The sequence below is a fragment of the Rhamphochromis longiceps genome, linkage group LG11 (assembly GCF_057381845.1).
Source record: "Rhamphochromis longiceps isolate RC_006_pf linkage group LG11, R_longiceps_female_GT1.1, whole genome shotgun sequence".
Taxonomy (NCBI): Eukaryota; Metazoa; Chordata; class Actinopteri; order Cichliformes; family Cichlidae; genus Rhamphochromis; species Rhamphochromis longiceps.
The window spans coordinates 34,502,828-34,572,426 of NC_140567.1; the positions used below are offsets into that span (position 1 = coordinate 34,502,828).

General features: G+C 38.8%; 3 protein-coding genes across 4 annotated transcripts; 1 reads left to right on the top strand and 2 right to left on the bottom strand.

The window, feature by feature from the left end:
• Positions 1–915: 915 nt before the first annotated feature.
• Positions 916–21,937, bottom strand: septin7b (septin 7b). 2 transcript variants are annotated; one of them, XM_085423795.1, is made up of 13 exons: positions 21,828–21,937; positions 20,074–20,180; positions 18,987–19,087; positions 18,094–18,228; positions 14,207–14,324; positions 13,703–13,795; positions 13,508–13,604; positions 13,249–13,300; positions 12,202–12,330; positions 11,185–11,205; positions 8,357–8,492; positions 6,529–6,671; positions 916–2,325 (listed from the first exon to the last, which is right to left on the bottom strand). In XM_085423795.1, the coding sequence occupies exons 1-13, from the start codon at positions 21,835–21,837 to the stop codon at positions 2,286–2,288; spliced, it is 1,182 nt and encodes a 393-aa protein (XP_085279921.1). In that variant the 5' UTR covers positions 21,838–21,937; the 3' UTR covers positions 916–2,285. The 2 variants fall into 2 exon arrangements, with proteins under 2 accessions (XP_085279921.1, XP_085279922.1); XM_085423796.1 differs by lacking the exon at positions 11,185–11,205.
• A 5,362-nt stretch (positions 21,938–27,299) lies between these two features.
• On the top strand, positions 27,300–47,693 carry nek10 (NIMA-related kinase 10). The gene is made up of 31 exons (XM_085424211.1): positions 27,300–27,423; positions 27,563–27,659; positions 27,769–27,829; positions 27,966–28,115; positions 33,639–33,718; positions 33,792–33,878; positions 34,084–34,308; positions 34,694–34,833; positions 35,756–35,817; positions 35,985–36,056; positions 36,142–36,206; positions 36,374–36,476; positions 36,619–36,747; positions 36,860–36,997; positions 37,087–37,132; positions 37,451–37,572; positions 38,297–38,399; positions 38,478–38,553; positions 39,009–39,138; positions 39,235–39,305; positions 39,689–39,896; positions 40,046–40,136; positions 40,216–40,284; positions 40,587–40,632; positions 40,803–40,840; positions 40,961–41,061; positions 41,241–41,351; positions 44,817–44,922; positions 45,062–45,105; positions 45,511–45,566; positions 46,920–47,693. The coding sequence occupies exons 2-31, from the start codon at positions 27,595–27,597 to the stop codon at positions 46,954–46,956; spliced, it is 2,832 nt and encodes a 943-aa protein (XP_085280337.1). The 5' UTR covers positions 27,300–27,423; positions 27,563–27,594; the 3' UTR covers positions 46,957–47,693.
• A 1,936-nt stretch (positions 47,694–49,629) lies between these two features.
• Positions 49,630–67,390, bottom strand: LOC146659666 (retinoic acid receptor beta-like). The gene is made up of 8 exons (XM_085423787.1): positions 66,788–67,390; positions 62,682–62,842; positions 61,980–62,121; positions 57,884–58,050; positions 54,221–54,397; positions 53,102–53,306; positions 52,834–52,992; positions 49,630–51,625 (listed from the first exon to the last, which is right to left on the bottom strand). The coding sequence occupies exons 1-8, from the start codon at positions 66,996–66,998 to the stop codon at positions 51,453–51,455; spliced, it is 1,395 nt and encodes a 464-aa protein (XP_085279913.1). The 5' UTR covers positions 66,999–67,390; the 3' UTR covers positions 49,630–51,452.
• Positions 67,391–69,599: the final 2,209 nt, after the last annotated feature.

The window sequence follows — 69,599 nt, forward strand, 5'->3', positions numbered from 1 at the left end:
GGTAAGAACTGAAAATATGAAATAAACACACGTAAGATAAGACTCTATTAAAAAAAAAAAAAAAAAAGCATTTGTTCGGCTTTTCATTTCGCCATTTGTTGATTCACTTGAAGAGCAAGTAACGTAATATTGGTCAAGTGATCAGTTTGATATCAATCTTTCGTGATTCACCGTCATTTGTACGGTATGAATGGTTTGCTTTGGTACCTGGTCAAACTTAAGCTCTCCTTAGTATGGCTGGCTCCGTTACTCCAACAGCGCACTCACAGGCACAAGAGCACACACGCCCCCTCGCTCAGTTGCTTAGTGCCTGAGCTCGGATCATACCAATATCAGGGGGGATTCACGCACAGTCGTAAATTCCCACTGTGTGCATTATGTGCTTCGAATATTGTGTGTACTTTTTGTTTTATACAGTTGTCAGCCAGGCATCTAACTATGAAAAAATTACACTCCAAAAGACCCCGGGCTTCTGACAAAACAACCCGGGCTTAAGCCCAGTAAGCCACCCCCACGCTCCGCCCCTGGTTTCATCCCCGCAGGAGCTCTGTGACCCGGCCTCGATTCAAGGCTGAAGATCGGAGAGAAAAACTAAATTTCCATCCGTGTGATTTGTCTCCATTCAACTTTTATAGTCTGTACATATTATTTAATGTATAAAATATAACATTTAGTGCCATTGAAAATCGCCCTAACACTTAAAGTGCACAGAGCGACACCTAGTGGTAAAACAGTGTCCTATATTGCCACCATAGAAATCATTTAATAATTCAAAATTACCAGAGCACGTGTTTAAATTGAGGGGCTTTATAAAAAAAATTAAATAAAAAGCATTATTTTATGTTTATGTTTCAGTCACAAAACTGGTGTTCTCCCCACTTCATAATGAGCACGTTTTCTCATAATAAATCCATCTTACTCTTCAATATCACAGGTTTATTAAGTGACTTTGTACATTACAAATGAAAAATAAAATTAAAAATACAGAGATGGAGTACATAGCCAAAGCAAAATGTGATGTTGACTCTTCATTTCCCACTGATGGTTTCCGCAGAGTAACTGAAATAACATGTGGGCTGTTTTTATTTTATTTTTTTCTATGTGTCCAGAATCACTGTTAATATTTGGAAGTGTTTTTCTTTAACAGTGGACACGCAGCTGTCAAGTCTCTGAGGATTTTTCTAAACATACAAAAGTTATTACTTCAGCTGGCTCGGTATATATAAAAATAAACTAAAGTGAAATGTAACACTTATGACAATATAAATGGTGGTCCGAGACTAGTGAACATAGCTAAACACACAAGAAAAAGAAAGCGTTATATTTCAGGAAAAAAAAAAAAGAAGCTTTAGCCATTTTTTGTTATCTATAAAAAGGCCCAAGGTGCATTTTCTCGTGTTTTCTACCGACAGTGTTTCGTTCTAGCCTGCTGCGCTGATGGGACGAGGGTTACAGGTTTAACAGGTACACTCAAAACCAAAACAAAACAAAGGATTCGTTAATGCCTTGTCCTTTTCTTACTTTGATACACATTTGAAGGTCAGGTTAAATGTTCATATACGTTAACTTTTCCTGTAAACAAGCATTTCAACAGAAACTGATTGTACTTGTGGGTATTTGTAGGGATGAACCGATTGTGAAACTGCGGGCTAACACAGATGTTTAAAGGTTGGGGAAATTTGGCCGCCATTTATAAAGATTATTGGTATATATTCCATATTCAGCATTTCATTATCATTCTCTAACGATTTATTCAGCACAAAATTAAAGCAAAAGATAAACATTGGCGCGGCCCCCGGTAAATGATAAATCTACACACACCAGTCATTTAAAAGCAACCTTGGGAAGAAAGAAAGCAGCCGATTTGGGGGTGGAGAACAGTATTTAGTATAACAATAATAACATCAACAATAATAATAATAATAATTAAAATAATATGGAAAGTAAACATTCCTTGAGGATGATGAAGAAGATAATGGCTGTTCTTAGGCAGCCAGGGGGCTCTGCAGAGGCTGTTCTGGCCTTACATGCAGACCCCCCCCCAGGCCCCCTCACACACCCACAAATGCCCCCAGTGCGCCCTCTAGCAGCTGGGAGCAGGAGCACAGCTGTGCTGGCAGACAGAGCAGGGACAGAAGAAGAGGGGGAGGAGAGCGGGGAGAAGAGGGGAGGATAGAGGAAGATTGGGAGGAGGTGGGGTAACATCAGAGCCACACACTGGTGTCCTGACTGGCAACATTGGCAAACATAAATTTCTCGAGTGGCGGTGGTCCTGCCGACTGTCCTTAAAAGATCTTGCCTTTCTTTTTGTTTTTCTCCAGGGTCCTGAAGAAGAGGGGAAAAGTCAGTGACACTTGTTCTACAAACACTTCATGTTTATTTATATATGTAGGTTATAACTGTGTAAAACAACAAACACCACTTCATTTGATGATTGCTGAATCTTTAACAACACTGTTCAAAGTTCTTGACGCTCTGACGGAGGCTCTGTCTGCTGTGATGTGAGCCGATAAAGAAGAAACAATAAACCCATTCATATCACAACTGAGTTACCTCCCTTGCCCAATTTATCCAAATCACATTTCAAGTAAAATTATCAAATAATATACAAGCTCGAAGCTCAAAGCCTGGTTTAGAGCAGGAGTGGGCAGTTAATTTTCCCAAAGAGCTACATGAGAAACTGGGAATGTTGAGCGCCTGAACTCAGTTCTACTCAATATTAATTTTATCCCTTTATAAACTTGCACTGGTGGCCCCTTGGGAAAATTAACCCCTGGTTTAGAAGAATGAGAACCTTTGGCTGGTTCAGCTGGCTAAAGTCCATTTTCATTTTTGGCAGAATAAACAGTCTTTAGTGGGGGTGGGCGATATAAACAATATAAATTTGGCCAACGATAGAGATTTTGACTATATCGCTCTATCGCATGTTGATGACGTCATCAAGCTGCGCCTGTTTTGGTCGAAAGCATGGCAGCGGCTAAAACCATTATCATCTGCAAATTATGCCGGGCGACAGTCATAGCAAAGAGATGAAGCACTTTTGAAATATGGGGAAGGCCAAAAACTGCGCTTCCTCCACTTCCGTAACATTGATTCATTAATGTTGAATTCTCTCGCGGCTGCTCTATTCCCATGTTGTTGCAGTATATTAATAACTAACCTCGTATTGTGGATGAATAATCTCAGTTGTTCTCCTGACTGAAGTTTGGCCCGTGTATAGCACCCTGCTATGCGATTGCATTTGTCCCTGACCACCAGAATCCCTCACGTTAAATTTTATCGAGTGGAAAAAAAAACTTGGCGTTCATCCTCCAGCTTCACTGTGATAATGTTATGCTAACATAGCTGTGTCGCTAGCAATCACGTAGCACATCATTATATACCAGGTAGTCCAACTTCAGTAACCCTGCAAACGCCACTGCTGTTTAGTTTTCTGTCTTCATTTATGTTGGAAGTGGTAGCAGAGCTGTACGTTTTAATTAGTTTCAAAAATCTCTCAGTCAGAACATGGTATAAAATGTTTGGGTGTAAACCAGCGAGCTAACTTCCTGTTAACTTTTAACTCCGTTAAATTTAATAAATTCTGTTTTCATGGACGCATGGATGTTAAACTTAATTGTTACACCCGTTAAAGCAGCAACGCTGATGATTTAATTAAAGATGAAAGAATTTAGACCGTTTTTAACTCTTGGTGTTCGTTTGACTTTGGGATCTGAAGTAAACGGAGTAATGGACCCAGTGTTGCCAACTCCTCAGTAAGGAAAATCGCTATCCGGTTGTTCAGTCTGACGTCACTAGCTGTGTCTGGGTCTAAACTCCGCTGCAGCTCCATATATCAAACGATCACTATGGCATTACTGAGAGTTGAAAAACTGTCTAAAGTCTTTCATCTTTAATAAAATGATCAGCGTTCTGCTCTACCAGGTGTAACAATTGAGTTTAACATCCAGGCATCCATGAAAACGGAATTTATGACATTTAACGGAGTTAGAAGTTAGCAGGAAGTTAGCTCGCTAGCTTCTATCTAAATACAATATAGCGTGTCCTGACTGCGGGGTTTTGGAAACAAATTAAAACGTACAGCTCTGTTATCACTTCCAGCATAAATGAAGACAGAAAACTAAACAGCAGTGACGTTTGTAGGGTTACTGAAGTTGGGCTAGCTGGTATATAATGATGTGCTACGTGACCGCTAGCGACACAGCTATGTTAGCATAATATAAACAAGCTAACTTTTTTTCCACTCGATAAAAGTTATCGTGAGTGTTCTCGGTGGTCAGGAACAAATGTAATCGCATGGCAGGATGCTGTAAAAGGACCAAACTTCAGCCAGGAGAACAACTGAGATAATCCATCCACAATACGAGGTTAGTCATTCATATACTGCTGGATGGGCTGTGCTGTAGTTACTTCCTAAGGTTTTAAAAACTGAGCTTCAATAAATGATTAGCGGTAATAAAAGCCGAGGGAGGTCAACAGGGATCACTGACTGTTTTAGGAGCTTTTTGAGATCAAATAGAAGAAAATACATGACATTAAACATGTTAACAACACAAAAGCCATATTAAACGCAGACTACTTTAGACCCGGAAGTAGGATTCGTCGCGTCATCACTGAACAACCGGATTGGTTGTCCTAAAAGTCGCTAGAAGTCGCTAAATGACGTCATCGCCTAATTTGCTTAATTGTAACCTATGTTGTTGAGAGAGAAATAACATCGTGGAAGAGACATCGAGTAAAAAAACGTCCTAAATGCATTTAGAGTTTATTTAGAACTACAAATTAAATTTCTTTTAGCAATTATTGTTTTTTTTAATGTCACAATTCCAACCCTGCTCCTTTACCTGGGCTTGGACCGGCAAAAGTGACCCAAAATAGGCACTCTGGTGGAGTTACTTTGTGTGTGTGTGTTTATAAGTAGTTTTAAACCTTGTGATCCACAAAACAGCATAAGAGTAAAAGAGTAAAAGAAGAACTGACTGCGTTACAGCACCCGCTGCTTGTTGAGAGTAAAAGCTATACGCTTGTCTTTTTTTTTAGCGACTTTGTTTTTTTTTTTTTTTTTTAGAAAAAAAGTCGCTAAGGTGTCTGAAAACTCGCTAAATATAGCGACAAAGTCGCTAAGGTGGCAACACTGAATGGACCCAGATTACTCCACGAAGCTCCTCACTACGGCAGCCGTAATGCTCTGACAATCCATCAAGCAGTGCAGCTTACCAAAGTTGTACTAAAAAAAATTTATACAGATTTTTGCACGCCAAAATTGATTCGAGGTCAGTAGGCACAACCAGAATTCATACATAAGGCACACTCTCGATTTTTGAGAAAATTAAAGGATTTTAAGTGTGCCTTATAGTGTGGAAAATACGTTATACAGAAGAAAAGAATATATCGTGATATATATCGTTACTGCACATGCTTCAAATTATATTGCGATATGAATTTTAGGCCATATCGCCCAGCCCTAGTCTTAGGCTGCTTTTTTTTTTTTAAGCTACCACTTACCAAAATTATTGACCATACATGATACTGTTGGTACCTTCTCAAAAATCCTAAGTGTTATGCTATTTTTTTCAATGTTGTGAAACATTGTCAACAATCGTTTTTGTACTTATTGCCTTTTTACTGATGTGTCATTTTAAGGGTGTGGTCCTGCATGGGTCCATAGTCTTCTGTTTAGAGGATTATAATGGAAATTTGGCCACTGTGGAGACTACAGTGATCCATTCACATGCAGTCCATGTCCAGGGACTGAAACAACCACAGTCGAGCTCACCGTGAAGAGGAAGAAGAACGAAAACAACTAGGATCAAATAAACATTGACGAGTTTCATTCATCTACACAGAAGTTCTTTCAACATTATATCTTCTGTTTTTTTCTTTTTTGCTGTTGCAAAGTAAAAGGACTAACAGCACAAACACAGCAGCAGACAGCCACATGTGCACATGAATTTATTACAGAGCGAGAAAACCTTTATACTGTGCACATTAGGTAAAGTAGTTAAACTTCATTAGAAAGGAAGTTAAGACATAGGAAGCTGCCTCCAAGTCCACTGTGTTTACAACACAGTGAACTGCATCTACCCTCAGCCAAAAATACCATAGAGTGCAACCCTGCTAAATACCCTAAATGGCACAAAAAAAAAATTTACATTCATACAACAATCTCACTCACTACACCACATTTCACTGAAGCAAAAAAACACTGCTGCAGCTTTTTTATGCTCCTGTTAGATGGTTTGCTTCCGTTTTGTTGTTTGGCCCTGAAGCTGACACACTTCCTGATAAACACACACAGCATAAAGGCTGAATCCAATCAAGTATTTAGAGGGCTGGGAGTCTGAAAAATAAACAGCATGCAGTGTAATGCAGAATCTAAGAAAATGAAAAGACATAACCCACTAATCTATTTATTCCCCAACCCTGCAATGTGTGATGCATGCACAAACTTTGCATAAAGCTGAACCACAGGGTGTGACTATGATGATGCATATATACACGATCTGAGCCCCGGTGTGTGTGCTGTACCTGGTGGCCTCCATCTGCTGCTGTTGCAGGCGCTGGTGGGTCTCCCAGTTTGCCCTTTCTTCCTCGAACACGCGTCTCTTGTCTTCCAACTCCTTGTGCTGAGCATCCAGGTTTTTTTTCATTTGTTCATGACGCCGTTGAAGCTAATAACAGAACAGAGGACGCTGTAAGCACTTTGGACTGAAGGCAGTGGCACACATGCAGGAAATAAGCCGAGTGCTGCACACACAGAAATGTGAACTGCCACTTTATCTGTGTTCCTGATACAGGCTCAGTTACACAGAAGGAGAATGAATAATCCTATAAAGAGACAATCATAGTGTCAAAGTGAGACCACGTTTTTATATTTTAATTCTTAATGTTTTCGAGCTTATGGCTAAATTTCAGTTTAGTGGCAGCTTAACACTCACAGGAGAGAAAAACACAGCTGATTAAAGAGAGAAAGAAATGAGCTGAAACTTTAACCTCGAGGGAAATTGGACAGCGAATGATCCTGAAAATCATCAGAAGCTCAATTAAAATTTTATTAGTCTGAAGGTTTATTTATAACTTTGACTCCAACTTCTATTTAAATTACAGTGACAGATTAATTATGTAGAATATTTAATCTAACACAAAAAAGTGATGTAATTTAAATACTTTTAAGATATCAACTAGGGATGTAGCCTCAGACTACACTCTGCTATTTAATTAAAGTTTTTATATTTATATATTTATAAAGCACCAATTCCCAACACCAATCACCACATGGTGATTTAAATTTTAAAGGTAAAGAGCAGCACTTAACAACAGTGGTGGAAGATCTCCCAAAGCTATTTGGGGTGGAAGGGTGAAAGAGAAGAGTAAAAAGGACGAGACACAAAGCCACAGTAGTAAAGAGAAGGAAGAGGAGGTTCTCAGTGTATCACAGGAAGTTCCAAACTAGGAGCTGGTTCCACCTGATACCTGAAGGTGCTGGCTTTTAGTAAACCTTTTAGAAACTTTAGGAACCACAAGTAAGTCTGCATTTTAAGAGCGAAGTGCTCTGATGGGACAAATGTTGAGGTCTGTAAGGTATCACAGGAACTGATCACTGAGGACTTCAGTGAGACAGAGGCTGGATGAAGGATTGACTGACATCCTCTCAACTGAGCAAATTCTCAAATAACCACTGGTGTTGTATTAATGAGACAACAAGTGCTACATCAACACCAGTCGGTGTTTGCATTTCACATATAAACCGCAAACGGGACACATCTTTTAAAACATGACTTATAGCCCGTGCTATAGAGGGCGTTGCATTTACATTTTGGTGCTGGTGAAACTGAGCTGTTCATGGAGGACTTTGAGCTAATAAAGACTTTAGAGAAATGCAGAAGAGAGAGGAGACTTAAGAACTGAATCCAAGTCTCAATACGTACTGTCAGAGATATGAAATGAAGGAAAATAAACATTTGTCTACACTGGTAGAATATTATCTACTTTATTAACATTATGAGCTCACTAAGTTTTGAGGATGACTCAAAGACAGAATTGGTATATTTTAATAACATTTGGTCTAATAACAGTTTTATAACTATCTGGAGCCAGTCTCCTGTCAGTAGCAGTTTGTATTAAACTGGATGTGAAGGCTATTATCTCTTCAAACATTCAAACATCTGCTTTCTAAACATTGTTTTGGGAGACGTAGGAATAAAACCTGCGTGCAAAAGAGCAACGTTCATGTGCACATGAGTTCCCCTCACACGTCTAACCGCTGAAACACGTCAGCATAAGAGGAAGGAAGGAGCCCAGACAGGCAACTTCACTGCTGCATGAATTGCAGAATTCATTAGCCTGTGTGTTTTACCTCTGCTTCAGAGTCTTTGAGCTTCTGCACTTTTTCCTTGACTTTCATCTCGAAAACCTGCTCCATCTCCATCTCCATCTTCTTCATCTTAGCCACATGCTCTCGTCTCTCTTCCTCCATCTGGGCCAGAGGACTCCTGTACAGGAAGCACGCGAAAACATGCACAAACAGAAATTTAGACGTGAACTACAGAATGTGACTAGCATCATCCTACTTATCAGTATATTCAGTATTACTAATGTTTCTAATCAGTAGAATGACTTAATTATGTGAGCTTTTTTAGTCAGTTTTGTCTGCAAATTAAAGTCTCATTTCAGCATTTCCTTTCCTCCAGATACTACTGCATGCAGGCTGGAACATCACAGAGAGAGAAGCAGGACAATGCTTGAAATGTAACCATGAGATGCATCAGTTTGGATCAAACCTTAAAAGTAATTTTATTAGAACTAAATTTGTCGTCTGCTGAGCTCACAGAAACAATAAATCTATACAGCACATTTTCATAACTACAAGGAAATCTCGTTACAGTATTATTCCCTTTTTTCCAAACAAAAACAACAGGAGGGAGAAAAATAGAGGCACAGGTGAAGATTTAGGAATGGAGGATCCCAGGCTGCGACAAGAACATGAAAGCAACCACAAACCAATTTTGGGAACCAGAGGAGGGATCCAAAAGTTAATGCAAGGAACCTGTGACCACTGACAGCGAGTGGAGGTGGATTAACATTAGTAAAGCTCACCAGGCTGGTTTGTTGCAGTGTAAGTGAACAGAGACCTGTCATGAAGAATGTGGAGCGGTTACCTGAGCTTACGAGGAATGTAGCTTGTGGGAATGACAACTGGAGAGACGCCCGATTTTTTTTTTTTTGTCATTTTTGTAAACATTTTCTATGTTTAAGTGTTGTTTTTCCCAGGGAGGCTAAACAAATCTGAAGGGGGAAAACAAACACCACCCCCCCCCCTCCACACACACACAAAACGTGTGCTAGTGGATGCTAGGTTCTTGCTTCTTCACGTTTTTAATATTCTTCATTTAAAAAGTAGTTTCACACGGCAGCAGGAGAAGCTTTGGTGTTTGATTTGAAATCATCAGCTCTCAGCTGGCACAAGTTATTTTCACATTTTTCTTAATTTGAATTTACTTATTTAAAAAAGGGGCAGCAGGTATATTGTTGCATCAACGTCCACCTTCGTTGTAGCATTTGTGTCACATACCGGTACTAATTATGTAACAGGATGCAGGGCCTTGTTTCTATGATGACAACCACACACATTAGGTGCTACTCAAGAAAACCAGTCGATCAGAGCCGAGCCGAGCCGATCAGAGTAGGTACTAATGGAAAAGGGGCTTTAATGAACATATTCATGTAAATATGTTTTTTTTCCCCCAGTCCTGCTGAAGCAGATTAGCAGATTAGTTTGGAGAGTTAAAAGTCTTTAAAACTTTAAATCTTAATAGAAATGGTTTTCTCAACTCTTTAAGCCTGATACTTTCTATATTTAGTCATCATGCATGCCGCCTAACACAAATCAACATAACTTAGACATAAGTCCGGTTTTGACAAACTTTAAAATGCTAGGCTGATTGAGTGAGTCAGGTTTTATAATTCTGGTCAGGTGATAGATTGATTTTCAAAGTATCGCCAAAAAGTTGATTCTGTTCATCTGGACGTAGCGTTTTGTGGGAGAAACGTTTCGTCACTCATCCAAGTGACTTCTTCAGTCTCAGATTTTCAAAGTAGACTACTCGTAAAGAAAGGCAACAGGCTGCCAGAGATATTTTTGTTTCGCATACCTGTCTGCCTCATTTCAAGAGCACGCTATAATTAGAACATTTTCAAAGCTTCACCTGCTGTCAGACTGTCCTTTCCGACAAGGAAGTGAAACTGTTACACTCCACCAGCTTATGTGGACTAAAAGCTAAACACCCAACACGAACATCTGTGGGCTGAGGTAGACTGTCTACAGTTACAAAGCATCTGCCGGCTGGTACTGTGAGAATAAATGCAGATGTCTGTTACTGTCTGCATACTATTCTGCTAATATATTTAAATAAATAGGCACACAATAAAACATTTCTGCGACAGAACAAGAAGTGTTCCAGATTTATGTTTGCAGAGTGGCACACATGCACCAGTCAGACTACTTTCATATCTGGTGTAGCCAGTTTTATGTGTTACAGAGGAAGTGTAATGCCCGTTTATCTAGTACACCAGATGTTTTCAAACTGTAGGGTCACTTAAGGTGGAGTACGGATGATAAAACTAAGGTGAATATGTGCAATTTTTATCGGGAGAATAAACAACAGTTTGCTGGTGTTATCGTACTAACCTTCATTTTTTTACTAAAATTAAAATTTGTAGTTAAATTGCTAATATTTACAACAATTGTGCAGTGTAAACCTTTATTTCTGTCTTCTAAAAGTATTAAATAAGTGAAAATAATTGCTTAAGTTGCTAATGTCAGCTAAAGTGATATATTGCCCAGTACTGGTAACCGCTTAAAACATCTCATGCGCAGGTCTCTGCTGCTAATCCAAGCAGCAGCAGCAGGTGGAGGCAGCAGTGACTATATAGAAGTGGAAAAATTGTCGATTGGAAAAATTGAAAGCATCACAGTCCTGGCTGGTAAACTATGTTGACCAGGAGGTGAGACCGTTCACAGTTTTCCTCCTCAAAACCTTTACTGAGGAAAAAGTAGGCGGGGGCAGACCAAAGTCAACAAGGGGGATAGAAACCACCCAAATACAGCCGGAGAGGAGAGGAGAGGAAGGATGTGAAGATGAAGATGTTATAGGTCTCAAAAATACTGAAAAAAAATTGACTTACATTCCATCAACTGTGTCAAGTCTAAAAAACAAAAAACAAAACAAAAACACAACCAAACACACAGACACACAGACACACACACACACACACACACACACACACACACACACAAAGCATGCAATGATGAGATCATGCACTAAAATAAAACAACACTTATTAGTTTGTGACTGAAGCTATTTTTCACTGCAAAATGGAAAAAAAAAAGTGTGGAAAAAATAAGTGTCAGCTTTGTGAGCTGCGTGTCAGACACACTCAGCCGTCGGTCAAATGTTTAGCTGTGTGTTAGCATCAGCAACATGGAGCTAGAGTTTTAGCAGTGTGTGTTAGCCATTTGCTTATGAATGTATTAATGACAATTAATCATTGTGTTTTGAATCCAAGCTTGAAATCAGTGGAAAATTAGTAGAGTGATAAACTACAATTAAAAAAAACAACAACACATCAGTATTTTTCACAAATTGCGATCACAAGGTTCAGTGAAAGAAGTCATCCTCCAGCTTTGTCTTTCCCTGTTGCCTGGAACCAATATACTTAAATAAAATAAGGATATGATTACATAATGTGATAACACAGCCATCTGCAGTCTCCTATGTGGCAAATGTTCATCCCACTGCTTTCAGAAATCTATTCCACTTAAGTTAACACATGCAAATTTGAAAAATTAAGCTTATGGTAAAGTCCAAAACACATGAAATATCAAAAAGTATGCATGAAATGGGTTCAACACAAAACTGCAACACATTCTGCAACATCAGAATCAGCAGAAATCAACTTGATTCTATTAACTTAATTAAAATACACTATCTACACTGTGTGTGCTCTAAACATACAATGCTTTCTGGTATACCCTTCCTTCAGTGCTACGCATTAGCTTCATTATATGTGATACTAAATCCAGAAGGCTTTAAAATTTAGGTTGAAAAACGCAGCTGTTACTCGGGCAGTTAAAACAGCAGAGGTAACCTCAACCCCTTTAGCTACAATTGATGTGTCTAGTGCCTTTTGTCTAGGACTTACTTGGTGGACAGCTGTCCTTTAGCCTTGTTGTTGTCCACTCCATTGTAGGTGACAGCGGCCAGCTTCCTGCTGCGATAGTTTTCATAATGGACATTGTTTGTCACGTCTTTCAGGTCCTGCATGTGAGTTCTGGGGTGGAAAAAGAAGAATATATATACTTTAACTGCGCTTCGAGTTATACTATTTTTTTTAAATGTTCTTAATGATAATCGTAGTTACTTTGAAAAACGTGCAACATTATCAGTTGAGGATGAACTGGCTTAAACTGCAGCTGGTGATGCAGAAGATCACCAGAGCAGAAAGGGGGCATACATTGTATGTACATACATTAGCTGCAGTCTAAACTGGTAGGCTGGACCCAATTTTTTTATATCCAACTAAACCTTAAATGTTAAATGGAAAAAAAAAAAAAAAAAAAAAAAAAAAAAAAAAAGGTTTTTGAGGAACACAAAAACCAACTTAAATGATATAGGGCCTCAGGAAATGTCTTTAGTTACAGTCTTAGTCACTGTGGTGAAATACCCTGGAGAGACTTTTGTGCAGGTGTTTAACGAGACTGGGAACTTTTAACATTTTAAACCACTACTTAAAAAAAAACAACAACAAAAAAACCCCACTACAAACAATTAAAAATAGATCTTTAAAAACTGAGGTAAACACGAAAACCATCTAGTCAATCAAAAATTCAAAACAAAATTACAAAAACAGGTAATGGTGGAAAAATGATACATTAACTATCTGAACCCCGGGTTAACCCCATACCCGTGTGAGACAAGATTCTCTCTGCGAAAGCAACTAAGTGAAACTGATATTACACCAGTGTGCCTGGCAAGGGAAACATGAGATGGGACAGGCCAGAACGGAACTTTCAAAATAAGACCGGGCTGGTTGTCCAGTCACTGATTGTGTTCTTTGAAAAAGAATATTTGTTTTTTTTTTTAGATTATGAAAATTTAAAAACACCAAAGCAATGCACTAATGAGTGATGTAATAAGGTCTATGGGTAGGAAACAAGGGTTATATCATGAGGTCTTTTTTATTCAGTACCTGATGAGCATATCCCTGAGGATGGTGAAGTCGCAGTGGTCACTGTTTTCAACTGTAATGAAAAGTAAGACATCAGTCAGTTATCAGGATAAATTTTTTTTACATAATCTTGTTTGTAGCTTAGACTCAAGTAACAGTTGCAGTCTAATCCAATAAACCATGCAGAGAAACATGCATGCACATGTTTCTAGGAACTCTGTCCCATCATAAGACTCTTTTCATTTGCTTAGATGCATTTATTACACATTCTGTCTCTTACCTTCTGCAACCCCCCAGGGGTACTGTCTCCCTCTAACTCTCTTGCTGTTCACTTCGATGATGGTGTTGCTGCCTACCACAGCTAGTGGCAACTTGTCCTAGCAAAAAACAAAGCATTTACCCTCAATGATTTTTTTTTTGTTTAAGTATTTCAAGTATATGAACCTGTGGTTACAACACACTAGAAGACACTTACTTTTATTTTTTTGACCAATCTGTTCTCCTCCTCGTCATCCGTCTCAGGAAACTCATAAATCTTTATTTTATGTTCCTGGATTTCCCTCATGATCTATCAGGAGGAAAGAAGGCCGTTAAGTCATTCTGACAGACAAGAAAATGGTTAAACAAGAGGTCAGGGTGTCATTTGTAATGTGTCTGTTCAGAGGACGGTTTATATTGGTAACTGTAACATTTTGTGGGGGGGGGGAGGGATTCCAAGCAGGTGAGTGTTACGGTAAGTTGTCTTTGACACCAGCTACATTTGGACACTACATAGAAACGCAGTGCTAAATTTAGCTCTCTGCAATACCACCTTGTTTTTGTATTCACTGACAAATGCAACACCAAACATGGTGTTTTCTACTCTATTATCATTCGGCATCAGTCATGCCAATGACCACAAGGGAATTTAAAATAAATAAATAAAGGAGCCTCTGACATAGTTGTTCTGCAGGACTTTGCAGCTGTGGAAACCACTGACCTGCTTCTTAAACTGCTGGCATTCCTCAGGGGTGAGAGTGTCTGCTTTAGCGATGAGGGGGATCACATTCACTTTCTCATGCAACCGTTTCATAAACTCGATGTCGAGGGGCTTCAGTCTGCAGAGATCAAAATACAGCTTTACATTTCATTGAAATAATGCCAGACGTTTACAGACACATTGACTCAGTGCAGCACATTAAAGCATAAAATAAACTGCCAAACTACTGTTGTGTGTACTCCTCGCTATATATAGAAGCTACTAGGATAGTTGAGGGCAGACTGGTTTTTGACTACGGCTTCTTGATCGGCTCTTTTGTAGACTAGATAAGTTGAGCTAAACTAAATATAGAACTCCTTTACACCTTATGTTTGTAATATCTGGGAATATGACCTCTCAGTCATGGGGAGGCATTGCTATTTTTGGTTGTTTATGAGCTGGAGAAATACCACAGTACCTTTGGATTTCACTTTGTATTTTATTATCAAACACAATCATGTCTTCTATTGATTCTTTGAGGTTAAAGTCTAAATGTGCCTTGAAATAGAATATGATGCTTTAAGATAAGACTGATATCATGTGGTTATGCAGGCTTGTATACAACACAGTGCTGCTCTTAAACTCTTTGAGACAATCTGCAATGATGCAATGCAGCAATGAAAAGCTACCTAATTGAGTCCATTTCATAAAGGAAGTTCGTATGGGTGAAAACACACAGGTAATCTCTGACTTTGATAATACATTAAACAATGCAGACAGTTTATTGGCACATGCTGAGTGATAATTTAGCGACTTCACACACACACAAAGATCACAGAAATCACGCATTAAATTCCTGAAAACAGGGTCCGAAGGTGTGGAGTTTTCCCAACTTTGACTCCACACAAAATAACCACAGGAATTTCAGTCCATCAATGCCCTCTGTGATTTAACACCAGTCTGGCTAAGCTAAACGTGTCCCAGATTTATCTCTTTACTGAGAAGAAAATAATATGGAACCCAGACAGACATATTTCCCACACTGTCTTGTACAAATATTGTTACATATTTTATCAAAGAAAGGGAGGGAGAAAGGAAATCATAAGTGGTACAGCATTAGCAAAACTGGTATTGAAATAAGTTCATTTTAATGAATACATTTCAAAAGCTAAATAATTCTGCTAAACATCAGGGTTAAATCGTGTTAAATAATCAAGAGCTCAAAGAAGACCAGAATAACTGATCTTGTGCTGTGCTGATAAAAGTATTTTTTAACCCAATATTTGTCATTCATGTCTCTGAAGAAAAATTAAGGCATGACTATAATTCAGGATGCGTTCTTTGTGCGATTCTGGGACTTTACAGATGTATAAATCCTAATGCTAATATCCTTTTAAGTTTTTGCAATTTTTTGGGTAATTTATTCTGAATCATTTCCAGGGAGACCTTATCTTAAAAAAAATAAGCATTTAGCTTGCACAAAATCAGTCTGACAAAACAAACAGCCAATCAGATAAAAGAAAACATGTCAACTTATGCAAATGTCAGCCAATACAAATATGTAGCCAGTCAGCGTTTCCCTAAAACTAACCAACAGAAAAATAGATGGATGGAAAAAAAATTCAGTTTTATGTTAATAATGTAATGTACTCGCATTTATAAAGTGCTTTTCTAGTCTTACTGACCACTCAAGGTTCTTCAGACTACAAGACGCATTTTTAACTACATATTGAAAAGCACATTATTCTGTCACTCTATCCAGCTCACATCCAGGGACAATTTAGAATCGCCAGTTAACCTAAAATGTATGTCTTTGGATTTATGGAGGAAACCACTCTGCCCGCACACGCGCCACAGGGAAAAAACAGGCAAGCTCCACACAGAAAGGCCCCAGCACTAACTGCTACGCCACACACGTCACCAATGATGCAGGAAAGGATTTAAATATACTGACACAATTATGTAAAGGTATCATGTAAATTAATATTGATAATATGACCTAGATTTAATATTATACATAATTCATGCATTAGTGCAATTTGGATCCAAAAAAAATTGTGGTAAAAATTGAAGGATGGAAATGTTACCATTATATTAACTGCTATTCATCATTGACCGACCACCCTTGGTACAAATTACACTTTGCACTTTGTTAAAGAGAGCGATTCTGCTTTACTACCACAATGGCAGGAAACTGTTCGCACCTACAGTACACACCACAGAAGAGACTCTGCTGTTAACTTAAACCCTGCACTGTCCACATCACTTTATACACTATTACAGTGAGTCACTTTTATGTCATCTGACATCTGCTGTGCTTGTTTTCTTCCTATATTTAGTTACTTTGTACCCACTCTGTAACACTGCTTGCTAAAAATCTAATAGCTGCAAAAAAAAAAAAAAAAAAAAAAAAAAAAAAAAAAAAAAAAAAATCAATAGCATCCTACAGCAAAATCCACAACCACTCAAGTTTCCCTTGTATTTTAAATAAAGTCTTCCTGGATGCTAATCTTGCAATACTTTGAAGTCTTGAACTGAATTCAGTGATTTATGAGACTTTTCTAGACCTGCAGATAACCTTGACGTCACATCAGCCAGGGTTTAGCTGCGGGGGTTGTGAATGCCAGAGCATATCACAATGTTGGAGGTCATTGTGCGGCTGTGTGAGAGCAGTCAGCTCTGTTATGAAGGGGTGCTCTGTGAGTGTGCAGTTGTATTTATGCCAGAGCATACGCTGCCCATCCTCAAGGATAAAAGTAAAGCTTGTGTGAGTACAGATCGCGGGCTTGTACAAACACAATGTCTCACAGAAAGCAGATGAGGACACAAAGGAGGACAGAGCCTGGTTCACGGCTTACAGTAGGTCATGATCAGCAGATTGAAAGGCATGTGAGTAAGCAGCGATATTTGCATATTAATGAAATCTGCAAAGCCACACAGCAGACACAATAAGGTCAACAGATGTGACAGAGAGCAACCATTCACTTTAAAAGGAATAAAACCAACTCGTGCATTTAAATACATTTTTAAGAGGTTTTTATCTTGTTCCCCCCCGAGGGCAGGAAATAACCACTAGAGTTTCTCACGTTCACTACTCTCACACTTTCTCATCTTTAACCAACATGCATCATCCATGACACGTAGACACACATAGAAAAAAGGCCATATGAGCACACCAGCCTGTTATAGAAGACATGGTAGCTTATGAATGATAAACATTATAATTAAAATTCCACAGTCATCTTTTTGTCATCAGTATCATCTGCCGGGCATTGAGCCAGCGTCTCAGTATTGCTTAGAACCCCCACACACTTATTTCTCCTTTTAACAGGCCCACTTTTAACCCTTATTTTGCAAGTCAGGCTGACTCAGTCTCACATTATCACTCACAACAACAGCTGGGGGTGGGGGAGTCTAGTTGTAGGAGAAAAATAATGTCAAGATATGAATTTACTGCAGAAATTTAAGCAGTCCAACATGACTACCGCTCAATGCTGTTAGTTTCAGAAGCAGTACGCACATCTAGCACCTCCGTGAAAGCCATATTAAGTGAAAATGCTCAGGGAGGAAATGCTACACTACCGACCGTTCTCTGAATTTTCCAGGCTGCACAATGATCTCAACCAGCAACCTTTTCTTCCACTCACAACCCTGCTTCACTGACCTTTGAGGCACTACTGACCCTTCATTTCCCTCCTTACACTATTTCCTCTCACTGTTCACCCTTCCCCTTACTACCTTTTCCCTTTTCCAGTCCAATGCTTTTCATCCGCTAACTTCAAACCCAACAATCATGTGGCAGTTTAAGAGGTTAATTCTCTCTGGATATGCTTGTAGTAGCATTGTATAGTGTTAAAAGAGGTTCTTGATAACAGTTGTCTTTAACGGAATCTGTGTCCTAGACTCACCCATGTCCTGAAGGGGCAATGAAGTAAAGGCAGCAGTGGATTCGGCTGTCGGGCATCTGCCTTCTATTCACTCGAGATTCTGAGTTGAGGTAATCCTCGAATTTGCTGTCAATGTGGTCGATGACTGGCTGCCAGCTGTGTAATACAAATTACAGCTTCAGTTAAGTTATTGCTGGGTCTTTGTTTCTTAACAGGGAAACATTTCACTAGTGGACTCGAGTGACAAAGGTGCACATAAACCATTTTATGATTATTCCTTGGATAAAAGCTGTTTCAGCAGGAATGTATCACTTTTTAAGATAGGTCAATTAGATTGCTCTTTATAAATAATCACACAGGTATAATCAGGTATAAGTGGACTTTAGGAGTCTGAAATTGCCAAGAACTGTTTTCTTTCCCCCTTCTATCTCATTTGTTATTTTCAAAATGACAGGGTCATCAGACCAGCTTTTATCATGTCCTGTCCAAGTTGTATGTGGCAAAATGTAATGAAGTTAAAGGATCATATTTAACAAGTGTGTCTATAAAACAACTCTGGAGTCTTTGGTCTGTCATGATAAATGTGTCACTACAATTATCTGATGTTCTACATTATATATAAGTCAAAGAAGTGTGAAGAAGTTTTTGAGGTGTATATTTCACCTCCCCATAGTGAGAAATAGATATTAAGAATAAAAAGTTGATCAAGTGGTTTAAATAGGTGACATTTATTAATGTGATTCTGGCAGATAATGGGATTTTTCACAATAATGAGCCAAAAAGACAAACATACAAAGCACTTTAATCCACTTTTGAATTCTGCGGAACTGCTTCACCCTTCTTCTGAATCAGGAATGTCAGAGAGTAGCTTTGATATTTTAAGGATTACAAATGAAGGTGGTGGTGACCCTTACCAATTACTATTATCGACAGCATCTCCAAACCCTGGGGTGTCAACTATTGTAAGCAGCAGCTGGACACCGCCTTCCTTTATTAAAACTTTCGACTGCTCCACCTGTCAACGAAGAAAGAATGACAGGAATGCTAAGTTTTACTTCTCCCATAAACTGCGCCTTTGAAACCAAACCTGTTTAGTAGGTAATGAAAACACAGTATGGAAGGAGTGGTGTAAAATGATCGTCACGTTAAGGTAAGTGTATCTAAGATTTCAAAACTCATACAGAAAATATTTGGCAATGGGCAGCATGTAGCAACATGCCTTCACATATTGTGCTATTGATAACTATTCTGAAAAACCAGAAAGGCTTTGAAGCAAGAGTCACACAGCACTTTAGGCTTTTAGGATCTAGGACGGTGTTTTGTAATCAAGGAAGATTAACATGAAGTCATGTGGTCAGCTGACGGAAAGTCTGACTTGTTCAAACAATTGTGAGAATAATTTCACAAACTGGGAGAAAAATTTAAAAATAACAAAACCTTTTCAACACCCCATGACTCTCCCCAGCTTCCAATATTCAGATACATTTCATGATGACAAACACCATAGTAAAAATCTTTTTTTTTCTTTCTTAATTGCTCAATCTGCATGGCATACATTCAGGCTTTTAAGACTTTTTAGTGTAGTATTTTAATATCCCATTTTGTTTAGAAAAAAAACGTTACATGCATCACCCCCAAAAAGCTGCCTGGTACTAAATAATAGCAGAGTCTGACAGTGATCCTTCAGCTTTACCACGTCTATCACATATAGGACAATGAATGAAAATATCTAAATTTAATCTCGTGTTTATTATCAGTACCTCTCTGGATAAAGCGGTCCCAATGATAACTGCAATATTTAAACAATAAAAACTCAAATTATCTGGAGTGGAACATTTTCTTTAACATCTGATTCAGGTCTGCTGCCACAAGGACAGATAAAGAAAAACTTTTATACCACAACACCTGTACTGCTTAAAGATAAAGTGATATTATTTCAGCCCAGCACATGCTGTTGCAGGTTTAACTGATTTTAAAAGAGATATTTTTGTCAGTGTGTACCTGCACAGTCTTTTTGATTCTGTGTGATGGTCCAGGATACTCTGCTGAATACAGGTCTGTTAGGAACAGAGAGTTGATCAATGTGGACTTGCCCAGTCCAGACTCACCTGTAAAAAACAAAACAAAAAAAACCCCCAAAACAAAACACAGTGAGATTGTGAGACACAGTATCACTCAGAATAAGAGCTTTAAAATCACTTGTAACACAGCTATACAAAGTCTACTGCTGGCATCTTCCACACAAGAAAAGACCATGTGTCTAACTGGGGATGCAAGTAACATTTGCCCAAGACATTGATCCATTTGGGTTACCAGTTAAAAGGCTAAGAAAACAACATGAACAATGGCTCTTGTTATGTGCAGCTGGCTGGCTGTGGAGTCCGGGAGACTTCTCATGCTTGGTTTTCCATTGTGCATCCAGTGTCCAAGCTCCCAGAGAAAAGGATCATTAGTGGAAACGACCACTGGCACTGCCCGACTTTGCTGATGGCCATAAGTCAATATTTAACGAGCCACCATTTATGCCAGAGCTACAAGCAAAGGGTAATGTGTGGAGCTCGTACTGTGTCATCGGTTTGTTGTACATTTTATCACCGTACGCAACAATGAGCGAGAAACTGCGATCTGAATGCCTGACAAGCCTGTGAAATGAGCTGCTGAACAGGTTGTTGGGTCATGTGATTTTATGAGGCATGCAGAGATCTGCCAGCCAGCCAGCCACCGGTGGTGATGCCATCTCAATTTCTCCTTGTGCTTCCCTTTATCTTTTATCCTTGACTCCTATCACACCGCGCTGGTGACGCATTGCGTTGTATGTGAACAGCACTGCAGGGACATGTGGGCTCGCAGCTAGTTGGAGCCAAGAAAAGCTGAGTGTGAGTGTGTCCGTGAAAGCGGGTGATACCATAAAAACAATAGCCACCATTTAAGCAACAGAAAGCCCAGAGGACCTCCTCTTCTTTCCTTGTTGCAAAGCCATTTGTTTAATCTTTTCAGCAATTATCCCCAAAATGAAGATATTTGTTACAAACAGAGCGAAGCATTCACAGCCCCCAGAGGCCCACTTGGTCACTATCCAACAGCAATAGAAGTGATGGGGGAGCAAAAGTGATCTTCTACTTCAACTATCTAATAACAACATTTAAGAGACAGCTCACTAACAGGTTTGAACATTTATTAGCAGCAATAATTAAAGAAAACTGTGCATTGTTAATGCAACGAGAGACGTCACTCTCGTAGCATTAACAACGCAGAGTTTTCTTTACTGGCTTTACTTAGATGCATGCTGGGTATGAATTCTCTTGGTCCCACCACAGGAAATGGCTTTGACCCTAGGATACACTGTCCCTCCAAATACGGCCTCATCAGCCAAGGAGGATCTTGGCACAGCGTCAACCACCACATCCGAGCGCTGTAAAAGAATGTCTGCATTTCTGATTCGCTGAGTGCACTTTTAGATAACTCCAACCCAAATGCTTCTTTGCTGAGAGACAGTGTCAAAGATCTGACATCGAGATGAATTCGAACAGGAATGCAATCTGCGCCCCTCCTCTTTGACTCAGCAATTAACACTACAAAGCTGGGGGTCTGTCCCTTGTGTATAAATATGGCTGTGTATACACACACAAACCCGTCTCTCTCTCTAAAATAAACCACACAGTGAAGGATGTTAAAATGCCAACCGCAAAGAATACAATGAAATGATTCAAACAAAACAAGGGAAAACTTGAGTGGCGAGCAGCGTGTGTTCTTACCCACGACCATCAGGGTAAACTCAAAGCCCCTCTTCACCGACTTCCTATAGACTTGATTCGGGAGGCTTGCAAAGCCAACATATCCTTCTAGGTTCTTCTGTTGCTGTAAGAAAGTTAAAAAAAATTAAACCACAAAGAAATCTAATTTTCTAAAGTGTAAAACAAAAAGTCATGAACAAACTATGTTGCCTGAATTGAAACGGACTCTCCACTGTGTTGGATTAAGAAGAAAAAGTATATTCTCACGTCTTTATTATGCAACTGATTAAGTTTACACTGAAAGTATTCAGAAGCCACAATATTCAAGATGTGTTATAAATTTAAACCATAAAGCCCAGAATGGAGCTGTACACATACACATCACCCTTATCGCTCATGGCTTGAACCATACTCATATACCTTAATACAAAACAACAATACATACTCTAAAATTAACTCTAGTCAACAGGGCATGACACAGACTCTAAAACAAAAAACTCTCTCTAAAGCTATAAAAATTGTCATGAATGGCATGCTGGGTAATGTTAGCAAGCCAGGTAGCATTTGGGAGGGGCTCCATTGCTGAGTTTAAGAACAATACAGACAGATGGAGGATAAAGAAAGGGGAGCAGAGCTGCCCGGAGACAGGGGCCGTGTCAGCTGTTGGGAAGGTTTAAAGTTTTAAACGAAAGAAGGAGAACTGTTTTGCTTCCTTTCTGGTCATGCTGATTCTGTGCTGAAATTTCACACAGTGACAGAAGACCAGGCAACGCAAAGACAATGTGCTATTCAAGGCTAACTGGTGTTTCTACCTGGAGGCAAAATCATTTGGGCAACAAAGTTTGGAAGACTATGTTCAAAAAAGAGTTTAATTCAAAGTAGCTTTTGAGGCAGAATTTGTTTAACGGCAACAAAAAGGTGCCATTACATACATGTTAAAAGTATAACAGGCAGAATGACTCTAGAGCCTTGTGCGAAATATTTCCTTTAAAATCAAAACTTAAGAGTAGGCTTTTTAAAATGTTTTTAATTGGATCTACGTCTGACAAAAAATGTCATTTTAAATCTATATAAAGATCCAGTTACACTAAAATATTTAAAATAATACCACGACACACCCTGAAAAATACCACAAAAATTTTCTTTATAATGTCCAGCGTAAGTTAATACCACCATAGTTTATTTTTTGTCAATGTTCTGTCTTGTTCAGTCACTTGTCTTTGGTTTTCCACAGTAAAAAGGAAAAACAATATCAAGCATCACACATTCTGGTTTGTATTCTGAGAAGCTTATCGACAAAAGACTGCTGAAAAAAATACTGCAGTCCAGTTACATTTCAGGCATGAAACATATTTTTTATACTTACAGCTGTTTGGCATTGATGGATGTAATGAAATCCCAGCATGTGCAGGAAGAGCCAACATTTCCAGGGACAAAGAATCACAGGGGAGTGCACAGGAAGACAAACAAAAAAATAATTTAGAAATCTCAGACAACCTGACAAACCAACTATCCTGTCTCCAGAATCAGCTTCTTTAGTTGTGAGGCCTGCAGGCAAAATAATTCACGATCTAAGCAATAAAGGCCGTTTTTGCTCCTGTAATGTCAGTAGCACCATAAAGCAAGCTTCACCAACTGCTGCAGATTTTTCTTTTTGCCTGTGGCTATAAGAGTATTTCTGCTTCTTACACCAAAGCATCTCCTGCCCACCAACAGCAGCCCACGTGTCTTTTGTGTGATACCAAGACATAATGTGCTGATTTGCCTACCAGAAATGCAATTTAATTTCAGCCGTATCATACTGCCTTAGTTTTGGAAATACTGTAAATTAGGTTTTGCAGACAGGCATTACCAAACAGGTAATTTTTTTAAGTATGAAAATATGAGAACCGACATTTTAAAACTACAACCGTGTGTTTCCTTTCCGGTATTTCGTGATAGGGCTGCTAAAGGAAGTGGTGGCAGGTGAAAGCTAAAGTTTGCTTGTGCAGATTTTAGAAAGCTCTGCTCCGTAGAACACCAAATCTGGTGTTTCAGTTTGACACAGCGACACGGGGGTGGGGGAGCAGGTACAGCATTCTGACTTAGAGGCCACGGTCTGAAGCTAATGAACTTAAAAGTCAAAACATGAACTCTGAGGTACTAGATCCACTTTAATCCAGATTAGATGGCAGCATTGCCTTCCTCCCCCTCCTAACTTGCCACATCCCCCAGAGTTGGCTTTGACTGCCTAACCCAGATACTCCAATCATGGGAGTTTGATCAAATTATTGATCACGCACTAATGCAGCACCCATTCCTGGCTAAAAAAGAGCTTTAAAAATTATGGCTTTGCGACTGCGACACACACTCTTTTCTACATAGTGCTACTTAATTCTTTCACACGTTTAGAAAAAATGCTAAACCGAAAACCACAACAGCTCAACGCTTCTTGAGGTTGAAAGCATGCAACTTAGCATTAACGTGAGCTGTTTAAATCCGAAATACGACACCAACTTAGCTCATTAGACAAAGTACTAACATTTGTAGACAGGCTTTGTAAAAACAGTGACCGGTGGTTAAGGTGTTAGCACATAAAACACATAGAAACGTTTAATGGGAGACTTTGTCGAAGAGCTTAAGACAGGAAATGACACTCCCGTTAGGTTATGCAGCCTGCTCGCGAACCGAGGCTAACAACTAGCTAGCTACAATCCTACTGGAGGCGGGCGACTGGGCGTTGGTTGCTCAGACAACTACACAAGCTAAACCAAGCGAAAGCCAAAATGTTAAATAGTGAATTCCGTTAACTGAAATCATCACGGTTACAGTTTAAAACAATGTTTTCTGAAAAATTTGTGACATTAGCTGCCTGTAGCGTTCTCACCCATAACGTTGACGCTCCCTGCCGTCTCAAACACCGATCATTCACAAGCCGACATTCCCCTCACTGCTTTTGCTTGAGTTACGCACAAAGAGGCACGCAGCGCCTCCCACACTCCACGAAACTATGCCAAAAATGAGACGTAAACGTGTACGTGAATCACAAAGGGGAGGACCACTGCAGTCTCGCGATGACAATTCGTTTTTTTTGAGTGCTGGTGTGATCTCGCGAGAATAAACCACAGCCGAAACAAAACCAATTCTTTCTTTGTTTCTTTAGTCACAATCTTCTTTTCGAGCACGTAAAATCAGTTTCCCATCCTTCTCAGTTTAGTTACACGTGGTCATAGGTTTTACTCGAGAAATGGAAAAGATACATTGCAATTAGTGGCTATGGAGATCCTCCCCCATGAATTTTTTGCGCACTTCATTTCCTGCATTTTCGTGTGTTTTTTATGCGGCAGTTAAATATTTTCTGCCCCGTTTTATGGCAGAAAGGTTCTTGATTCTGTCAAGGAAACATATACTGGGGAAACTCATTTTGTGTTGGTCTCCATATATTATTCTCACCTTTAAAAAACTAGCATCACTGCTAGACATATAAAAAAATACTTTTACTTTTTTGTCTTTCTGAGATCAGCAGTAACTTGCTGTGCTTAACTGTGCATGTGTTGATATTTCTAGCCTATTTTAATTTATCAACCACTCAATTTTTTTTTTTAATTTGATAGGGACACAGTAGCCTATAGTCACAATACAAAGTATGGGGCTGATGTGCTGCACAGAGAGTTAACAGGATGATTGAAAACAAGGATAAACAAACATCTTTAGATTACCTTGCAAACTTTGCAACAACACATCTAAAATCAAAAGGCAGTGGTTCAGCTTAATTTGTTTATACTACTGGCATCTTCCACCATCCCCCCTTTTGCAGCCAGAGGCTAGACTGTGCATCTGCTGAGTAAGATCACAATGAACAACGTTTACCACAAAAATATTCAGCAACTGTATTTACTCATAATTCCTATTTGTTGAGTGAACTAGTGAGTGAAGGAGGACTTGCCACTGTCACAGACATAATACACCAATATGGTGCAAATGCATTTGAATGCTGGTCTTTGGGGCTTGTGGAAATTATAAGAGAAACACAGCACTGAAAGAATCTTGAACTGGAATGTATTCTCTCTTCTGCAGCAGCAAAGATGGTGATATAAGTACAAATTTTACGTTTTTTAAGGCCTTATTTAGTTCAAAGTCTTCAAACTTTTCAAGAGCTCTTTATCAGATTTAACTGGTGATTCTATTTAAGTAATTAGCATGTACCAGTGAACACTGAAATTATAGTTCATTTAGATAATGCTTCACAACTGCCCAAATAAGTCATTTGAGGCATTCAAAGTGACTCCAGAGTTACTAGACTTGCTGTAGACAGACTTAGGTGTGCTCACTCCAGTGTTGAGATGTGTTGTTCGACGGAGTTTTACTGAAGCTCAAAGATGACTTTCAGACAGAACCACAGCCTAAATAACAGCTAACAGTTTTATCATGTATTGAAATAATGGAGGAACACAAAAAGTCCATAAAAAGCTCCCATTTATACTTACAGAAGTGGGGAAAACCACATTCAAATAAAATTGCATATTTGATTTTTATACCACAGTAATGACAGTGTCTCACAATGTCACCCTTGTAAATTGTGAAATCTTAAAAGGTCTTAGCAGTGCAACAATTAAGTCAGTATGGTTTTACTGTGTGGAATTGTAGGACCAGCAATGAAAAATTCCCAGATTTGTGTCTCCACAAGAGGAGCCTGGTGGGTAAAAGCTCTACCTCCATTTGTACTTCTGGAAACTAGAGGAACCATAAATAGGCCTGCAATCTGAGAACGTTGCCACAAGGACAAATACAGGAAATCATTCATACCTTATGCAATAACTCTTAGCAATGCAACACATCTGTCTAGCAGTTAATCATCTCTTCTCTCATGTTAATATTTTACTTCAAACCTGTACTGTCACAACTTTGACCACTGTGTGTGTCGAGGTTTGCTGTTGAGTTTGAGATATTTCATTTTGTTATGGCTGTCACAGGGTACACTCTGGACAGGTTTCCAGGGTGTCACAGGGTTTACACAGAAAAACAGAGAACCATTCATGCTTACATTCACGCCTAAGACCAGTTTAGAGTCACCAGTATTTTAAACTGCATGTTTTTATATTATTGGAGGAGTACCTGGAGAGAAACATGCAAAGTCCACTTTTTATTTAAAAGTAACTCTTTCAAACAGTAATGTTTGAAAGATTTACATTAAATTTTTGTCATACTGCATTTTTATATTGACCTGTATAATTATTACCATTATTCGTTTTTTTAATTATAGGCTGTTTAACTTAATGTTTAGCTTATATGACAGAATTCCTATTGCTAGGAAACATAAGGAAATTCTGGGTCTTATAATATGTATTAATTTATTCGTTTGTTCTGGACTGTGTTGAGAAGTAATGAGAAATATTTTAAGTTATTTAAATTTCCTTTAAAATATAAATTATTTATATATATATACGCGTGCCAAGTATTCCGACAGCGTAGCACAAAATACGGCGAGTGAACTGGATGCGCGTCGGTTGTAACCATAGCAACATAGACTAATACTATTTGCTCGTATAGTTGCTGTTGCTCGAATAAAACTAACTCAGGATATTTAATGAGGCCAAATTTCTATAGGCCAAATCAGCTTTCTGCTGCTGGGGGAAAGGTAAGCGACTATAAACGCGACTTTTTTTGTTAGCCTTCTATCAGCGGACCTGTCGTTTTTGGCCAGTGTGAGGTAGCACTGTCGCCACTGAGTTTCTTATGTCTGACTAAATGTGAATATGTGCCAAAATGCTTCGCAGGTTCCTAATGAAAGCAGCGGGGAACGCTGAAAATGTCTGTTAAAAAATTGAAACAAGAAGAAAAACTGACCCCGAAATCCATAGGAACACACAGCAAGTAAGCTTGGTTATCTTCTCCTTACAGTTATTTAATTGTTCTTGACCCAGTTCAGAATTCATCTCCGTGATATGAAAACCACAAATCACCTGATAAGCATGTTTTATAGGGCATTTCGTGATCTAAGGAGGCTCCAGTCCCTGCTTGCCAAAAACAGTCCCAGACAAGAGGTGGACAGCAACAACAACAAATGACACCACACCAAGGCTGAATGTCTAGACATTTTAATAACAGACCCCAAAAACCAGCTCACATTGCTACCTATCTGTGTGTATTATTGTGGTGTGAGACTCCTTGTGTTTGCAGGTGGCAGTGTTGAGTCACAGTAAAGGATGCAGCAGTGGAACCAGCAGATCCATCCCTCCTCAAAAAAACACAAGTAGACACAGGCTTGAGAGTGACATCAGCAATGAGGCCTCAGAACTGGACAAATTCAGGTTACATTTCCTAAGGACCGCATAATCTCTGAAATAATATTAACTAAAATCTCAAAGCACACAGTTATGAGTCCAAGTCTTTTCGAATACTAATACAAGTAAGATGCATAAAATTAATACATTAGAGGCCCAGTTGACCTTTATTATGTTGACTCTGAAAATGAAAGAATCGTAGGTTGACTTTGTCTAAGATTCAGTAACATGTGCTACTAATCTCAGCTGTGGATATACTGGTAGAGCTGTTTTTCTGTAAGACAGTGATCTGCACTGCTCAAAAAATGATCAAAGTATAGCATTTAGTCAGATAAACTTCTGGGATATTGATCTGATCTGATCTGGTCAATTAAAATGGCAGAGGGAGTTGTTAATCAGTTTCAGCTGCTTTGGTACTGCTTTGTTGATGAAATTAACAACCGGTGTCCTGGAGGAGTAACAATGAGACAATCCCAAAATAGGAATGGTTTCACAGGTGGATCCCGCTGACATTTTTTCCCTCCTCATCTTTTCTTGCTGTTTTTTTCACTCGTTTGCATTTGGCTAGTGTCACTACTGGTAGCATAAGGTGATACCTGGACCCTACAGAGGCTGCACAGGTGTTCCAACTCCTTCAGGATTATTGATCAGAGATCCCCGCTACATGCCATTGCCAGAAGGTGTGCTTTGTCCACCAGTACAATCTCATGTGCATGGAGATTCCAGGGAGACAGGCAGTTACTTTCGAAGAGCTGGACAGGGCCAGAGAAGGTCACTTATCCTTAGCCCATCAGCAGGACTGCTGTCTGCTCATTTGTGCAAGGAGAAACAAGATGAACACTGCCAGAGCTACAAAATGACTTTCAGCATGCAACTGATGTGAAAGTCTCTGACCAAAGAATCAGAAACAGATTTAATGTGGGTGGCCTGACGGCCCAATGTCCTTTAGTGGACCCTGTGTTCACTCCAAGCACTGTGGAGCCCAACTAGTATTTGCCATAGAATACCAGAATTGGCAGGTGCATGACTGGTGTACTACAGATCACAGCAGGTTCACCCTGAGCACATTTAACAAACAGGAAAAGGTTGTGGAGCAAATTATGTTGCCTGTAACATCATTCAGCATGACCTGTTTGGTGGTGGGTCAGTGATCGTCCAGGGAGGCATATCTATGTAATATTAATGGGTTGCATTTATATAGCGCTTTTCGAGACCCTCAAAGCGCTTTACAATTCCACTATTCATTCACATACTGGTGGAGGCAAGCTACAGTTGTAGCCACAGCTGCCCTGGGGCAGACTGACAGAAGCGAGGCTGTCATATCACGCCATCAGCCCCTCTGGCCATCACCAGTAGGCGGTACGTGAAGTGTCTTGCCTAATGACACAACGACAGAGACTGTCCAAGCTGGGGCTCGAACTGGCAACCTTCTGACTACAAGACAAACTGCCAATTTTTGACACGGGACACACAGACCTCTACAAGCTAGGCAACATCACTCTGACTACCATTAGGTATTAGACTCATTTTCAGACCCTTCACTGGTGCAGTGGGTAATGGCAGATAAAGGAATTGATACCATTGACACTTGGCTGATCTAAATCCAAAGGAACATCTTTGGGATATTATGTTCATCCAACACCACCAGGTTGTTCCTCAGACTGTCCAAGAGCTCGGTGACAGCCTGGTATAGATGTAGGAGGAGATCCTCAAGGACACAATTCATCATCTCATTAGAAGCATGCTCCAATGTACTTGTTCATGCATACAGACATGTGGGTGCTACTAAGCACCATTTTAAGTCCTACAATGAAATTTTGTCAAAATAGACTAATTGGCCCTATTATTTTTTTCCACTTTAATTTTCAGAGTATCTTTGAATTCAGCCCTCTGGAGGTTAATAATTTTAATTCCCATTAAAAACGATTGCATCCTTTCATTCCAAACACAGGACCCAGTCCCTACCTGTATAGATATCCAGCATAATATGTTTTCCATTGATATCTGGTATGTTTTCAAATGTTGAGCAGTGTATATTGTCTCTTTCTGCTTTTTCTACGTGATTTCTTGTTTATGTTAAGTCTGGTTCATTGGGTAATAAACCTGACTTGGAACTTGACTGGATATTGATTTCTCCAGGCAAGTTCCAGCTAAATAATTGCACTAACCTTCCTGTAGCATTGCATTCAGTTTAAATAGTGTTGCTATCGAACTATGTAATAACCTTTCCTTTTTGAAGCACCACACCACACAATATAAATTAAGTACCTTCAAATTTGTTTTTAGATTCAACAACCTAAAGCCAAAGGTCTTCAGTTAGCTTAAGTTTACATATTAAAATGCTTTCAAACAGCTAGAGATTGACGAGGTACAACACAAATGCTATGGCAAGGAGGAGTCAGGACGCCAGGTCAGGGGGGAGATATCATCACCCCCACCCGAGATTGGGTACATAGCCCCAAGTGCCATAGGAGAAGGATAGTTGAGCGCGAGAGGAACTGACCTGAAAAATAGAAACCTATATCCCCCGTAGTCGGTTACCAAGATTACGTGAAGTACCCTCAGAAAGTCTGCTAGATGATGTTAATGCAGCACTACGGACGATACCTACTAACAAGCTGATCTACAATACGGCAGCAGTGATCAGTGCAGATGCTTGGCTACAAGTTGAACAGCCACAAGGGGCAGTACCCTCCATGGAGAAGGAGGCTAGAGGGCAAGATCAAAGTAGCACGGAGGGAGGTTAGCCAACTAACCTAACTAACTGAGGAGGTACACCAGAGAGATAGAAGGCAGGAGAATGAACCAGCAAAGGTGTACTCTCAGTGGCAAGGGAACAATAAGAGAACAGCACCACCAAGGCTGAAGACGGAGCAATACTGGCAGAGCATATGGGAGAAGGACGCAACCCATAACGGCAATGCTCAGTGGCTAGTGGATCTGAGGGCAGACCACAGCGACCTCCCTGAACAGGGTCCAGTAACCATCACAGTGGCAGATATCCAAGAAAGGGTCTCCAGTATGAAGAGTTGGACAGCACCAGGGCCCCACATGGTTCAGGCCTACTGGCTAAAGAAGCTGACTGCACTCCACGAGCGTCTGGCAGCACAAATGAACCAGCTGCTAGTTAACGAGAGACACCCGGAATGGCTAACCGAAGGTCGGACGGTCCTGGACCCCAAGAAGGGACCGGTCCCCTCCAACTACCGACCAATAACCTGCCTCAGTACTACATGGAAGCTCCTGTCAGGCATCATATCGGCTAAGATGAACAGGCACATGGGTCAATACATGAGCGGGACACAGAAAGGGATTGGCAAGAATACCAGAGGCGCAAAACACCAGACAGAACAGTCAGCCGAGACTGCAAGACCAGACTGACCAACCTGTGCACTGCCTGGATTGATTACAAGAAGGCCTATGACTCAATGCCCCACAGCTGGATACTGGAATGCCTAGAATTGTACAAGATCAATGGGACCCTAAGAGCCTTCATCAGGAACTCGATGTGGCGTACAACACTAGAGGCCAACTCCAAGCCCATAGCACAAGTCACCATCAAGTGCGGGATCTACCAAGGAGATGCTCTGTCCCCACTGCTGTTCTGCATAGGCCTGAACCCCCTCAGTGAGATCATTAACAAGACTGGCTACGGATACCGACTACGGAACGAAGCAGTTGTCAGCCACCTCCTGTACATGGATGACATCAAGCTGTATGCCAAGAGTGAACGAGACATCGAGGCAACATTGCAGACATAGAGGACAGTTACAAGTACCTGGGGATCCCGCAGGCGAATGGGAACCATGAAGAGGCCGCTAGAAAAGCTGCAACCACCAAGTACCTGCAGAGGGTCAGGCAAGTCCTGAGGAGTCAGCTGAATGGTAAGAACAAGATCCGGGCCATCAACACGTACGCCCTGCCCGTGATCAGGTACCCTGCTGGGATAATAGGCTGGCCAAAGGAGGAGATAGAAGCCACTGACATAAAGACAAGAAAGCTCCTTACCATGCATGGAGGGTTTCACCCCAAGTCCAGCACCCTGAGGCTGTACGCTAAGCGGAAGGAAGGGGGCTGGGGACTGGTGAGTGTCAGCACCACAGTCCAGGATGAGACAACGAACATCCAAGAATACATTGGGAAGATGGCCCCAACTGACCGAGTGCTCAGTGAATACCTCAGGCAGCAGAAACCCAAGAAAGAGGAGGGAGACGAGGAACCATCATGGAAGGACAGGCCCCTGCACGGTATGTACCACCGGCAGATAGAGGAGGTGGCTGATATCCAGAAATCCTACCAGTGGCTGGACAAAGCTGGACTGAAAGACAGCACAGAGGCACTAATCATGGCAGCACAAGAACAAGCTCTGAGCACAAGATCCATAGAGGCTGGGGTCTATCACACCAGGCAAGACCCCAGGTGCAGGCTGTGTAAAGATGCCCCAGAGACAATCCAGCACATAACAGCAGGGTGCAAGATGCTAGCAGGCAAGGCATACGTGGAACGCCATAACATCTGTGCCGAGTATAATCTGGAAGTCCCGAGGTCAAAATGGGAGATGCCCCCAAGGGTGGTGGAGAATGACCGAGCTAAGATCCTGTGGGACTTCCAGATACAGACGGACAAAATGGTGGTGGCTAACCAACCGGACATAGTGGTGGTAGACAAACAGAAGAAGACGGCCGTAGTGATCGATGTAGCGGTTCCGAATGACAGCAATATCTGGAAGAAGGAACACGAGAAGCTGGAGAAATACCAAGGGCTCAGAGAAGAGCTCGAGAGGATGTGGAGGGTGAAGGTAACGGTGGTCCCCGTGGTAATCGGAGCACTAGGTGCGGTGACTCCCAAGCTAGGCGAGTGGCTCCAGCAGATCCCGGGAACAACATCGGAGATCTCTGTCCAGAAGAGCGCAGTCCTGGGAACAGCTAAGATACTGCGCAGGACCCTCAAGCTCCCAGGCCTCTGGTAGAGGACCCGAGCTTGAAGGATAAACCGCCCGCAGGGGCGTGCTGGGTGTTTTAAAAAAAAAAAAAAAAAAAAAAAAAAAAAAAAAATATATATATATATATATATATATATATAGTTATTTTACTATTAATTTTACTGTTACTACTTTTTTTTTTTTGCTTTACATCTGATAACATTATTTAAAAAGTTTCCTCCCAGTTAGACATGCAGAAAAGACCTGACCTAAGAGGTGTCCAGTAGGCAACCTGGTCAGATACATGAACCACCTCAACTGGTTCTTTTCAATGTGGAGGAGTAGAGGCTGCATTCTGAGTCCCCCCTGAATGGCTGAGCTCTTAAATATATCTCTTGAGTCCAGACATCCTTCACCGGAAGCTAATTCCTATTGCTTGTATCTGCGATCCGATATTTTTTTTAGTCACTACCCACAGATCAAGGCTGTAGGTGAGGGAAGAAGCATAGATTTACCAGTGTGGTTTTTCTTAATTTTTTTGCCCAATGCTTTGTCATTTGGGAAAGTACTAATGAGGATTGATGACACTTTGCCATCTCTTTATTTCTATTTCCTTTTGTAAATGAATACCAACTCTGACTGTGGTAGACTATGGCAAAACTCCTCTCGACAACTGATAGCAGTGTGCTACTGGGAGCCCTGCTAGCACTCACCACTTTGGCTGAGAGGTAAGTAAATGTTGCACCGAAGACTATACATACAAGGACGATTTCATCTGTTACAAGATTTTCTTCTCTGTAGCATAGAATTTAAAGAGGAGATTGGGAAGCTACTGATAGTGGAGAGCCTCCTTGTAATACTTCAGGAATACGACCTCCTGTCAAAGAGGTAAGAAAGCACTACTAAGTTATTATTCTAATTTATGGAAAAGGTTTTTTCACCCATTAGTGCTGATATACAGTCATAAAATCTGGACAGAAACATAGACAGACAAATAAAATAGAGCTGTAAAGAATAATAGTGTATATTATCTCTGCAAGTATCAAGTTATATTCATTTAACATAAATAATATTGGGGTTAAACTTCGTCCAGAATGAGTGCGGAGCTGTTGAGGCTGCTCTGCCCGGTTCAGCTCGTGAGGGCTCAGGTGAGGGAGCTGGACGGTCTGCCAGTACTGCTGAGTCTGTTGCATGGCAAGCACCTGAAACTGCTATGGAGTGTCACCTGGGTGCTGGTCCAGCTCTGCGAGGACCCCGACATCAGGGTGGAGATCAGAAGCTGGGGTGGCGTGCAGCAGCTCCTCCGGCTGCTCCACAGGTTCGTGAAAATGAGCGAGTACAATGTATTTAAAGTTTAGATTACAACAGTTAGCTCTCAGTTTGAACATTTATAGTCTGTAAGTTGTTTTCACTAGTTTTCAGTGTGATCCTTGTCTTTGAAGGGACAGATCAGCAAATATTGCTGATGAATCTGTCTGGAGTTTATTACCTCATATATTTTTCTATCCTTTTTTTATCCTTTCACATCTTTGCTGGTTAGAAAAAAAATGCTTTCCGTTTGTCTGCAACATAATCTCATCCAATATTTCATAGCTAATGATGGAGGTTGTAACTTTAGCTGACTGAACAGCATTAAACAGCTTTGTTCTCAGGCTTAAAACAGTCACAGTGCCAAAAAATAAGGCACAAAATCATTCACACAGTGACAGGCGGTACATCACCGACCGCTCGTCCATTGAGGCGCTCTCCAGTGCCAACGCAGCCGGTCGCATCCAGAGAGAGCACATGAGGGAGGAGCTCAGCCCTCAGGAGGTGGTGGACAACACGATCGCGCTCCAGTCAGGTCAGGGTATACGCTGCATATCACACAATTTATTTCTGGGTACTGTGTTGCTCAGTGGCATGGTGGAGCAGTGGTTAGTACCACAGTAAGAAAGTCCTGGGTTTGAATCCACCAAAGTACCCACCAGCTTTTCTGTGTGAGAATGTTATATATTTATTTATTTTTAATGATATTAATTTATAAACTTATAAAGTACTCATTAGTGGAAACTGGAGAAAAACAGGTTTTATAAGTGAAAGACTTCTATTATAAAATCAGTCACATGGAGAACAAAGCCTGTGGGAAAGTTCAACCCAAGAACACGCTTGGGGTAAAAACACAGGTCATCTACTAATAATACATCTTAAAATCTGGAAGAAACGGTGGAAATATGAAACTTTTACTGCTTGGGAACATATTTGTACCTTTGGAATTTACATATAGTTACGATACGTTCCAATGATCCCTGTCCCTAGGTCTGCGTAGGGACAGAAGCGGACATTTATTCCACCTCTGTCTCAGAGAGTTTATGATAAAGCATTTTTTTGTCCCTACTGCACAAAAAGAAAATGCTACCCCAGTCTTATCAGTTACTGAGGATGTAAACAGTTTTTTCCTGACATGAGACAATGACGACTGCAGAGAGTTGACTAACCCTGTCTGTAATTGCACAGGAAGTGGTTGTAAATTTCCTGTTTTCAAACGTCTGATGACTCTAACATAAAGCAGAACTCGTTCTTGCTCACTCCAAACATGCATGTCCCGAGAAGTATCAATAGGGAAAGCTTAAGATTTACATTTCAAACACAGTGTTTCCTTCTGGCCTTTTGGTTTTTTAGAGAGTCATATAAATATTTACATCTGTAATCCAGACTATTTAGGACTCTGTGATTGTGTATATGAGTTCTTAAATTAAATTCTATCCCTTTAATCCCCCTTTCAGCCTGCTGTACAGCTCTGACTGAGATGAGTCTAGATGACACATCTGCTCACCACATTGTTCAGGTAAAGAAGGGTTCTTAGTGGAAGAGCACGTATTAATCAAATGAGAGTGCTTTTACTCTTGATCCTATTACCAGAGAGAAATATGTAAAAGCATGAGCTATAATAAATAAAAATAAAAACACATGTATATGTTTTTGCGTTAGTTACATTTGACCTTCTTTTCTTAGGAAAATGGCATCTATATAATTGCAAAGTTGATTATACCATGTGACTCTGGACAAACAATCACTTCTTTACAGGTATATGCTATTATATGTAACAAATTGCATAATAATCTAAATGTTATAATTATAGGAAATAACATATCTGTTTGTGTACTGGCAGTGCTATGCATTCCGGGCGCTCCGATTTCTCTTTAGTGTGGAAAGAAATAGACATCTGTTTAAGAGGTGATGAAACGGCATTAAAAAGTTTTAAAATATAACAGAAACTGTCTAACATTAAGTTCATGAAGTGGATGAATTGTTTTAAAATGAGCTACTGTTGGAACACTGCCAGGGAAAGAAGTCTCATTATTGCTTTCCACTGCCGTTTTGTGATCTTTTATCCATTACAGACTCTTTCCCACAGACCTCTTTGAGCTGTTTATTGATGTTGGACATTATGTGCGGGACCTCGCTGCCTATGAGGGCCTGCAAACCAAAGTTTCACTCTACACTGTAAGAAATAGCTTCTAAATGAGTTTATTTGTTTATTCAGCTATTTTGGAGTTGGGGAAAAAAGGAAAAACATTGACTGCCGTGGGGTAAAATAAATGAGGTAAACTGACAAACAAACAAAGTTTTTGTGTTTTCAATGCAGAAAGAGGAACTGGACAATCTGAGAGAAGGCATTGAGACAGTGGACCAGAACCGACCTCCTCTCAGAGTGATCAGTGGCTACTCTGTGTTGGACCATCTGGGCACCGGGGCCTTTGGAAGTGTCTTTAAGGTAAACATCAGTAACAGGAAACATAATCAAGAGTGACCAAATTTGGAGTTGGTTGTGATGTTTTGCATCTTTTCTTTTTAAATTTACTTCAAATTTATTGGTTTGATGACAGGTCCAAAAACAGAGCGGCCAGAACATCCTAGCGTTGAAGGAGGTGAATCTACACAACCCTGCATTTGGCAAAGACAAGAAGTCCAGAGACAGTAATGTGGAGAAAATCATCTCAGAGCTCACAATCATCAAAGAACAGGCACTTGGCTCAATACAAATCACAAGTGAACTGTATTTGGACAGTATGATTACATGTTGGAAGTTAATGTGTTGCTTATTTATCTCTAGATGACACACCCGAACATTGTTAAATATTACAGGACTTTTCTGGAAGGTGAGCATAATGAACTCTGAAACTGAAAATTACAGGGAGTCTATTTGATTGTCTTGAGGTCCATATTGTTATTCTCAGGCTCTACTAAAGGATATTTTCCTGATTCATAATCCCTGTAATCCCTGTGAGCCAAAAACTCACAGGGATTACTTACTTACTGGGTTCATTATCTGTAACTGTAGTCATGTTTAACATGAACATCCACAGGTATAATGGCAAGAATCTGAAGGAAATTAAGGAAGAGCATATAATAAGTCCCCTTTAAAGAAGAAAAAAACAGCAAAAGGCCAAACACACTTATCATAATGTCCATTTTAGGTGACAAGCTGTACATTGTGATGGAACTGATTGAGGGAGTACCACTGGCTGAACATTTTAACTCTCTGAAGGAAAAACAGCAGCAGTTCACCGAAGACAGACTTTGGAATATATTCATACAGGTAACAAATGCTAGTAAGTGCTTTGTAAACTGCTTGTACTGCATGAAGTCTGATTGTCTACCGCCTGACTAATTTGACGCTTCCCACAGGGTCCACAGAGTAAAGCGCTATACACAGGCCATTTGCCATTTACCATTACCTTTTTGTGGTTAAGAACAAACTTAATAGAAAACACAATTAAACTGAAACCTAGAAATTGAGAGCTAATGAAAATTAGACTCAGCCATACACAATCAACACAGTCACAAGGGATGAAGTAAAACTCCAGTGAAGACAGAAGAGGACATGGGATTAAACAGGAAGTGAATAATGGACCATTACTGAAAGGGGAAAACATGAATAAAGAAAAAAAAATCTCAACATAGATGAACTAACTCCTAGGGAACACAGAAGGATGAAAAGAAACACCCAAGGGGACTAAAATGCAAGAAACAGCAACTAGAGCCTAGGTACAACAAAATATTAGAGTGTAAAATAAAAATAACCCCGCAAAACATAAAAATCATAACTTTAAACACCAAAGCAAAAACCCAAACTCACATATTCGTTCAAAACTCAAAGGAACAGAAACCCTGGCTGCCAAACTGGTTTTTGATTGTTTTTGATAATAGCCAAAATGAATGGCAATAATTTTCACTCAGCAAATGAGACACACATGGATGAGCCACAACTCCCAAAGCACTTCTAGCATTGAAATGAACATAATTTCTCCATGTTCCTTCAGATGTCTCTGGCATTGAGGTACCTGCATAAGGAGAAGAGGATAGTCCATCGTGACCTGACGCCAAACAACATCATGCTAGGGGAGAAAGATAAAGTCACCATCAGTGAGTGTGCAGTTAGGTTTCCCCACAGAACATCTCGTCATATGAAAAGTTTAACTCTTGTCTTTCCTCTACCTGAAGCTGACTTTGGCCTAGCTAAGCAGAAGGAGGAGAACAGCAAGCTCACATCAGTGGTTGGCACCATCCTTTACTCCTGGTGAGGAAGTTAAGTCCAAACGTTCAGCTGTTTTTGTCTTTTATTACAGCCTATTAAAGAAACAGCTGGAAAGTTATTATGTTATTCCTGGCTGTGTACACTTGTTTTGTGTTAATCGAGCTGAGGGAACAGAAATCTGCTCACATAAACAACTGTGGGAACTCTCCTCCAATTAGAGGTTTTAAATACGATGGTTGTCATTAGAATTAAGCCTCAATTTGGCTTCAGGTAAAAAGTCGAGGCCTAAACTTGAGTTTTAGAGTTTAGAATCCATTGCTGTGTGATTATATTCCTATAATGCTGTCCGATTCACATACACTTTCTTTTTCCTTGTCAAATTGTGGGGTCCTTCTAATCTTCTGTGATCATCGTCAGATTTTGTGGCTTCATTCAGAGATTTATTGCATGAATGGTCCTCATGACTCAAGATTTTCAGTGTGGTGATGTGTTTTTAGCCCAGAGATAGTGAAAAACGAGCCGTATGGAGAGAAAGCTGACATCTGGGCTTTAGGTTGCATCCTCTACCAGATGGCCACTTTACAGCCTCCATTCTACAGCAGTAATATGCTGTCACTGGCCAGCAAGGTAGCATGGAGACACACAAGACTCACATTTTATGCCTAACTTCATATATTTACTTTCTACTGTCAGTCACTGATCACTCTAATTCTCTGCTGGCAGATTGTGGAGGCCGATTATGAGCCAATTGAAGAAGGTACTTTTTCAGAGAGAGTCATCGACATGATCAAATGGTGAGCATAGACTGTATACAGAAGATCAATCAATCAATCTGGCTTCATTGATTCAGTCATTGGCTTCTGGAATCTGTGTTTGAGGATTTTTATTTAGATTTTACACAGCATCTCAATTTTTGGCTTTCTGGTTCCTCTATTGTTTCTACTAGATTTTCTTAACTGATGCATGTTTAACTTAAAAGCATTCACTAAGGACGAGGTCTCAGGATTAGCCCTGGTAGGAAGTCCAGCACCACAACAGTTGCAATTTATTTAAATGTATTAGTGTTTACATGTATTATCCATGTGGAAAAATAAGAAATAAAATAAGAAATAACAGAACAATCAATTATTTAATAAATTTATTCAGCACTTTACTTTGTGATGTGATGTCCTGTCAGGTGTTTAAATCCAGATCCAGATCTGAGACCGGACATTATAGCTGTGAGTTCCAGGATCTCTGACCTCATGATGAAGCTGATGGATGGACTCTACACTTCCCAGAATTCACTGGAAAGAAAAGCAGAGCGAGACAGGAAACGAGCACAGAGGTTTTTCCTAGAAAGAGATAAAATTAGGGTGACCTGCTCTTACTCAAACATGTCACAGGTGAATTCAGTTCTTTGAAATCAGAAAAAGACTCTTCACTTTATAAATGTTAAATACAGACTCATGAACGTTTGTACTGTGCTGTAGTGCTTATAAATAAATATATTATTAGCCTGCAGAGATTTAAAATGGTGCTTCATATTTTACAGGAAACACCCATGATGAAGACTGAGTATGCACCTTCATGCTCCTCTACAGCCTGCAGCTCAAACCACAGCAGAGAGCAGAGACTCGCTCAGGGTATCTGGGTATCTTTATACTGCTCAGACTGTGAAAGGTGTGAAGACACAATGCTAACATGTTGTGCGTGTGTGCTTAGATGACGGCCCTGATGAAGATATTGAAACAGGCACAGACACTACCACCAACTCTACAGGGAAACACTACGGTTAGTGGTGTCAAAGCTGTGATAATGCACATGATCACATTTTTATTACTTACTTCAAAGATACTTTTTTTTGTGTTTTTCATACATCCAAATATTCACAGGCATGTTTACTTTACCTGATGATGCCTCACTACTGTTAGTTGTTGTGGTGCCATTTAGGGATTCAAAGCCTTTTTTCATTTATAAACATTTATTTTCTCATTTCTTCTCACTGCTTTAGATTTTTCTGTTGGTTGTTGTGGATTTTGCTCACTAATTATACCCCAAACCCCATTTGTTTTACTATTTATCTTTAATCAAAGGCTCAAAGTCAGCTGCCTGTGCTACCCCTGATCATATTTTAGTCAGGTAAGTTTAACACATTGAACACATTTCCAGCTGTATGATTTATGTAAGCTCTGGGCTTAATGTATGTGGTAGCAGTCTTGAGCTCATCCTTTGAACTTGAAGAACGTGTAAATGTTTGTTGGTAAACACAAGCAAACTGAATCACGTTTGTGATTTGCTGTTTTTCCCAGTGGGGATTTTGCAGCTGCAAAGGTGAAACCAAGACCGGGTAATTTTTTGACTTTATGGCACTGCTTGACCTCTCAGACTACAGAAACCCTTTCAAATGAGCCTACATGGCTTTCTTTAGCACTCATCAGTCAGTTTGTTGGTTTTGCTCTAACCTCAGTGTCAGCAGGAATCTGCGTCTCCCAGAAGAAGCTTCGCCAGATTGATGATCCAATTCAGAGGCTTCTGGTGCAGCTGCACAAAATCATCTTCATCACTCAAGTAAAGGCATAAAGAAATGTTTGCTGAATCTCTTGATTCAAAAATTATAAATGCAGTCACAGAAACACTCTATCAGTTGGACTATTTGGTCCAGCTGAGATCAACCCATGAGGAATATTTTGTCAGCAGTGGTTAGATTTGTATTTGTTGGTAATAACCTGCATTTATTTAATTTCCAGCTTCCACCAGCTCCACACCACCACATTAAACGGCGCCTTGTTGAAAGATTTAAAAAGTCTCTCTTCCAATTTGGCAGCGATCCGTACAACCTGAAAGTGGAGCTCAGCAAGGTTTGAACTGTCAACTCATAATTCAGAACTGCACTTGAAGTTAAAATGCAGGGAACTTGGAAAATATGGTCAGACAGAATTTGTATTCAGTGATTGTACTTTATAATTTTCCTTCATAATGTAGGACTGCTCAGCAATCATAATCATGATCATTTTGACATTTCTGTGATCAGAATGTGAATAAGCACAATTCACTAACTTTGGAAACATCAGATATTTATTGGACTAAAGAAAAACTGCAGGCTTCAGATTGAAAGCTAGTTCAAAATAAAGCGAAGCATCGTAAGCAGACTACAGCCTGATGCACAGCCTGAGTTTTTAGGGAAAAGGCAAAACGCAGCCCTATGAGGGAGAGGGGCATGCTGCATTAATAACAAATAGCAAAACAATGAGTCATTGTGAAACATAATGTGGCACAATAATGGCTTTGTAACAGATATCTTGTTTTCATAACTGTGAAACTGTTTTCCAGACATGTGACCACAAAACATGTGATGCTAACTTTGCTGTCATTTTGAACATGTGGTGTGATCTTGGTGACAATGTTAGATCAAATGAATAAGGCCCTAGTTTTGCAGGCCTAGAGACCAGTCAATAACCCTCTGGCAACCACATGTCGCTAGGGAAAAATCTGTATTCCCCAACTGGTTGGCAAAAACCTATGTGATTGCTTTGGTCAGTCGCCTATTGCTAATAGTTTGAATGGAAGTGAGAGAGTTGTCTGTATGATGCAAAACAGAAGTTGAGAACATTCACCTTTAAAGGAAATGTTTCACCTTTTGAAACATGTAGGTTGAGGTTCCAAGGCAATCCCTTCCCCATTTCCAATTTGCCATACGCTTAATCCAGTGGTACTGCTACTCGGGTAGTCGTTAGTGAGTATGAAAAACTACAGGCAAATGTGACAAACATGAAAATCTACAGGTAAATGTAGAAATCTGCAAGCAACTCCAGGAATCACTAGGAGGTTTTTGGTGCATCACCTTCCTGAAGGTCATCTTCCAGGAGCTGAGCCTGGACACAAACCAGGGAGAGGGATAATAAGCTTGATTTGAACTCAATAGAGAGAAAAAAAAAAGAAATTATTTTTGCTCCCTTCCTGGTTGCTTTGATTGTGTGTCTGTATTTGTCACACTTGTGTGACACATATTACATGATTTAACTCCATCCATCCACTCATCCTTTTCAGGGTTGATGGAGCCTATCCCAGCTGTCATAGGGCAAGAGGCAGGGTACACCCTGGACAGGTCACCAGTCTGTCGCAGGGCTAACACACAGAGACAACCACTCACACGCACTGAGGGACATTGAACTCATTACCTTCTTGCTGTGCGGCAACAATGCTAACCACCATGCTGCCTGCTTTAACTCATAAAACAAATTTTAATAGTAGACAAAGACAGCCTGAGTAAATATAACATTTTGTTTTTAAATGATGATTCCATTTATTAAGGGAACAAAAGTTATCCAAACCCACCTGGCCCTGTGTGAAAGTGAAATGGCCCCTACGCCTAATAACTGCTTGTGCCACTATTGGCAACAAAAACTGCAGTCAAGAGTTTGGTATAACTGACTGTGAGTCTTTCACATCACCGTGAAGGAATCTTCTTGGTAGAATTGTTTTAATTAAAACGCGTTGGAGAGCATTTAAGCATCATAATTCTGATGCTGGTATATTGGTCTTTAAATGAAATGCTGTTCGTTTTACACCAGATTTAACGGCAATCAAACCTTCCAAGAAGTTAGACTTCTTGGTTAAACAAAAATTTCCCCAAAATCATCAATATGATTTTTCAAAAAATGTTAGACAAGCCTTTGAGTTATTTCTAGTCACTGTGGTTTTACTCCTTGGACTCTCCGTGGATGTCATTTTTGTCTAGTCTGTTTTTTATTGTTGAATCATGAACTTCGACCTTCACTGAGGCAAATGAGGCCTGAATCTCTTTAGATGTTGTTCTGGATTCTTCTGTGACTTCCTGAATAAGATATCGATACACCGTTGGTGTAATTTTTGTAGGCTGGCTGGGAAGGTTCACCAGTTTTCTCCATTTGGGGAGAGTAGTTTACACTGTGGTTTACTGGAGTCCCAAAGCCTTGAAGTAGCTTTGTGAGCCTCTTTAGATTAATAAATGTCTATAACTGTGTTTCTCATCTGTTCTTAAGTTTATTTAGATTGTGTATTTTTTGAGATTGTTGTCAGGTTCTATTTAAATAATTCTTGATTCATTTCTTGATTTTATGAATTCATGAATTCAGAGAGGAGGGAAATACTTCTCCAAAGCACTGTAAAAAAAAATAAAACCGGAAGGATGTAGAAACATGAAGGCAACTCACACAGAACAGGCGAAAGATGTGAGAAAGGAAAATACTCAGAAGCATAAGACAAATATCAAACAAGAAGATTACAACAGATACAACAGAACATGTCTGGGCTACATTTACTGTAACTACTGCAGTAAAAGCTTCTTAAACACAGCTCTGTGAAGGAATGCTTTCATTTTGCAGTTTCACCATCTTGATGTAAAAAAAAAAAAAATCAAAATCATAACATCACACAAAGCCAGCATTGTTTCACTCTGCAGTGCACCCCGTGCTCCTCGATGGATGCAGTTTATGACTTCATTCCATGTGTGCTAGGCCGCCAGAACACATTTAATATACCCACCATAGAAGCTGCTGTCAGCTATTTTAAAGCCACACCTGAGGTCCTGTAGCTCTGAACTTTCACTTTCATGATATGATAAACCACAGGGAAGGAGTTTGATAACAGAGTGATGTTTAAGTCTACCATCAAAAACATGTTCCTGCATGAATTTTAATTCAGCTCCTGAACCAATGGCAAAATATTTTCATTATGAGATCAGAGCTCACCTGTCTGTGTCTCTTCTGCTGCCATGATTAATGAAAAATAAAAACATGAGACCAGCAATGGCTAGGTTACCTGATAAACAATGTCTCGTGATAAATCTGCTCTCAGTTCATTCATAGATGATATTAAATAGTAAGCATCTCTCCCTGTAATTACAAGGAAGATTAAAGCATAGCCTGAGTACAGAACATTTTTATTAGCTTGGCACAACTTCTACTGTAAAGCTTCTTTCTTTAATGATCTGATAATGTGAGACATTTTTGGACTGGACATTTTTTAAACTAATTTCAGAGACGTTTAAACATATCTCATAAAAGAGGGCATTAACACCAACCTTAAAAGCTTTGTGAAATCACTGAAATCACCGTGCAAAATAACTCAAGAGTCAGAAACTGAGGAGCTCTCTGCACAATCAAAATGAAATATTTCTTAAAAATCTTTTTTTATTGCATACAGTTGAGTCTACTTTGTTCCAGTACTCAGTTTACAGGAAGTCTTGCTCTGTGCTGGTGTACCTTACAAATGTCTTGTAAGAATCACTTCATAAAATCAGGCAGAACTTAACGGTGTTTGTCTCTCCTCTTCTTGGCTCTCAGCTCGTCCAGGCGTCTCCAGAGCTGATGGCACTTGGTTCAATCAGTTCAGATTGGTGGCCTTGGATCCACCACTTCACGGGAGACATCCATACCGCTGACAGCACAGGTAGTGCCATCAATGCCCAACTTCACCATAAATTTCCAGTAAAAGACAAGCAGAGCATCTTATGCAGAAGTAGAATTGCAAGTTAATTCTGATGTAAAAATAAATAAATAAATACTTTGTCTCTTCTTTGTGTTGACAGTTGATGTGAATCTCAGAGATGGAGTTACATATCACCAGATGCAGGTTGGTGGTGAGAAACTCAGGAATCTTTCTAATAGGAACAATTTTTGCTAGCTAAAAATAAAAGTCATATTTGGCATATAAGTCTATGTAAAACTGCATTGAAAAACAATTAAACTATTGTTTGTATAAATGTCGTGTAGGTCCTCCTGCAGAGGCATAGTGCCAATGTAGGCTGGTTGGTGAACAACAAATTTATTCAGAGAATAAATAGTTTGCTGATGGCATAGTGCCAACTATTATTTCATTAAAATTCAATTTTATGGATCTGTATTACTTTACAACTGCAGGTGTTGACTCTCCCACAGATGGGTCTCATTTTGGAACAGTGTTTTAATTTCAACTTCATCATGATACTGAACTTCTGTCTGCGGCCTCTGACATGGTGTTTTGTTCGAATGTTTTCAGGCGATCATTGAGGAACTGCTGAATGAGAACAGCTACTATGAACCAACAAACAGCAGGTAAACTGGAAATGATGTATTTAACTGAATCATTAGACTCACAAAATCTAGCGCTTGAGCTTTTCTAAAAACTAGTTCAAGACAATTCATTATTATCATCACTTGTCTTGTTCAGCGCACACAAACCTTTAATGAATTTCATTTCAATAGCAGTAATTGAATAGAATAGAATAGAATTAGAATAGAATTCAACTTTATTGTCATTGCACATGCACAGGTACAGGGCAACGAAATGCAGTTTGCATCCATCCAGAAGTGCTTTAGTGATATAGATATATTACAATATATATTAGCAATAATATAGATATGTGAGTATATTACAGAAATGGGTCTATTATGGTATGTTATAATGTACACAGTATGAAGTATGTTGTGAATATTCTATAACTATAAGTATGTACAGGCTGTAGTGAGTACAAGCTATGTACAGGCTATGAACAGGATATAAATATGAAAAACTATACAGAATATGAAATAAATAACTTTACAGAATCTGAGATATACAGCTATACAGAAATGGGAACTATGCAAGTTGTAAACAGTTGTAGGATTAAAGATTATCGAATGTACAGAATGATTATTTACACAGAGCTATACAGTAGTGCAGTTAAGATAAGTGAGGGTGAGGATAGTTTCTACAGAGGCTATTGCTTTGTTTCTGTGGCTACAAAATGTAAATGAACTATTATGCTGATTTTCAACTCTTTATTTTTGCATGATTTACAGTTAAAAAAAAACAACTCTTTGTTTGTCTTATGTTGGGCCTTGTTGCAGTCCCTCAGTTTATCCATTGTCTGAAACTAGCTATTTTAACATTGACTCCTTTGAACAAGTTTTCTTTTGATTGGTTGCCCCTCTCAAGCAAAAATTTGGAACCGTAGGCGGGTGGGGCTTCTGTATTTATAACTGCAGCTGAATGACTGAGAAGACCATATTAAGATAATACCTCAGCTCAGGTACAAATATCAGTAGGAAAATACAAAAAATACAAAAAAATTACAAACAAATATAAAAGAAGTAAGATATTACACTCTATACAACGGTAGCATACACAGTATGTGATTATGGATACTGTGTATGGATATTAGGGATATCCAGTCTATTTTACATCAGAAGTAGAAACATAGAAAGGAGTAGAAAAAAACTGTTTCAAACTGAGTGTTTAAGGCAGTCTGAAGCCTGAGCATTTGGTTCAGAGATTACTTATATATATAATGGGGCCATTATCTGAAACTTTTACCTTATGTTAGTCTCTTTTCCTTTTGTTATTCCAAACTAAGTTTAGTGGGACAGTTGTTTGAAATGAAATAAAGATTTCTCTCATTTTTCTTTTTTTTTCTTTTTTTCTTTTAGGCTCAGAAAGAAAAGAAATGACCAAGAAAAAAAGTAACAGTTATCTTCACTCATCCCTAAAAACTCAAACTTTAAATTTATTTGGAGAAGAATGAGTTCACAATGATACTTCAACACTGCTTGAAATCTAATGAACATTTATCCCAACCCTCATTACAAAACATATTCTCATTGAACATAAAAAGAATATAAAAGTAGTAAATGCATACATTAATTTGTTTGCACATAAACATGATTACGGTGATATTTTACCACAGTGCTCATAGTCATGTTGTCACCTACTCTTTTGATCTCAGGCATTATTGTTGTCTCTTTTTCCCATAAATGTGAAGTGACTGTATGAATTTCCAAAGATATATTATATATGAATATATATACATATCTACAGATAGATACGGATGTAATTAAGTTTGAGACTGACAGTTATTCTATTCTCAGTTCAAAATCAAAATTTAAAACTTGTTTAAAATGCTTTTTTTGAAGCACTTTATACTCTCAGGCCCAGACACTGCATGTCACAGCATGTGTTTTTCTAGTGGCTGCAAGCCACAGTGACCTTGTTTGCTTTCTAAGAACTGATAAGATGCAGCACATTGACCTTAATTCTACATATCACAATTTTTGACTGGATTTGAAAGAAAAAAAAAACAGGTCAAATGTTTTGCACTGTAATAAAATGCACTCAATCAGCATTTTTACTATAAAGAAGATCTAAAATATGACTGACAGCTGAAGAAAAGCTTTCTTTTGCACTTTGACTCACTGTTATCTGTATAAAACTATTTAAATGTTTGTATTAATAAACATTATTTAATTCAGCAAATGTCTGCCTGTAATGTTTTAATATTACTATAAATATTGTGTATTCTTTTGATGTGCTGTGAGGGCTATTCATGTTGAAGGTGAATTTAGTGCATAAAATGTGCAGGTTTGATCTCCAAAAGTTGATTCTGTTCATCTGGATGTTTTCAGTGGGAGAAACGTTTCGTCACTCATCCAAGTGACTTCTTCAGTCTCAGCTGACTGCAGGTTTCCCCAATCTTATAAACAATAAATTGCAAATTGACTGAAACCAGCACAGTGAAGGGCTGGGAGGTCAGTTCCTTAATCTTAATTATGCAAACTCTCATGACCATTGATCAACAACCACTGACCAAAACCCACTGATCAATGGCCATGAGTACCATTCACAGAGAGTTGGGGAATGGCTGCAATCACAGCATTGTAAGATGGCGAAAGATGTACCCTTTGGCCCCCTCCTCGATTCAGAGATGGTCTTTCCCTTTTCACATAAATGGCCTCCTTGACTCCAAGCTCAAACCAGCGTTCCTCCCTGTCCAGGATGTGTACATCCTCATCATTGAAAGAGTGTCCACTGGCCTGTGTAAATAGACTGCAGAGTCCTGCCCTGACGAGGTAGCTCTTCTGTGTTGTGCCATCCGCTTCGCCAGAGGTTGTTTGGTTTCCCCGATGTATAAATCCTTAACTGGGCTGGTTTCAGTCATTATGCAATGTACTGTTTATAAGATTGAGGAAACCTGCAGTCAGCTGAGACTGAAGAAGTCACTTGGATGAGTGACGAAACATTTCTCCCACTGAAAATGCTATGTTCAGATGAACAGAATCAACTTTTGGAGATTTACTTGTCTGGATGATTGAACATGCATCAAGACGTGCAGGTTTGATATTGATTGACTCAAATTAACAGTGATGGCAGAAGCAGTCAGATGAAGTAAAAGTACAAAAATTCAGAGCTAAATAAAGATCTGCATTGCAAATAAGTAGTTATTGTCAGCAATATATATTTGAACAAAAATAAAAGTATGAAAGAAAACTAGCTAGTATACTAGTATATATTTTTAACTGGTGTGTGTGTGTGTTATCTAAGCTAATCTATTATCATAAAGTAATATAGAGAGTAAAAAATCACAATATATCTCCTTTATGTTTAGTTGACAATTGTAAGTACACAATAGGATTAAATGGGAAATATTAAGAGCTTTCCATCATTGATATTGATGGAGGTTCATTTGGAAAGAATCCATTCTTCAGTAACATAAAGGAATCACTGTCATGCACATTAGGTTTGCTTGCAGCTTAGTCAGGGTTTAACTGTTAATTACACAATTTCAGTTTCATTTAATTTTCCCATACACGTAAATCAGATTTGCTGAAACTTCAGACTAATTAAAATTTATTCATTACTATAACAACCCACTGAGATGATGATGGACTTGTTTTTGAGGGGTCAAAAATGCAACAGAAATGAAAAACACAGACCAGTAATGGGAAAGACAAACACAAACAAGAAACATTAAAGAAATTTAAAGGACACACAACTATCAAAACACAAAGAAAGGGAAATAAGTACAGTGGTGATTTTATTCTTATTTGGTCTGTAATTATTTGCTTTTTCCATTTTATCAAAGTGATAAAATATGTTAGACAGCAGTCTCTAACGTAGACTTACTCTAAATTTTGCACCCACTTAGGACACGTCATCAGATAAAATTATTTACTGCTGTATGCAGTTCATCAATTGATCAACAGGGGGCAGTATGAGCCTTTAGTAAATATGGTCTGACCTCAAACAACCTCACAGCCCCATGAAATTAAACTTGAACCAGAAAAAGAAATACTTAAATTCTCAGTGGAAACATGACAGAGCAGCATAAAATTTAATTCACAAGACTTTAATAGAACAAAGAAAAGCATATGAAATGTGATCTGTTTAGTGATATAACAAATTAATGCAACATGTAAAATGACACAATGCATACAGTCTTACTGCAACGTTTGGGATGTGGACATCAAAATAAGTAAAATCACTTTTAGAAATGTCAAGACATAGAAAAGTTTGGGCACAATTAAAATAGGCACATTTGAGTTCTTACAGTACACGGGATGCTTGCTCAGATGCTTACACAAAGCAGGTTAAGGTCCGTGTATCTTTAATGTAAAATCATCACATTAGTTTCTAATTTGTTACAGTCTCATCATTTGTTGCATTTTGTTAGCATTTGTGTGGATTTATGATCACTCAGATTTCAGATGCTGTGATACTGTCACTGTAATGCCCACGGTCCACTCTGTGTGCAAAGCAAGTTCGTTACTACTTACAGAAACTGGCATTTAGCCATGCTAGCAGCTAAGCGCCTTAAGATAAATGTGAACATCTGAATGCTAACACACTCACAGAAGGCTATCATTATTCACATGCTGATGGAAATGTCAGCTTTGCAGGTATTTTATCATTAAGTGATTATGCTCATTTCCAGTTAAATACTTTTATTATTGGACTCCATTAGAGTATGATTCACACATTTATCTTATACTGGCCCCTCAGTTCACTGACCACCTTAAACAGGACATTTTAGCTCCCTTCCCTCTTTCTTCGGATTGGCTGCCCCTCTCAAGACAAAGTTTCTGTGCTCATGGCTGAAGCTGTGCCAAAAGTATAAAAAACCATAACCAAAAACCAAACAAAAAAACTGTTGTTTGTAGGAAGCCTGAACTTTTGGCTCAGACCTCAATATTTAAAATTTTTAGCCATCTTTAATATAAGCATCTATCACTGTAAGAGTACAGATATGACAAGAAATAAGGACGAGCACAATAGGTCCTCCTTAAATAGCGGTCAAAAATATTTTTTCACCTGATATTGGCACTACAGAGAAAGTTAAGAAGAGTGGTGCCACAGCACAATCATGGCTGAAAATCTAGGAAATGTTTTTGTACAATCTTCATACAGCAACCAACATGTTTTCTCAGTATCAAAATAATAATAACAATAATAATATGCTTTATGATAATAGTGGGAAAACCTTTTTCCATTTAGAAAGTAAAAAAGAGAATAAAGTTGTATATTATCATTAGCTTACTCTTGTAATAAATCTGTCAAGCTGTAAACGAGTCCAGCAGATTTCCAACAAATTTTACCAGAGCAGCTTTACAAAGAGATTCTAACATTGACAAGCTCATACAAACACTGCTATGTTTATTGTCCTTATGCATTACCTCTAATCCCTCATTTCCTACACCGTGTCAGTTCAGACACATTAGTTTGTTAACTCCGATTATGAACACTTACCCTTATGGAGGAAAAAACATTGCATTTCCCTTTAATTTTGTACAAACTGAGTTTGAGAAATTTGTATATAAAACCTAAAGATTGATTCCTTATATTTGCTATCTTGCTATAACTAATGCTAAATGAGGTAAAATTAATCCATGTGATATTTCATGCAAATATAAATACAGTAAAAACCAGAAACAGTAAAGAAAAGACTGAGAGTGATTCTCAGAGGTTATAAAAATGGAGATTAAAGCATTACTGCATCTTCCTTTGAAGTAGGATTTTTGTTTACAGAAATACTTGTTAATGTGTGATTTAAATCTCTTCTTTAAACATGGAGTCATATCTGCAGATCGAGCTCTGACCTCTGGACAATAACTGAGGTAAGTCACTCTCTGATCTGCAGCTGCACCTTTGAGCGATTTCCCTCGGAGGAAAGAAAAGTTCTTTGAGCAGCTTCAGAGTGGAAAATCAGCAGAGTTCATGTGCTGTGAGGAGACGGGGTGAGTGTGCTGAGTGGTGCCCGACTTCTGGTGTTTCTCCAGGTTCTGCAGATCCTCCAGCATCTCCTCGATCAGTGGAGGCATGGAGCCCGGGATCTCCATCTTCAGTGTCACCACTCGCTCAGCTCCTGTAGACATGGTTTAACAATGCACGTGTAAAGCTTTATTGGCAGGGAGACTTAATGTGATATAGATAAACAAAGTCTGCGTTTTACCCGTATTTACTGACACCAGCTTTCACCTTTGATTGTCAGGCATGTCAAATGTTGTGTTGGTTTTTATCTTGTGTCAAATATGCTGCACATAAGTTTGTACTTTATGTTTAATGTGAAAATAAATGCACAGCTACAATTCCCCTGTGGGAGAGGAACTGGAGTGTGTCAGATACACAATGTAGGAACCCACCAGTTACACTAAGAGGAGGATGAAATGCATAACATGCCTTGCAGCATGAGGCAAAGAACACTTTGCTCAACTATTATGTGGTAGCCTATTAATAGTAACACTAGTTCTGTAGCAGGCAGCCACTGATGACAGCAAATTCACTGCGAGACACTCAACAAACACTGTGTAGATGAAAGCACTTTGAGAAAAGGAAGATTTGAAAACAGTCAAAGAAAATTCCACTAAACCCAAAGTTATTTCCACCCGGTTTTTATCCAGAGGAATTCAACAATAAATAAATAAATAAATGAAAAATTTCAAAAGACAAAAAGATGAAAGCAGGGGTAAATTGTTTTCTTTTCGTTTGTATTACAAAAACTTTTAAATATTAAAGAAGTATAGTCATTAAAAATGCAGGTAATACTTTATAAAAATAGTACAGTATTAGTAAGGCATTAGCAAGTGCTTAATTCATGATTTATAACGCAATACTCCTCCTTAGTATGTCATTTATAAATACAGATATGTTTATTCATCTGTTTCTGTTACACCATGCACAGCTACAGGGGCCTTCCAATGCATAATCATTTCTAGTAATAAACATTTTCATAATAATATATTTATAAATTACATACTAAGGAGGAGTGATGCTATATAGATGATAAATTAAACGCTTGCTAATACTTAGTATACTAATACGAATGCTTAATCATGTGACATTCATCTAATACATAATACTTTTTACTAATCCTGGGTAAACATGACTTCAGACTTAATAGTGCAAAGAAACCAAAAAATAGCAACGTTCTGATCAGAAAGGTTTTACATTTCGGACAAAAGTAATGCAGTAACATTGGCAGTCATTCAAAATAGAATAGCAGGATTGTACAAACTGTAACAAACTGTAATCTATGAATTGAAATACTTTGCGACAAGGTGGGGTTCCCCTGACCTTTAGCGCTGATGCTACGTAGGTCGGTAATCTTCATGAGGGCCTTGGGGAACATCAGGGGCATGCTGGGTCGCCGCTTACGGGAGTAGATCTTCAGCGCCTCCAACAGAGGCTCCTGCAGGACTTCTACCTTGGACGGCTCCTCCAGGTCCTCCCGGTCTGTCCAAGACAGATATCGAACATTTCAACTATTTCAAATTTGGAGTTGTTAATTGTTGATTGTTGTTGTCATATTACTACAGTAATTGGGATTGTGAAGACTTAGTACCTCCAGAAACAAGACAGATGGCACTGAGGAGCCCACTTTCCGTGTCATCCATCTCTAGCGGCAGCAGCTGCCCAGCAAAAGTGAAAACCTGATCCGTCAGCGGCCCAAATCCTGCATTGTGGATCTGAGTACGAGTCAGTGTCAAGCCATCGGAGAAGGTCATGGTGTCCTGGTCAGGAGTGTAGCGAGTGCAAATCCTCAAGATCTAAAAGTAGGAAACATGTATGTGTACCAAGTCATTTTTTTCAATAATATTGTATTTGTCTTTAAAAAATGTTAAATAAAAAGACACGAAAGCAAACAAACAACAATCTGTTTATATTCATTAAAATGTGTCAATCCTTATCATTCAAAATTTGTCTGTATTGCAGGCAGAAGGCCTTTATCATATGGTTCAATACTTATATTGCATAATAGTTTAGAAAGAAACCTTCCTGCTTTTAATACTCAGGCTTTTCCAGTTGTTTTTTTTTATCATTTCTTTGTAATGATATCTCATCTGTATGAGTAACAGCAGACCACTCTAGACATCTCTCCAACTCCTTGTCATCTAAACTTTAAATGATATTACATGCTGTGCCCTGTTTCTGGAGAATTGCTTGAATACAAATATTAAATAACATATAATTGGCGTTCAATATGGTGCATCACACTTCTATCAAAAAACATGAAAACCAAATCAGGAAAACAAAATTCCCAGAGTGATTAATCAGGGAAATTTTGTCACAGAGCTTTTGATGGACTTCCTGCAGAGATTGTGAGAGTGCAGCTAAATTATCAGACTGAGAAAGCAGTTATGACAGACTTGGCAGCGAATGATGGAGGATAAATTAGATGAACACACGCAACACTCTGCCTGAGGACCACTGTCTGTCTGCCTGTCAGTTTGTCTTTGGCATGAATGTCGACAGGCAACGTGAGTCAAGATCTACCAAAGGTGTGAAATGCAGGAAGAGCTGCAACTTTACATAACTTGTTCAGGTCATTTACCTGAAATAAAATACAAAACGGTAGGTGTTTAATGAAAACTATAGTATATGTCAGGCTTTTTGAGGGCTTAAACCACAAATCTAAAGGTAAAAAAAAACAAACAAAAAACATCTTTTGAAATAGACCTACCAAGATGTCAAGGCAGGCAGCTTTGAGCAGAGTGATCTGGTCCGCAATGGTCAGGCCAGTGAAACCCGGCACTTGCTTGGCAAACTCGACCACCTTGATGATGCACTTGGTGGCCAGCTCGCTGAACTTGTCCCACAGGCCAAGATCCAACTGGATCCGGTGGTCTGAACTGGAGTTCTAGAAAGTGGATCGAAGATCAGGTGTTTGGCTCAAACGAAACATGTTGTTTCAGCGTTGTGATAACGGCTTATTAAAATCTGTGCACATAGCTAAATTATTTAAATTTGAAATATTTTGAAAACTTGAGATCAGCAAAGAGCAGTAAATACAATACTGACATACTTTTACAAACCTATTTACACAATCAGAATCAATAAAAAAACCTTTACGGTGACCTCAAATAGTTCAGCGTTCAGCTATTTTTTAAAAAATATTTCTGTTTATTTGATGAGTCTGCTAATTGCTTCACTGTGTATACACGGTTTATTTGCTAACCTTATCTGTTTGTTGCTAGGCTGGAAGGAGAGTGTTTCAGACACAAGGACAAAAATACCGAGATGAGAATACTATGACAGGGCACTTCAAAAAGAAATAATGATGAAAATTATGTAACAGTTATGCTAATGCTAATTATATGAGATATGATGAGCTATTTTAATATAACAGATGACTGAACATTACAAGATAATCATTCACAAGTATAAACATTTACTAACATTTGTTTATGTACTTTTTAGCTTTTATCGATTAAGCTCAATAAATTCAACATGTTGGCCATTTCCACAATGGCTGAAAATGTGTATTTTTTTCAGATAAAGTAAACTGGTTCCGCCTTTTTTGGATGTTTTAAATGATGAACGCTAGACGTCAGCATTAAAAATCTGAAATTACACAGAGGTTTAAAAAAACTGCAGCATGTGGTGTACAAGTAATATTTTTCTTTGTTTCAGGCACATCTCTTGGCTAGAAACCCTTACACTCAACCATTTAGAAGGTCTGTGGTTCAATACCCAGCTCCTTCAGTCTGAACAAACTGAGGAGTAGCACACAACAGTAGTGCATCAGTCACTTTGCAGCACGAAGGTTATAGGGTTGAAGCTATCCAAAGACATGCTTGTACCCTCACACCTAATGTTTGGGATTTCTTCACTGGATAAGTGGTTAAAAGAAGATGTCTGAACCCGTTTGTATTCATCACAAGAGTTATCAAAAGGGCAAAAGGATCATCCCTCAATCTGCACAGTACTGTGGAGCTACAGCTGTCATTGGACCATTGGAAAAACATGTGACATATATGTTGTCTCAGTTCTTTTATTTGGCCTAAAAAAAGAGGCCCTAAATAAATTCACTATTAAAAGCGACTAATTTATATTCAAAAGTAGAGTAAAACCTCTAAATCCCACAGTAAAAATTTTGATAAAGAGTCATTTTCTAAGATGGAAATGAAATTTAAAAAATGCCCAGATTCAAGAGGCTAATTGATTTTTAAGTCAATGGCTCCAGAGGGACAAACGTCCATATTTAGTATCCACTTTTTCTATTATCTGCTGCACTGTTAGGATGTAGGTCGTACATCTTAGCCCTAGTGTACTATTTCAATCAATACAATCTTGTGTTATAGTCTTTAAAGAGCAGAACAACACGTGTCACTCATGTTCGTATGTTTCCTGTTTTGACTCATACTTCCAGGCATCGCTCACTTACATTGCCAAACCATATTTATTTAATGTCACTTTTGTAAAACGGCAACAGTGCTGATTACATAAGCTCAGTTCTTGCAATGTCATGTATTTTTACTGGAAAGTGTCATAATGATATGTACAGTTTTTTCAGTTTCTAAGGACATGTTTACATAAAACAACACACTCCTTTATTTTCTCCTCCTCTTTTACTTTACCTTTTAACAAAGAATAAACCAGTTAAATCTGTGCAAATCAACATCTTCACCAGCATATCTTTAAAAAGAGTTTTGTTTTTTTTCAGTGTGGACCTATATTCAGTTTTCCTTTGCTCTAAAGAAAAATGCTCACATGACATACTGTACATACTGTTGGAAGACATAGAAAATTGTGTGTACTGTAAGTATTGGCAGTGGCTATATGTTAGAATAGAATAGAGTGGGTGCTCCGCCCAGATTGGTGGGTGGGTGTTAGGGGTGGGGTTTGTGTGAACAGAGTAATAGTGTTTGTTTACAGTTCAAATGGCCCAGTGGTAGAAGCTGTTTGTGAGGCTGAAGGTGTGGGACCTGACTGTCTTGAGGTGCCGTCCGGAGGGCAGTGGGTCAAACAGGTGGTGGGCGCAATGCAAGGGTCACCTGTGATGGCCCTAGTTTTTCTGAGACAGGAGGAGCTGGCAGCTCCAGAGGCAACAGAGGGCAGCTAACGATTTTTATGTTACAGGTAGTTACATATATATATATATATATATATATATATATATATATATATATATATATATGCATGTATGTGTATACATGTGTTCCTAAATAAAAGTGCATGTTTGCACCCCTTCCCTCATGTTGGCATTGAATGTGATCAGGAGTCTGTTTGGTTTTGTTAACAATCAGAGTCTCAAATGTTACCAAACAATCTAACAAATTTTATTCTGCATAAGCAAAGAGGAACAGAGGTTAGCTTGTTGCCTCACAGCAAGAAGGTTCTGGATGTGCAGTCTGTTGGCATGGTGGCTTTTCCCTGAGCGCTCCTCTTAACCCACAGCGTTAAAATAGGCATGTTTGGTGAAACTGTGATTCTAAATGGGCTTAATGCGCTTAAGATAATGAAAGAGATGAAAGCTTGAGTTGCCAACAAGACTGTTATCATTTAAATAAAGTTTGTGCATATCAATAATAAAAAGGTATAGAAATGTAACAAGTAAAGGTATAGAAAAGTATCAGTTTATAAGTGTCAGACACAAATATAAGTGTCTGTCATCTCAGCTCTGCTGATCTCTCCTTGGTGAATGTGTTTTTACAGACAGTGTTAACAATATCCAACAGTGACCAACCATGAGCCAGGCATGCAGCAGTGAGTATTCAATGCTGTCCGTTTTTGTCTGGTAATATTAATCATATATCAAGTATTTAAATGTCACTGCCCTGACAGTCAACATCTTTCTTCTTTCGGCCACAGACTATAAAACGATGACATAACAACCATGGAGCCACCATTTGGTTTCAAGTCTTTTCCATGTAATACAACCAGATGAAGGAAGATGCACAAACATACCGTCATTTTCATCAGTCACAAGGCAGCTTTGCCATCTAATATGCCCTACTTTATCATAATTACGAGCAGCATAATTTAAAGAAAAAATATTGTTTTTGCTTTAAAACTTGAAAATAGTGATTAAAAGCCCAAAATCATCAGGAAAGGGTTTAGCGAGGTCATCAATCACATTCGAAAAATAGACATTTTTTCATATTTCGTTTAAAATAAGTAAAATGTATCAACATTTTGGGATATATAATCTTATTTTTCAGTTTCTGCCATATAAGTTCAAATTCTCCTTCATCTACACATCCATACAATGTTTACCCAAGTCAATTAAAATCATAATAAAGTGCTGGACAGACCTCACAGCTTTGATCTTTTCCTCTTTGCAGGTTGTCTTCCTTCTGTAAAGATTATTGTTTTGAAACGTTAGCTTCATGTCCGGACTTACTGTGGTGTATTTTCCCAGCTGGCAAAGGGAGGGGAAGGTCTCTCTATGAGCTCTGCATATTTTCTCCACGATCAGGCCGAGCTCTGCTGTCAGCTCGTACGTCTCCATGATGGTCATCTTCACTGCTTCCTTCTTCCCCTTCCTCTTGTTTCTGTCGTTTCTCACCGCTGGAGAAAACGGATGACGCAGAGCATAAGATGATTAGGAAATAAGGTATTCGAGCAGTTCCACAGGTGGTTTAAAATTGGTTAAACTGGTATCATTCTCTGTTTAAATAAATGTTAATGTTACAAAACACCTTCTTTAATTTTGAGTATTTATATTAAAAATGCTCAAGTTAATAAACTAACCTTTTAAAAGAACAAAAAAGTGTTTAATATGAAAAAAAGTTGTTTTTTTTGTTTTCTGTCTGAGGCCAAATACACAGGGAAAATCGTACAACGATACAAATGAAGAAACAACCTGAAAAATGGTCCCTACAGTGAGGAGATCTAGTGGCTCTGATATGTTACGGGAGGCATTTTGGTAGCATGGTTTAGGTTCATTAGGTTCATTAGTGCCCCTAGAGCAATGAATCACTGAAAATGAAAACAGCTGTTCTTAGTGATTAAATTTATCCTTTAATTAAAGATTTATATCACAATTGGAGCACGCTCTACCAGGATGACAACCTTCCTCATTTAAAGGTTTCAACTTTAGGATGAACATAACTCAACCCACTTAAACTCCTACGGAAGTTTAAAATTAATGTGCTATACAATGTTCATCTTTAAACTAAACTGACCAAAAACACAAGTGTAGGCAATTGTCTGTCTGTATATCCTGATCACTTAAAATCATGTCAGACTCCTTTTTTGAGACCAGATCCTAAAGATTAGCTGATTTTGCAGTTGACTCCAGAAGCAGGAGCCGTACTATTTTTTTCAAATTCAGTGTTGACTTTCTGCACAGACAGAAGTTAGGAGACTCGGGACAAAAGTCAATAACGTCCCACACTTGACTTTGATTAATGTAAGTCAGTAAGCAAGCTGGAGGCAAAGCAAGAATCACCTGACAAATAAGGCTGCATCAGTGTTTTAGTCAAGGAAACGACAAAAGCACACAATGTGATCCAAGGATGTAAAGTACACTGGTGGATAAGAGCTGAGAGCAAAAACTCTCAGTGCTCCAAGATAGACAATAAACAACCCATGTAAGTACTGTGAAGACACATGTGTATCAATAAGTTGTATGAAACGGGGATGTCTTATGAAAAATTGTCTTCATCCTTTAAGCAGAGTTTCAGCGAAGAAACATTGACCTCTATGTTAGTTTTTCTTGTAATCTGACATAGCTCTGTATAAAACAACAAAAAAAACAGGAAGTCCTGCAACAGATAGTGTTCCCTGGCAGATCCCTGATCTTACCATCAGCCAAACACAACTGTTCCTTTAATCAGGACCCAGGAGACTGCATTCACCAGTATATGAATGGCGGTTTTAACCCATTTTACCTTAACGATGTTTAGACATCAGGTGTGATTTAAATAGAGCTCACTGGAATTTCAGTTTTGGTTCTTAATAATTTAAACCGCTTCCTGGTATAAATCACTCTGGAATGAAAGCATGTGTCACTGAGCTTATGTGTTATTCCAGGCTGCACGTGAAAGCAGCGTAACCAGGTTAGCTTTTCATAATCACTTCGGGAACAGTGTCAACACGTTTCTCTGTGTCCCACTGCCTCAGACGGCTACACACATGTCAGGAAAGCTCAGGATTACGCAACACTTAACTCCAACCACTCCTCCTCCTCTTCCTCCTCCCTGTGTATGCCCTACATCCAGCCGTCATTGTGTAAACACTCCAATAGAGATCATGTTACACGCTGCCTGAGAGCAGTTACATAGCATCCATCTGTCCACTACATGTGATATGTTTATGTAACTTGTTTGAGCATAGAAAAACTATAATGAAAACATGTGGATGGGTGGATCCTTCAGTGTCGGCCTGTTGCCGCCCTTTGCTCATTCCACATAACAGATTCTCAGTTATTTAGGTCACTGCACTGCTGGGTATTAGAGCCTTTGTTTCTATTGTACAGTCCCTGTGCCCGAGAGCTGCTGTACTTCACAGAGAACTTATAAAAAAAGAGAAAATCATATGTTAAAGTGTTATTTGCACATTTTTCTCACAACTAATTATATATTCTAAAATAAAGACGTTTGTAGTTACCACACAAAAAAAAAATTTCCTAACCCACTAACAAAATGAAAATCTTGGGTTGTTAAGATGACAAAGCATTAAAACTCCCTTTGAGAGCTCAAGAGTGTATCAGCAGTTCTTAAGCTACACCTTTATTATGTAGCTTTAATTTAGTTTGCTTTAATATGCATTACCTTGGTCGTATATATGCGTTTGTTATTCTAGATTTTATATATTTTCTCTCTGACAAACAAAACTATGAATTTTCAGTCTTAAAGTGCTATCTAGTTACAATTAAACAATAAAGACTCTAAATATGCTGACAGACAATATATTACAACATTATGCATTTTGAATTGACAAAAGAAGTTTAATTTCTTTTTCTTCCACTTTAGCTTAAACTTTTTCTGAAAAAAGACTTTCTTGAATATAGATTACCACAGATCAATAAGAGGAGCATTTTCCTGCTCATTTTGTTTTGTTATATTGTTATTTCTTTAATATCGACAGAAATAAGACACTTTTAACATACATGTAGTTTTAATGGCAGGCACCTTTTATGGGAAACAATCTGTCCCTTCTTTGTGGATGTTTACCACCATATAGGTAACAACAAATTGCATTAAAACTTCAATACATAGCTCGTTGCTCTGATTGCAGTAATAAATAGGCCGCTTATGTGGCAGTTTTTATCAGAGTATCTCAGTAAGATGAAACCATTTAAACTTGAGAGGGAGGATTTCTCGTTTAAAGTCAGCTGTGATAGGCTAAAGCCTCCCCCTCCATGACCCAGAGTAAGATAAGCTGGTGAGAAAATAGGTTGTTGGATGGAGAGAGTTTCTTTTGTACTGCACTATTTGTCTAAGGTTACACAGTTATATCCTACGGAGCCCCTCTGATGACATGGTCCAAAAAACAAATAAATTGTGGCCACAAAATACTACTTCGTGGGCACGAAATGGTATAACGTGCCCATGAAATACTTATTTGTGGCCACGAAATACTATTTCGAGGGCACAAAATAGGTATAACGTGCTAATTTGTGGGCACGAAACACTTGACCTTGACATAACCGTGATCCTTCCCTTGCAGATCCTTCCCGTGAGGCCCTTGCAGTTGGTTGACAATAAAATCTATCCCAGCATCCAGGTCGTACTTACGTCTGTAAAGCAACTGGGCTCTCAATATCCTGTTTAAATGTCTCTCCGTAATAATGGTTCCTTGCATTGCCAGGCTTCAAAATGCATTTGTAGCTCATTCCCAGCCTAAAATAAAAGTCAATCATACTTTCTCTGTCCATGATGTATAGGTTTAGCCTACTCTTATGCTTATGTCTCTACGCAGCTGTCCAGGAATTGTATCAATATGATGTGCGCACGTTATCTATTTCATTGCCACAAATGCGTAATTCGTTGCCACGTTATACCCAATTCGTGCCCACAAATTAGCATTTTGTGCGCACGTTATACCTATTTCGTGCCCTCGAAATAATATTTCGTAGCAACAAATAAGTATTTTGTGGGCATGTTACACTATTTTGTGCCCACGAAGTAGTATTTTGTGGCCACAATTTATTTATTGTTTGGACCATGTCATCAGAGGGGCTCCGTAATATCCAATTCTCAAATACGCAGTTTCCTTATATCAAATTTCTGAACACTCGGTCATCCCAACAAAACCACAAACCCAGTATTATATAAAACTTGACACAAATAACTTTGAGTAAACCACACTCACGAACTGACCAGCTCTTTACATGCTGATAAACTTGAGTTGGTCATTCAAATTGAGAACATGACTGCACTGACCTTTTAGTCGTGTTTGTAATAGCAGATGAATCATTTTAAAAGAAAGGTTTAATTTTGACTCTAAATCCCACGAGGCCTGCTGTGAATCAGAGAGGATGTGACACTTACACTCCTTAGACATTCCTACAGCAAAACACCTCTGCAGCCGACAGTACTGACAGCGATTCCTGGTGATCTTGTTAATGATACAGTTCCTGTCGCGGTGACAGGTATACACCATGTTTTTCTGCACGCTGCGGCGGAAGAAGCCCTGCAGAGACACCAGCACAATGAATGAATGATAAGATATTAATTAATTAAGCTATTAAGTTGCTACAATGTGAATAAAGGCCTGTGTGGACTTTAAAGCTAGACAAAAAAGATTAATTTATTCCTAAATTTACTCCTTTACACCTAAAGAGTAAATATTTAGCCTGTTTAAATGTATTTCAGATGTTTAACTCAAACAAGGAGTAAAATTGATTTGTTTGGTCTTCAAAAAAAAAGAAAGAAAAGGAAAATGGATTAAGAAAAAACAAAAACAAATACCGTGTCTGTCTATCCAGTGGTTCATTTAATTTGAACCGATTTAGGTAAAAAAAAATTGTGAATTTATACAGGAAAAAACTAAAACATATGATATTGTCACATTTTGCATATTAAGAAGGTATTTGTTCATTTATCTGTTTAGGAGATTAGTAAGAAAAACTAAGACAATCTTGTAAATACAAGCATGACACAGGGACTTACTTTTAAAAGACAAAGTCTGGGATTTTATCTAAGCTTAACAGAGGGGGCATTGTAAAGCAGACCACCGGCCTGACGTGTTACCTTGCAGCCCTCGCAGGCGCTGACTCCATAGTGGTAGCCCGAGGACTTGTCCTGACACACAAAGCAGGGTTTGTAAGTGCGTGGAGGTGGAGGTGGTGAGGCAGGACGGGTAAACAGGTCGTCCGAGCTGAAGCTGGAGCTGGAACTCTGACTTTCCACCGCTGAAAAACACACAAAATCATATAAAATCAAACGAGCATCTCAGGGAGAATAAAACTGCGACAGTTAAATTTATTCAAATGGATATCAAACTCAGCGCATCCTTTAAATACTGAAACTGAAATATTGCTGGGAAATAACAGCTGCAACAAGAAGTCAGAACATGAAAAATTACTCATTACAGATGAAGCTTTTATTCATTTTGTAACATAAGTTGTTGCCTTGCACAGTTTTTAAAATGAAATTATTTACTTGTTAAGCTTTATATTTGTCTAAAATATACAGCGAGAAACCTGTCAACAAAATAAGCAGTAACAAAAATAATTATCACCATACATGAAATGTACTTTAGACCTTTTATCTGCAAAGCATTCTAAAGTTTTCCTCAAAGCAGACCTAACAAGTAGAAATACCAACATTTAGTGATGAGTTGAAAATTACTGATGAACCATTTCTGACATGATGAAGCAAACAGAGCTCAGAAATGCAAAAGGCAGATTGTATTAAAATGTAGAGGTTATTTAGTGGACTGCTTGCATGCTTCAGAAGAGTTTTTATAACAATAAGGTTTCAAGAATATTCGGTTTTCATTCCACATTCACTAACAGGACACAGAAGAACAAACTGCTGTGTGAGAGATATGGCAAATTATGGCACTTGTGACCTGCAGTTCATGCCAATGCATTTTTATTTATTGTGGCCCATCTGACAATGTTATCATGTTAAGTTAGTGATTTAAAATCCTAGAAAACACTTCAAGTCTCGGGCCTGTTTACCCAAAACAACAAAGGAACGAAAAAAGCTTTATTGTGTCCAAATATACAAAGCACCTTCTGTTAATTTTTAGTCGTGACAATAGGATAGATTGACCCTACACTGGCCCCTGAGAGTGGTTACACATATATTCAGGCACTGATCGTAGCCGAACAGACCTGAGCAACCAACTTTTTGATGAAATCACCTTGTGATTCCTTCACTGAGCCAAGCGCAGACTAATCTTGCTTTTTTTCTGTGGCAGATTATAGCATGAGCTGTACAGCCCCACTACTTCAAACACAACGCTCAGTTTACACAAATAAAATTAAACAGGCATGTATCACATCTCTGCTTCATAAATTTGAAAATGAGTCACAAACAGACGCAGTAATATATCTACAGCTTTGCACATGTGGTGACCTACTGTAGCACAGCATTTTTTCCACTGAATGTTTCACTTCACATCCACCACAGCACTCAACACTCCCACTTTAAAGCCATTTCCAAGAAGATACTTTGTCTGGCCTAGGGGGCTCGTTCGGCCTCCCTGCTGGCTCTCTGATCACCTCTGCTGCTCCAGCCCTGACACAAAACCAAGAAAGCTGTTTTGAAAAGGGGACAAAACGAGAAAAATTGTTCATATCCATCCCCTTGAATCCGTGGCCTCTGGTTGAACCTGGAATCGGCGGGTCAAACTAGGACACCCCCATCAGGCCGATTGCTCCCCAGATCCAAAACAATGCAGGAGCATGCCACAAGCCCAACTGACTGATGAGAGGGAGGACGGAGAAACAGAAAGTGTGTGTGGCAGGGCGGTGTAAGTGATTTGGTAGGGGAAAGAGGGTTGCCCCATCCCAATTTAGATGGTGCTGTTTGATGTATACTACAATGCACTGTTTGAGTCAAACAATAAATCTAGAAAAACATTAAAAGATTTTGGAGACAGAGATAAGTTTAAAAGCCTTTGATTGTGGTTTACAGTAAGACAGGAGCTGCAACATGTAGCTGGATAAAATAACAAATGCTTGACTTGGTATTAAAGACTAGTAAAGCTTAATTATTACGGCCGCATGCTGCTTGAGGCCTGCTGGGTTATTTATTAGTGATACTGAAAGCAGGGATTCACCCTTTATTTTTGTGAATAACCTCAGTTGCCTGTTATGCAACCTGCAACCTTCGGTAAAGGAACTTTTTATTTTTCTAATGTTTTTTAGCTTGCTACAATCAGCTAAACTGTTTAAATCATGACAAACAAAAACTACATTTACAGATTATCAACTGTAATATAGTTACTGATTTTTTTCTTTTCTTATTGTGAAATTCTTGTCAGTTAAATTCACATTTGAATATTTTTTTCAAGGGAAAACGGTATGCAGATTTATCAGTAATGATAATAATTATCAGGTTAATTCAAAGTTATTTCTGACCTACAATAATCCTTTTCTTGATTATCCAATGAAATGTCAGAAACAGATGAAATGTGGTCAAAATAACTTGTCAGAGTTCAGTTTATTACACAACAATATTTTATTTTCTGTCATATAGAAAGAAGTTGGAAACAGCCACATTGTGGCAGTTTTGCTTGCACTGACTAAAACAACAGATATTTACCATCATATGAGTAAATAGCAATTCAGTGATTACACTAAAAAATAAAATGTTATATAGTTTTATTTTGTTTTTGTAAAGTCCATTTATGTATGTTTTGTCCCCATTTCTAACGTGCTATTGTATGTTCTATTGCTAAAATAAAAATTTTATTATTATTATTATTTGTGGGAGGGAGAATAAAAACCCAAACCTGATCAGAAGGACCAAAAGATCTAAAGTCTAATAGTTTTTCTTGCCTAGTTTCCAGGTTTTCCCAAATTCCAGGTTGTACTACAGGATGAGTACTTTAACTATTGACATTTTATTTTTTTAAATTGCTGTACTGATGCTTTATTCCACTAAAAATGCTACTTCCACTTTTGGCAACAGTCTGACTCTCCTCTGACCTCTTGAGCCGGTGACCGTCCGGTGAACCCAGGGTGACACCAAAGTGACCGTCCCTGGACAGACCCAAACACAGACTAAGACGACCACACAGACATTAGCTGCCATGTGCTCAGTAGTCTGTTTTCACTTTCTTCTCACATCCTTTATCTATTAAGAGAAAAGAGGCTCCCAGAAAGCATCAAAGCATTTAGATACAGAGCACAAGAATGTAGAATAGATAACGCTTCATTTTATCTCAGCCTTTAAATATTAAAAGGCAGCTTGTGACCATTTAATAGCAGTTGATACACAATATGATGAAGTCCAGTTTCATCATGGTCAGTGCAGTGGTTAATACCAGCAAGAAGGTTCTGGGTTCAAATCGTCCTTGGGCTTTACTTTGAAGGTGTGTGTGTTGATCCTAGAGGGATAAGAGGCTTAAAGTCCATTATGTTTGTACAGGTATGTTAATGTGGATGTTAGTTTAAAGTACGAATTTAGTAAAGTGTTATATAAATGCATCCCTTTGCAAACACAATCAAATCACAATTTCATGATTCGAAAGTATAATAATCTAAATAAAAAGCTAAATGCACATTTGATTAAATACAATACTGAAGTCATAAACTAAGAGAAAACTACCCTTGCACTGGTTTGCTTCCAGTGTCTGCTCTGAATTTAAACTTGCATGTATTCACAGTCTTGCACCAGTTTGTTAAGGTATTAAAGTTTTATAACAGGCTTTTTAAACAATTACACACCATGTCAATGTAATAAGAAACACTCTTTTATCATGTAATACATGTTTGTTTGTTTTTAAACTCTACCTTTATTTCCCCCCAGTTTGTTTAAATATTTAATGCAATCTTTTACAGTTTACAGATTTGATGCTTTATAAATTCTGGTTAAACTGGTAAGAAATTCACTTAATATAAATTCGTTTTGAGAACCTTTTGAGGTTTCAGGTTGGAGGATATCCTGCACAGATGGAGGCAAACGTGGGTGTTTCTCATTCTGGGTGAAATAATGTCAGTAAAATCACATGGCCTTACTCTGGTTTCTCTTCAGAGGATTAAGCCCCTCGAGGCATTTGGCGCTATACAAATAAAAGTGAATTGATCTGAAATGAATTTATATATTTTTTCCACTGGACACCAAAACAAATTAGAATCTTTCTGCGCACCACAACATCACTCATCCTCAGTTTCACCTACATTGCGAGTACCGGTGCTCCTGCCAGTCGGACTCGATCAGCTCGGGGAAGAACGCTGCCAAATCCTGGTCTTGCTCCTGCAACATGCAAGAAGGACTGGAAGTGCTGTAGAAGTCCACGATTTCCCCGGGTCCGAAAACTTGAAACTCCATATAGTCGAACATGATCTGTCGTGAGTCTCCGTGAAGTCCGTATGGGAATGTCGTCGGCATAGGAAAATCCTTCAGAGAGGGTGATTTCTCTCTGCACCGAAGTAGTTTAAAATCCACTTGATGCAAACTGTGTTAACACTGAAGCATGTCTGCGTTATGTTCAGAGGGGAGCAGGAACAAACCTATATTTCCCACAGATGGTCACAAACTGCATGTTGATGCGCAGCCAGCGGGCTGTAGTCCTCCATCAGAGAGCATCGGTAAAGCGCATTCAGGCTGCTTTGCATAACAAAGTTTGTTGCAGAACTTCTTCCACTTATCTCTTCTTTATTGACAAATGTCTCAATTCAACCTGCTTCATACTAGTTATGTCACAGCGACCGATGGTGTTACCTAATGTATGCGAGTGAACTCTCCGTGAACCTCCTCCTCCGTTGCTGCCCTTCACATGACCCAGCCGCTGTCTGACATCACCAGCAGAGGTGGAAACGAGCACTGAGGTCCTTTACTCGAGTAAAAGTATCCGTACAGGGTGGAAAAGATAAAAGCAGTCGGCCTCAGTCGAGATACCTTTCAGGAGCTAACTTCAGAGAGTTAAAATTAAAAGTTTGCCACTATTGATAAAGGACTTCACCTCTTATAACCGACTCAGAATGGACAGTAAAAGTATCAACAATGATCCATCACAGAGAAGAGCCATGAAACATTTACCTACATTACTAACGGTGCAATACGAGGACCCACCTCACATCAGAGTTTCTGTCTTTAAAATTTAATTAGAATCAGCTGAGTGGCAACACGAGGCACAGATGTATGAAATATTTACTATTATATATTCTGAAGTGGATTTTTTTTTACATATACTCATCTGTAATAGAATAGAATAGAATAGAATAGAATAGAATAATCCTTTAATTGTCCCACAAGGGGAAATTTGGTTGTATCAGCAGCAAAACAAACAAACAAACAAACAAACAAACAAACAAACAAACAAACAAACAAACAAACAAACAAACAAACAAACAAACAAACAAACAAACAAACAAACAAACCCCTTACAAAGAATTCATATGATGCAGCACCACATAAAAGAAGCTGTGATAAATCCTGTGGTGACTCTAAGCCTGTGATGCATGTGCTATTTTAACATCTTAACAGCCTTTTTAGGATAATTTACTACAGAAATTTGTTGAGTCACACATTGTAATTTCTTACTGTGAAATAGGCAGCAGAAAAAAGGGAAAAAAGACTCACGTTTACTACACGTTTTTTTTAATCATTAAATACAAAAAAGAATCCCTTGATTATTGTGGGGAAAGTGGGAAATTCATCATAAGTCTGAATATTTTGGAGACCTGTAAAAATTAAGGTTTGCCTTGATAGTGCTTGAGTAGCTGACAATATGTACTCATGTCCCTGCTATATGGAGCTGAAATTAAGTTCATTTACCATAGTTAGGTTATAGCTTATCATAGAGACTGGATTCAGAGGGAGACAGCAAGTCAGAAAGTTACAAAAAATCAACCAACCAGCACCCTTAATGATGACAACTACACATAGTATATAATTAATTTACTGAGAGAATTTCACATAAAACACAATAAATTCAACAGCATCAGTAGGAACGAACCTGTTGAAGTTGGCTGAAGTATTGAAGTATTCTGTGTTAAATCACACATACATTTTTTAAATTCTTATATCCTCATTTATTTTTGGTGCTAATATCTTACCTAGCAAGTGGCTTTTATAGAATGTTGAAAAGTTCATTATTATAATAGTAACAAAAATAATAATAATAATAATTATTATTAAGCTTCACCTTTTACCTGTTTTTGAGCAGATGTACAGTAATTAAGTCATTACATTTCATCCCTTGTTCCATATTAATTACATATCTTTCTTTCTCATTAAAAACAACTGCATTACTTCACTTAATTTCTTGTACGCTTCTTTCACAGGTATTGTTCACTCTTACATTAAACCTGCATTTTTCCAATTGCCAGCAGGGGAATGACTTCTTTTGGTCTGATTGAAGTCTGATTGAACTTTACTGAGAAGTAGCCCCTTGAGTTTATGGTTTCCTCTCTTAGTTTCAATAAATTCATACAACATAAATCTCATTTTGCAAATATGGTCACTATTAGAGCTAAAGAAGAGGTTAAAGCAGAGTTTGCTTTACCATGTGATTGACAAATCAATAGCCAACAAGTGTGCAGTGTTACTTGGTTATATCTAACTTGTGCTTGTGATGTGTGGTTTAAAAACGCAATGATGGAGGAACTTGTGGGTAGCTGACTAGTCCAAAGCCCAATATTGGGTAGCAGATATAGTAGTAAGTTGGACTACTAATTCATAATTTGAATCTACAAAACCAGTTATTTGCTTTCCCCCCCCCCAAGATGTTGCGACACCACCTGCAACTAGCCACAGACAACAGCATTTTTTAATATCTATGTGATATTGCATGAAGGCTGTGTCAGAGTAACCTGTAACCACTCAATAAAAGCAATATGACCATGTTTTCTACATGTGCATTGACATTAGCCTGCAGTGAAACAAGACTGCTGGCCCCAGCCAACTGGAAACTAGTAACTGAGCCCACAGAGTTCACCCGAAAGTGTTCACTGAGCTCAAAAAGAAATGGAGTCAAGGACCATTTTT

Excerpts from the sequence above, each read along its gene's own strand:
- LOC146659666 (XM_085423787.1), bottom strand. The coding sequence starts at position 66,998 with ATGCCGACGACATTCCCATACGGACTTCACGGAGACTCACGACAGATC. Across the intron at positions 62,122-62,681 it reads GCGCCTGCGAGGGCTGCAAG|GGCTTCTTCCGCCGCAGCGT; the intron begins GTAACACGTCAG and ends GTGTCTCTGCAG. Across the intron at positions 52,993-53,101 it reads CATCTGTCTTGTTTCTGGAG|ACCGGGAGGACCTGGAGGAG; the intron begins GTACTAAGTCTT and ends TGTCTTGGACAG.
- nek10 (XM_085424211.1), top strand. The coding sequence starts at position 27,595 with ATGTCTGTTAAAAAATTGAAACAAGAAGAAAAACTGACCCCGAAATCC. Across the intron at positions 27,830-27,965 it reads AAAACAGTCCCAGACAAGAG|GTGGCAGTGTTGAGTCACAG; the intron begins GTGGACAGCAAC and ends TTGTGTTTGCAG. Across the intron at positions 34,309-34,693 it reads CTCCTCCGGCTGCTCCACAG|TGACAGGCGGTACATCACCG; the intron begins GTTCGTGAAAAT and ends TCATTCACACAG.
- septin7b (XM_085423795.1), bottom strand. Across the intron at positions 6,672-8,356 it reads TCAAAGACTCTGAAGCAGAG|CTTCAACGGCGTCATGAACA; the intron begins GTAAAACACACA and ends TTCTGTTATTAG. Across the intron at positions 2,326-6,528 it reads CAGCAGATGGAGGCCACCAG|GACCCTGGAGAAAAACAAAA; the intron begins GTACAGCACACA and ends CCTCTTCTTCAG.